At 45.5% G+C, this 72089-nt stretch overlaps 1 protein-coding gene across 2 annotated transcripts; it reads left to right on the top strand.

The window, feature by feature from the left end:
• Nucleotides 1-13507: 13507 nt before the first annotated feature.
• Nucleotides 13508-58617, top strand: LOC121286721 (N-acetyllactosaminide beta-1,3-N-acetylglucosaminyltransferase 3-like). 2 transcript variants are annotated; one of them, XM_041203740.1, is made up of 3 exons: nucleotides 13508-13750; nucleotides 54920-55043; nucleotides 56318-58617. In XM_041203740.1, exon 3 carries the CDS (start codon nucleotides 56325-56327, stop codon nucleotides 57444-57446), a length of 1122 nt encoding a protein of 373 aa, XP_041059674.1. In that variant the 5' UTR covers nucleotides 13508-13750; nucleotides 54920-55043; nucleotides 56318-56324; the 3' UTR covers nucleotides 57447-58617. The 2 variants fall into 2 exon arrangements, with proteins under 2 accessions (XP_041059674.1, XP_041059673.1); XM_041203739.1 differs by lacking the exon at nucleotides 54920-55043.
• Nucleotides 58618-72089: the final 13472 nt, after the last annotated feature.

Here is a 72089-nt window from a genome sequence, read left to right as displayed (position 1 = left end):
AGTTGCTCGATTCCAGGAGGGTGATGCCGATATGCAGTGTGGACACCATAGACTTCACTGTGTCTCCTGTCTGGCTGAGGGCAGCTCGCTTGCGTTCTGTGATCAGGGTAATATCACGGAGGCACAGTCGTGAAACTTTAAATGAACCTGATCCTTAGTCAGCCTTCAGCACCTGACCCCTCGATCGCCCGCTGCCTGGACCTGTTAATGGCCAACATGGCCAGGCCCAGGAGCAGGTTCACAAGGAGGTCCTCCTCCCTTCTGGCCCCCTCCGCACCGGGTATCCATAGATCAGGAGCGTGGGGCTAAAGTGCAAACAAAGCAGTAATAAAAGTTTTTATAGATAACTGAAAAGGGAAAGCAGCCTACCACACCCTATGTAAACATGGTCCATGGACTCCACAAGGCTGCAAAAAGGGCAGGTTTAGGGCAGAATTAACTCTTTTAGAGTCAGCCAAATAAACTAAATTAACAAAATGAGGGATAAAGGAAAGACAGTCCCTAAATCAGGTCAGCTGTAAAACCAAAAACAACGTTTAAAGAAAACTTACAAACATCAGAGCAAAATGTGATTAAAAGGTAAATCACCCCAGCGCCCCCCCCACCCGCCCCCAACCCACTCCCCCCACCGCCCCCCCACCCCCCCCACACACCCCCCCTCCCCCCCCCCCCCCCCCCCACCCCTCCCAGTGCCTACCGGGCATGGAAGGCCTCGACGGTGCCGGTAGACACCACGCGCTCCCTCTCCAGGGACACCCGGCCGCGAACGTAGCCACGGAAGAAGGGCAAACAGTTGACTCCTTCAAGTGCACAGCGTCACTGGTCACAGATGCTGAAGAGATGGGGGCCAGCCCCACCTTAAAGGTGCTGAGAGCACACAGAGAGAATGAGAGAACTCTGTGTTGCCTGCCCACAGCATTCTGGCAGCAATGACCAGCACCATCGAGGAGCAGGCATCGCTAATGTTTCCAGTGTGAGGCCGGACATCACCTTGGCCTGAAGGCTGCACAGAGCACAGGGAAGAGGCCCTGGACTGAGACACCTGATTTTAACTTGTGCAGAAAGGTTTCACATCCCAGTGACATGAACACTGTTTATCAGAACAAGGAACCTTGGAAAGGAAGACATTCTTAGGGGCTATTGACGATAGTGAACGTTATGAACAAGAGATTAACACCTGTGCCCAGGCTGTGCAACTAATTCTGCCCTAAACCTGCCCTTTTTGCGGCCTTGTGGAGTCCATGGACCAAGTTTACATAGGGTGTAGTAGGCTGCTCTCCCTTTTCAGTTATCTATAAAACCTTTTATTCCTGCTTTTTTTGCACTTCAGCCCCACGCTCCTGATCTATGGACACCCGGTGCGGAGGGGGCCGGGAGGGAGGAGGACCTCCTTGTGAACCTGCTCCTGGGCCTGGCCATGTTGGCCATTAACAGGTCCAGGCAGTGGGCGATTGAGCGGGTCGTCCCGCCCGACTGTTTGCCCCTCTTCCGCGGCTACGTTCGCGGCCGGGTGTCCCTGGAGAGGGAGCGCGTGGTGTCTACCGGCACCATCGAGGCCTTCCATGCCCGGTAGGCACTGGGAGGGGTGGGGGGGTGGTGGGGGGAAGGGGGGGTGTGTGGGGGGGGTGGGGGGGGTGGTGGGGGGGGTGGGTTGGGGGCGGATGGGGGGGGCGCTGGGGTGATTTATTGACCCTCTTAATCACATTTTGCTCTGATGTTTATAAGTTTTCTTTAAACGTTGTTTTTGGTTTTACAGCTGACCTGATTTAGGGGCTGTGTTTCCTTTATCCCTCATTTTGTTAATTTAGTTTATTTGGCTGACTCTAAAAGAGTTAATTCTGCCCTAAACCTGCCCTTTTTGCAGCCTTGTGGAGTCCATGGACCATGTTTACATAGGGTGTGGTAGGCTGCTTTCCCTTTCCAGTTATCTATAAAACCTTTTATTACTGCTTTGTTTGCACTTTAGCCCCACGCTCCTGATCTATGGACACCCGGTGCGGAGGGGGCCAGGAGGGAGGAGGACCTCCTCGTGAACCTGCTCCTGGGCCTGGCCATGTTGGCCATTAACAGGTCCAGGCAGCAGGTGATCGAGGGGATCGTCCAACCCGACTGTCTGCCCCTCTTCCGCGGCCACGTTCGCAGCCGGGTGTCCCTGGAGAGGGAGCACACGGTGTCTACCGGCACCGCCGAGGCCTTCCATGCCCGGTGGGCACTGCGGGGACGGGAGTGCTTTATTGATCCTCTTAATCACATTTTAGTTTGATGTTTGTAAGCTTTCTTTAAACTTTGTCTTGCAGTGGCACCCTCCTCTGCCCGTGGAGCTGGAGCTGTTGGAGTCACAGGAAGGGGGGACTCGAATGGGCTGGACACTCTCGGAGTCAACTGGGAGGATGTGCACCTGTGGTGTGCACCTGTTGATCTCCTTCTCTCTACGGGTGCCCGAGGGACCCTGGCTGACTCCTTGACAAGAAGGGGAAGCTGGAGTGAGATCAAGCTGCCTTGCACCCCTCTCACATTGACACTGCTGGAGGCCAACTATGGCATCAGCAATGGAGTTCAGTCCACGCAGCAGTGCAGGAACCGATGTCCTGGACCAAGGTCTTCATGGCTGCTGCCATCCTACCAGCCTTGAGCTCGGTGCGTTGGTATGCTGGTGCTATCACCTCAGACTGAAGGTGGATGGACTCCTCCATGGTGCCTTGCAATCTGAGGAGTGCAGCAGACATCCCTTCTTGATGTTCCCAAGCTTGCCTTTGCAGCTCCAGCAACCGAGGTATGACCGAGTCCAGAGGCTCACCATCTGACTTGGACTCAGTAGATTTCTGGCCTCCAGCAGTCCTCTGAGTACCAAAGACCTGGGAAGTCCTTGCTGTGGATCAGACAGTACGATGTGCTCAGCAGATTGTGATCCCAAGGCTATTTTAAAGCTAGGTCCCACTGAGGTGTGTCTCTGTGCTGGTGGAGGGTGTGGGTGAGCGCTGTGATGGGACTTCAGGGAGGGTGCCTTCAGATTTCTCTTCAGAGGTGTCTTCGGGGCTTGTTTGGAGGATCTGGGTCATGGACTCTGTCAGCTGTCTCTCAGATGTGCCTGCGAAATCGAGGAGACATAATTAGTGCATGGCAGGGGACTGTGAAACAGGGAAGTGACACACAGCATGGTTGCCTGATGGATGTTATACTGCTGGATCCTCACTCTTTGCTGGCTAGCTGGATGACTCTATTTTCAAAGTCTGTGAGGACCTTGATTTCAGGCATTCCTCCACCGGTCTGTGACCTCTCCTTTTTGTTGTGTGCCAGCTTGTCCTCCATGAACACAGATGAGGAGAGTGTAAGCAGGACACCTGCCAGGTAAGGTGATAGGTATGCCTGGCCTATGTGGTTGGTGATTGGTCCCATGGATAGGATGAGGACAATGACAGTGAGTGTGAGAGAGTGAATGGTGATGTCCCTTGAACTGGCAGTGAGTGAGATCCCTGTGGATGTGTGATGGGCTTGTGAGTGTCTGAGCTGGAAGTGATGAGAAGAGTGACTTACCCTGGCAGAACGGAAGAGATCATCCATCCTCTTATGGCACTGGATGGTTGTCCTCTTTTGCAGGGTGTTGACACTGACAACCACTGCACTGTCTCCCAAGCCAGATTGGTGATGTAGCTGGCCCTCTTGTGGTCAGAGAGGGTGTAGAGGACATCACGGCGGGTCTCCACAGCATCCAAAAGGCGCTCAAGGGAGGTGTCACTGAATTGCGATGCTGCAGTCTTCTTGTCTTTCGGGGCCATGTCTTCTGTGCAGCAGCCCTGGGCTGGAAGCACTGAGAAGTGTCCGCACGGCTTCACTTTAAATGTGGGGCCCGGCGTGATGAAGTGGCGAAGTGATGGCATGGCAGGTGGCCTGCATCGGAACGGCATGTTTCCCGGGAATGCATAATTAATGAGGCGGCACTCTAGTTGGTCAAATTAACAAATGTTTAATTTAGTTTTATATTGAAAACCTCCTGAGGCCTGGTGGTTTTATTCCTGAATTCAGAGCTGCATCTCAAACATAACAATCGGAAAAACTCGCCATTGAAGCCGGCAGGAATAATGTTCTTTTTCCTGCCTGATCCGGCGCTTAGTGCAAACGTGGGACGATTCCGCCCAAAAAGTGTTTTACTACCTTTCATAACCTGATAAGTATTTTTTTTTGGGCTTGATTAACTGAAATATTTAACATGGCTTTGAAGTGCAGATGTTTGTTTTTCTTTATTCCTCTTAATTAAGATGTGGGGCTGTGGGCCTTGTAGCAAGGCATTCCATACCATGAAAAAGTCTTGTTTCCTATCACACTCTAACGACTCTTTCTTATGTATGTAAGATAGCTCGCAGCCTTCCGACTAGGCACTTTACAGCCTTCCGGACTGAATGTTGAATTCAACAACTTTAGATCTTGAACTCCCTCCTCCATCCCCACCCCCTTTCCGTTTCTTCCCCCTCCCTTTTGTTTTTTCCAATAATTTATATAGATTTTTCTTTTCTCACCTATTTCCATTATTTTTAAATCTATACCTTTTATGCCCTGTTAGTCTTATTCCACCCCACCCCCACTAGAACTGTACCTTGTGTGTCCTGCCATCCATTCTTAACTAGCATATTCGTTTAGATAATATCACCACCTTCAACACCTCTTTGTTCTTTTGTCTGTGACATCTTTTGATTATCTGCTCCTATCACTGCTTGCTTGTCCCTACAACCACACCCCACCCCCCCCCATTTCTCTCCCTCCATCCCCCCCACCTTAAACCAGCTTATATTTCACCCCTCTCCTAATATTACTCAGTTCTGTTGAAGGGTCATGAGGACTCGAAATGTCAACTTTTTTCTTCTCCGCCGATGATCCCAGACCTGCTGAGTTTTTCCAGGTAATTCTGTTTTTGTTTTGCAGCCATTGCTTACTTTAAAAAAACAGTCTTTTGGCCTTGCAAAGCGAGCTAGTAAAATTTGGTGAATTTTTGAGCTTGGTTAAGTGTCAAGGAGATATAATAACGTCTATAATGTTATTGGAAATTATTTTAAAATAGAGTTTAGTGGTATCTATGTAACTCTTTTGAGTACTAACATGTTTTCCATCTGTTCCTATTCAGATGAAGTTACATTGTTTCATTGTTTGCCATTGTGAGATTTGAACTCTTGATCCTAAGGTGCTTTATGGAAGTGTAACTCTTGAGTACAAACACATTTCCATCTGTTCCTATTCACATGAAGTTACGTTATTTCATAGTTTGCCAGCATGAGATTTGAACCCTTGATCTTGAGGTTACAAGCCCAGTACCATAACCACTTGGCTATTTAGGCCAAGTTCTATGTCTATGTATGTGTGCGTGTGTCTTAATTGGATTAAAGCCAGCTGGTCTACAGGCTTTGATGTATAGGAGAGAAGTAGGTTTGAAGTGTTAATTAGGTAAACATGGGGGCAATTCACATTTTTTCTAAAAACAAACTAGCGTAGCTTGGATTCAAAGAGAGATGAAGCTCAGAAACAGTGTGTTTGTTTATTTATCCCAAGGATTACTAATAAAGTGGGTGTTATGAAAGGAGTCAGATTAATTAGGGGATTTTTTATAGTCACTTCTTATGACACAGCAGTTAGTAAAGGCTGAGTTGTTTAAATCCCAGAGGGAAATTGAACAACTGTCACAACCTATATTTCCAATTGGTATGTTTCAGATGCAGCTCTGAATTCAGGAATAAAACCACCAGGCCTCAAGAGGTTTTCAATATAAAATTAAATTAAGCATTTATTAATTTGACAACAAATTCAACACATATACATGCCTACAAATTACTACCATAATAAATTTTAAACAAATCCCCAAATTAATCACTCTCAGATAAACCTTCACCTAGGCACCAATAACCCATAGACTTTAAACAGGTACCAGGCAAAGCGCATTTGACTTTATGAATTCAAAATGAGGCTTCTTGCAATTTTGTGCCTTTGCAGACACAGTTGTAGGCTTATAGGCTGGTCAGATCCTAAATGCCTCTGACTTATACACACAATCTCCTTTGTTTATACCAAGCTTCCCCTTTGAATGTAAATGTTCCATTCTATTACTAGGTTTTTTAAATTTTACCTCTCCTAACAATAATCATTTCATTCAACCAATTTTATTATCAACATAAACACATAGCTTGGTGTCTCTCAGCTAGGTGCAAAATTTTACTCTCACTCTTGAATGTTTTATTTAACAAATGCAAATTTATACTTTACCTTCTACTTCTTGCCTTTATCTAATTAACATCTCAAAACTACTATACATCAAAGCACCGAAACTAGCTGGCTTTAATCCAATTAAGCCATACACAGAGACACACAGAGACACAGACCTTACTACAATTCTAATTTTAAAATAATTTCCAATAACATTATAGACATCAATATCTCCTCATGACATCTCCCTCTCTATCAAAAAGTTAACTGTCATAATTTTAAAAGATGCTTTCATTTTTTAATGACCCATCTCACACACTCCTATGCTTATTACACTATTATATTACCAGATGCATGCATTAACATAATATATATACACAAGTCCTTTGTATCAATAGAAATCACTCCAATCCAGTGTCCAGGTTTTAAAAAGAGATCCAATTTTCCTCTTAAACTTCAAATTCTTGATAACGCATCTGCGAACAGATTTTCTCTACCAGCAACTTGTATAACACATAGATTAAATTGTTGTAATAACAGACTCCATCTTTAAAGTCTTGCATGTTTGTCTCAAAATCTGTCCAGAAACTTCAAAGGATTGTGGCCTGTATAAACAATTGTTTCTGATGAATTGTTTGCAACATAAAGTTCAAAACGGTGCATTGCTAACACCAAACCCAAGATCTCTTTTTCAGTCATTGAATACCTTCTCTGCTGTACATTCAGCTTCCGTGAAAAATACCCTATCGGTTTTTCAACCTCTTTCTCATTATCTGCCATCACTAATACCTCTTTTTGTTCCTCTTCCCTGTCAAAGTATTTTTAAGTATATTTACATGACATACCCTCTGCGTCTTTCTTCCATCTGGAGCATTTATTAAATAATTTACTTCACGCAATTTCTTTTCAATCCTGCAAGGTCCACTAAACCTTCCATTTAATGAATCACCCAGTACTGGTAATAGAACTAGTACTTTCTTCCCAGAAACAAAACTGTGAGCTGTTGCTTTCTTGTCTGCCTTCATTTTCATTAATTGCTCTAACATCTTTAATTGTTCCCGAGCCAACTCACATGCTCTGTCCAATCCCTCTCTAAAATTTGATATGTAATCCTGGAGAATAGTCTCTGAATTTTGGCCCACCAATTTCTCATGAATCAATTTCAGTGGTCCCCTTACCTCATGACCATAAATTAGTTCAAAAGGGCTAAAACTAGTCGGTGCATTAGGAGTGTCTCTAATGGTAAATAACAAGAATGGCATTCCCCTATCCCAATCTTGTGGATAATCCTGACAATATGGTCTCATCATAGTTTTTAATGTTTGATGCAATCTTTCCAAAGTTCCTTGTAACTCCAGATGATAAGCTGTTGACTTAAACTGTTTTATCCCCAAACTGTTCATTACTTTCTTAAACAGCTGTGACATAAAATTTGCACCTTGATCTAATTGTATTTTCTTAGGTAAACCATATCTTGTAAAAAAGTCACTTAACTCCTCCACTATTTTCTTAGTTGTAATATTTCTTAAAGGTATCACTTCAGACAACCTGGTAGACACGTCCATTGTCAGTAAGTACTGATTTCCACTTTTAGTCTTAGGGACAGGTCCTACATAATCAATCATGACCCTAGTAAATGGTTCTTCAAATGCTGGCATTGAGATCAAAGGGGCCGCCTTAATCATTGCTTGTGGTTTCCCTGTTAACTGACATGTGTGATATGTTCTACAGAATTTGACTACATCCCTATGCAATCCTTGCCAAAAAAAACCCTGCATCATATTCTGTGTTTTCCTAATTGCTAAATGTCCCCCATTGGCATTTCATGAGCAAGCCTCAGTATCTAATTTCTATACCCAACTGGAATAACAATCTGATGCACTTCTGTCCAGCTTTCATTTGCTGAGATATGATCCAGCTCCATTTTTTCACTAAAATATCTCCCTTGAGGTAATAATATACTGGAATACATTTTGCTTCTGTTTCTGCGCAAGCGTCCTGATATAACTGTTTTAATTGCAAATCCTTTTTTGTAACTCCACTAACCTCCTTGAGTTAAACACTTCAGCTGAGTCGTCTTGTAGTCTTTCCCCCTGAACAATGTTATCACCATGCCAGCGAATTGGATTTTGACACTTTCTTCTTGCCTTTGTACTGCCTGCCCTTCTTGTTTTTCTTGTTTGGACCTGTGTGCCCATGATCTCATTGCCACACAATCTGGAAACAGGCCATGATGCTCCTTCTGTAATGCTTCTGTTGAAAACACTTCTACAGGCTGTGATACTATCTTAGCTATCACCCACATTTGCGATCCAGCTATATAATTACCCAAAATAAATTGAACCCCTGAAATGGATAATTTTTCCACCATCTCAACAATAACTTCACCTGTTTTCCATTTACTCTTCAAATTTGTCTTCCACAAGGGGATAGGTTTAGCATCTCCTTGAACCCCACCTATTATCACTTGCTCCTGTGATACTCCCTCTGACAACAAATATCACTATCCCACAACATTAAGGATTGACTAGCCTCTATGTCTCTTAAAATTTTAACATTTTTACCTACTCCTGTACACATGGAAAGACTTTCCCTTCATACACAAAGTATTTAAATGTTTCTGCAACCTGCTCCTTAGAATTCTCTTGGGTAAACTGTGAACACATTCCCACTTCTTCACCTATCACTAACTCTCCCTGTTTCACCTATACACAAACCACTGGTTTCTCCTATGCCCATACAGAATTTGACTACATCCCTATGCAATCCTTGCCAAAAAAACCTCTGAGTCATATCCTGTGTTTTCTAATTCCTAAATGTCCCCCATTAGCATTTCATGAGCAAGCCTCAGTATCTCATTTCTATACCCAACTGGAATAAGAATCCAATGCACTTCTGTTCAGCTTTCATTTGCTGAGACATGATCCAGCCCCATTTTTTCACTAAAATATCTCCCTTAAGATAATAATATACTGGAATACATTTTACTTCTGTTTCTGCGTAAGCTTCTTTTTTTTGTAACTCCACTAACCTCCTTGAACCTCAGAACCCACAGTACTTTTACTTTCAGAACTTTTCTGCACCCCAATAATTCCAAAAGATTTTCCCAGTAATTTCCAACACACTGACTTCATGTGCCCCACTTTACTACAATGAAACCACCTCAACTTTTGAATGTCACTCTTACCCTCAGCACTTTCCTTTTTATTCTGAGAAAAAACTTCCTGGGAATTTCCACTTACTTCTTCTCTTCCCTGACTACCCACCTTCCTTTCACCTTCCCACTTTTAATCCTTCTCTGATTTAAAAGGGTGACAAAAAAGACATAGCTCTATGAACTAGCTCATAATCATCAGCTATCTCTCCTGCTTTTCTTACCATTTCAACCCTCTGTTCCTCCACATGAGTTCTCACAACTGAAGGAACAGAGTTTTAAAGAATTTAAAGAGAATTACATCCCTAAGAGCTGCATATGTTGTCTCTATTTTTAATACCTGTATCTGCTGGTCAAAATTACTTTGTTTTACTCTCTCAAACTCAATATAAGTTTGCCCAGGCTGTTTTCTCATGTTCTTAAATTTCTGCCTGTATGCTTCAGGAACCAACTCATATACACTTAAAATAGCCTTTTTCGCCATATCATAATTCACTGATAATTCTTCAGGCAATGAAGCATATACCTCGTGCATTCTACCCACCAGCTTAGACTGTAACAATTACATCCAGTTTTCCTGTGGCCATTTTGTCTGTTTAGCTATCTTCTCAAATGAAATAAAGAATGCTTCAATATCTTTTCCCTCAAGCTTTGGAAGAGTTTGTAAAAATCTAAACATCTCCCCACTGGGTTCTGCTCTGGAGATAAGTTCTTCCTCACCTACTGGTGAGTCTTTTTTAACTGCCAACATTTTAAGTTGAAATTCTCTCTCTTTTTCTCTTTCCTGCTTCTCTATCTTCACAATTTCTGACTCCATTTGAAATGCCCTTCCTCTTTCCTTTTCTTCTAATTCAAGTTTCTTCAGTTCCTTTGCTTGTTCAAGTTCAAGTGTCTTCATTTGCAACTAAAGTCTCATTACCTCCAGCTGTGACTCACTAGTGTCAAGTAGCACTTCCAACTGTAGATGTTGTGCCATACTTTTAATTACATCTGATTTCCTAGCCCCCATAGGTAACCCCAATTGTAATTTATCTGCCAACCCTGTTAACTTACCCTTGGATACATTTTGAATCCCAATCAGAATTACATCTTCTACTCCCAGACAAGTCTTAGCAATTGCCAAAGCCATCTTGCAGTCTCAGCACTTGTAAAAAACCTCACCAACTCCTGAATTCAAAGTGCTTCTCGTACTTGTAACCTTAAGATTCACCAATTCCAAACCATTCAAGGAATTACAAATATTATCCCGGAAGAGCCCCCAGTTGTTATGATACAGCAATTAGTAAAGGCTGAGTTGTTTAAATCCCAGAGGGAAAGTTGAACAACTGTCATAACCTATATTTCCAATTGTTATGTTTGAGATGCAGCTTTGAATTCAGGATTAAAACCACCGAGACTCAAAAGGTTTTTTATTTAAAATAAATTAAACATTTATTAATTTAACAATGAATTAAACACATACACCTGTCTACAATAATAACTTTTAAACAAATCCCTAAATTAATCACTCCCAGGTAAATCTAAGCCAACAAATACCAGGCAAAGCACATTTGACTTTACAAATTCAAAATAAGGTTCCTTGCAATTTTGTTCCTTTGCAGACACAGTTGTAGGCTTATAGGCTGGTCAGATCCCAAATGTTCCTGACTTATACACACAATCTCTTTTCTGTTTATACCAAGCTTCCCCCTTTGAATGTAAATTTTCCATTCTATTACTAGGTTTTTAAATTTTACCTCTCCTAACAATAATCATTTCATTCCACCAATTTTATTAGTAATATGAACACATTGCTTGGCGTCATCCAGCTAGGTGCAAGATTTTACTCCCACTCTTGAATGCTTTAATTAACAAATGCAAATTTACACTTTACCTTCTACTTCTTATGTTTATCTAATTAACACCTCAAAACTACTCTACATCAAAGCACCCAGACTAGCTGGCTTTAATCTAATTAAGTCACATACAGACACACACATAGACAGAGTCTACTACAATTCCAATTTTAAAATAATTTCCAATAGCATTATAGACATTAATATATCTTCATGACATTATTATAGTGATAATTTTGTAGACATATGCATGTGCTTACAATCTTTCTTGCATTAATAAATGCTTAATTTAGTCTTGGTCTTATTACTACTGAATTCAAAGCCTGCATGTTGTAACATACAAATTGCAGAATTGGTTATGACAGTTGTTTCAAGTTTGCCTTTGGAATTTGAACAGCTCAGCATTTACCATTGGCTGTGTCAGAATATAAGTTCTATTAAACATGTATTTTTAAACCATTCCAACTGATTAAAAACTTAGTGCTCTGTTGGATCTGCATCCTGCTTCACAGGAAGAGTCACAAAATAGCTTCTAAAGACATCTGCTCAGCCTCTGATAAAACTGACAGCCCAAAATTTCTCCAAATGCCAGGTAAGGGCTGACTCATGGATTTGACATGCTGACTGACTGTGATGTTGGTCTGTACAGATCCAGAACCCATTTGTGGAGCTGTCCTCTTACATTCCGAGACCCCAAAGCAGGTCACAGCATTGATTTTTGTCAACGATTCTCTGGATTGTGGGAATCGCTGGTAAGATGGGTTTTTATTGCCAATGCCCTAAGCACCCTGGAGAATGTGGTGAAACCTTAGGCAGTTGCTGTCGCTTGTGCTGAAGATGCTCCCACAGGGCTGATAGGGAGGGTGCTCCATGCTTTTGATCCAGTGTTGATGAAGGGATGGGATAGCCCATACATGTCCAAATTGGGATGGCGTGTGACTCAGGGGAGACTGTGACCAAAGGTGAGGAATGATCTGATCAATATGGGCAAAATTTCCCCCCATCAGGTTGGTGGGGGGGGGGGGGGGGGCGGTGGGGTAAAGAGCACGAGCGGGCAGGTTCCTAATCGGTGCCCCCAATTGATGGCATGCTGCCATTTTACATGGGCAGGCCACTTAAGGCCCGCCCAGCTTGATGTCCTCCAGGAAGCGCTATGTGCTCCCTGTGCGGGGGTGGGGGGCTGGAATTCCCTCAGCCAGGAGTGCTCCCTTTCACGCAAGTGTGCAAAATAGTGCACAGATCTCCCTGAGGCTAAGTGCTGCCTCAGGGAGATCGGCTCAGGTTTTCAACTTTTAATAAAGGAATTAAAAAAATTCCTTGCCATGTCTTCTCATGTAATACTGTCACATGAGTTGGGACATGTCCATAACTTTTATGTAAATCTTTCATTAAAATTTAAATACCCTCATGAAACCTCATCCCGCCCCTGGATGAGGTTTCATGTTTTTCCACAAGCTTGCCTGGGCTCCTGGCCTACCCACCAACCCTAAGGTTGGCCGGGCAGGACCATTAATGAGAATTGGTTTTCTAATGGCTTAATAGGCCGTTGACAGGTCAACGGATGTGCATCTGACTCGGCCGTGCTCCCGCCGACCTGAAAATGGAAATGACATGGTTGTGACGTCGGGAGATCCACCCTATGACACCCCGCGTCTTTTTACGTGTCGGCGAGCAGGCCCCACCCCCGCTCGCCGACTGGAAGATCCTGCCCTAGCTATAGATGCCAGGAGGACAGACAGACGTCAAAGCAAATTCCTCCTTGGATGCAGCTTTTAGTCTTTGTTATAAATAGTGTTTATCATGGATCTCTGATATTATATAGAACATTTTAATCCATATTTCCAACCTAAAATGAAATTCCTCAAGCTACCAGTTCTTAGGTTTCCTCAGCAACCATGTTTATTGGACCTAAGGTGCTTTTTAAATGCAGTTTTGAGCACAGGAATTAATGGGTTTCCTGTCTTCTTACATCTCTCAGAGACAGAAACAAATGTTAAAATTAGAACCATAGAATGTAACAGCACAAAAAGAAACCATTTGGTCTGTTGTGTCCAGGCCTGTGCTAGCTCTTTTGAAGAGTATCCAATAAGCCCCACTGTCTTGGAGCAATAAAACTATTCAAACCTCAGCAAAAAATACTTTCTCTCTCTACCACTCATCTTTCTCGCAGCCTGTTTCGAAGAGTTTGCTTATGTATGCCCTCCTTGCTTCCCATCTGTCAACCAAGATATGTTTTGGCTTAATAAGGAAAGTAAAAAGGGTTTTAGTTAACTCTAGCGATCAGACTTTTAACCAGTCACGCAGCAGAATGGTGTTGATTAGCATAGTCACAACCCACAAAGCTCAGCTTCCTTGAACTGATGTTTCAGGGCAAAGTTGGTGAATTTTGTATGGCTGTGTGTAGAGAGGACATGATGTGATCCAGCTGGTTTCCTGCATCTCGTGTTATGTTACATTACTGTGTATGGGTCGAGTTGCTTGCTGGTGACTAGAGTTGCAATTTCTTCTGTTTGTGAGCATTGGAAATACCATTTGGAATTGGATCTGTTGAACATGCAATGCCTGTGACCCAAAGGTAAGAGTTTTCAGTCTACTGAAGCGGCAAGCACAGTAAATCTCAAGGAAACACAGTCAGAAACAACCGTTGTTCAGTGGAAAGCCCCTCAGATCAGGTTTGATGCCCTGCTCTTTGCAGAGTTTCGCAGGGTGAGTGGAATAGCAAACTCTAAATGCTGCTGCCCACGCCGTTGTTTTGCGGGAGCGGCTCCACGTCTGGGATGAGTGTGCTAGCGTGTGCGTGTGTGTGTGCGTTTGCACAAGAGTAAGAGATTGTGTGAGTGTGTGTGTGAGATTGTGTGCGCGTGTGAGATTGTGTGTGTGTATGAGATTGTGTGTGTGTGAGAGATTGTGTGTGAGAGATTGTGTGATTGTGTGATCGTGAGTGTGTGACTGTGTGTGCATGCGAGTGTGTGCGTGTGAGTGAGAGTACATCAGTGTGTGTGTGCAAATGATGTATGTGTGTGTGTCTGTGTGAATGCGTGTGAGTGTGTGTGTGTGTGTGCATATGAGTGTGTGTGAGAGTGCAAGACTGCGTGTGTGCGAGCGTGAATGCGTGAGTACGTCAGTGTGTGTGTGCGTGCAAGTGCGTGTAAGTATGTCTGTGTGTGAACACGTGTGAGTGTAAGTGTGTGTGTCTGTCTCTGTCTGTGTGTGTGTCTCTGTGTCTGTATGTGTGTGAGTGCATATGAGCATGTGTGACTGTGTGAGTGCGTGCAAGAGAGGGTGAGTGCGTGAGTATGTCAGTGCGTGTGTGCAAGCGAGTGTATGTGTGTCTATGTGTGAATGTGCGTGTGAGTGTCAGTGTGTGTGTGTGTGTGTGTTTGTGATACACACAGAGGTGAGAAGAGGTGACATTGAGCTTTGATATCCTACACTATAAACAGTTCACTGGCTCTCTCCCAATTGTGGCATGAATAACAATCAAAGGGAAGGAAAAGAAACAAAAGAATTCAACACCACAGAGCAACTTGCATTCATATGGGGCCTGTAACATAGTGAAACAGCCTCGGTGCTTCACAGGAGCATTATCAAACAAAATCTGACACTGAGCCATGTAGAAGTGTTAGGACAGGTGGCTGAAAGCTTGGTCAAAGAGGTAGGTTTTAAGGAGAGTCTTAAAGGAGGAAAAGAAAGGAAGAGATTGAGGCAGAGATGTGCATGGGCAGTCCAGAGCTTGGGGCCCTGACAGCTGAAGACACGACCTCCAATAGGAGAACGATTAAAATCGGGGATGCACAGAATTGAGGAAGCGCAGATATCTTGGAATGTTGTAGGGCAGGAGGAGGTTACAGAGATAGGGAGGAATTAGACAATGGAGGGATTTGAACAAAAGGAAGAGAATTTAAAAATTGAGACATTGCTAGCCAAGTAGCCCATGTAGGTCAGAGCACAGGGCTAATGGGTGGATGGGACTTGGTGCGAGTTCAGATACAGGCAGCAGAGTTTTGGATGGAGCTCCACTTTACGAACGGTGGTTTAGTGAGACTTGCCATTTACATAGCTGCCTTCATGAACGCAGGATGTCCCAAAGTGCTTTACAACCCACGAAGTAATTTTTGAAGTGTAGACACTGTTGCAATGTAGCAAACGTGGCATCCAATTTGCACATAGCAAGCTCCCACAAATTGCAACGTGACAACGACCAGGTTATATGTTTTAATAGTGTTGACTGGGGGGATAAATATCTATAGGGTGGCCCATGGCTGCTCTCACACCCAGGCGGGCTTGGTGGGGGGGGATTGCGGGGGGCCTTCAGGCCTGCTTGCAGCACTAAATCCCCAACCTTCACTGGGTGCCCACTTCCAAGCATCAAAGCCAACCTGCTGCTGCTTGTGGCAAACTGGCAAGCTCACTGAAAAATCCCAGTAGGCCTCCTGTAAGTGGCCATTTAGGCTCTCAATGAGCCTAAATGTCTGCCTACTATGTGTGGGCAGCAGGTAATCCTGTTGGACCCAAACCCACCATGACAAAAAAAATGGCTGGCACCAAGGATGTGGTTGAGAAACTGGCACTCTGGCTGCTGCCGTTATTTTCTGGCACTGTCCACCTCCATTCTCCATACTTGCGCTGGAGGCGATACAGTAAAGGTTCACCAAATTGGTCTCTGGAACGAGGATGTTGTCCTATGATGATAGGCTGAGTAAATTGGGTCAATATTCTTTGACGTTTAGAGGGATGAGAGGTGATTTCATTGAAACAGAAAAGGTTCTGGAGGGGCTTGACAGAGTAGGCACAGGGATAGTTTCCACTGGTCGGGGAATCTAAAACACGGAGACAGTCTCAGGATAAGGGGCCGATCATTTAGCACTGAGATGAGGAGAAATTACTTCACTCAAAGGGTTTGAATCTTTGGAATTCTCTGCCCAATAGGGTTGTGGATGCTCCATCAATGAATATATTTAAGGCTGAGATAGACAAATATTTGGTCTCTTCAGGGATATGGGGAGCAACAGGAAAATGGAATTGAAGCCCTAAGATCAGCCATGACTGTACTGAATGGTGAAGCAGGCTCGAGGGGCCATATCCTCTACTCCTGCTCCTAGTTCTTGTGTTCTTGACCCCAGTGGGTCCTGAAATCCTGCCCATTGTTTTGGAGGCAATTTCCAACTTGTCTCAGTGTAGCAACCGGGGGTTTCACTTCCTCCAGCTTCCTGCCACTGAAGAGAATTTTGTTGAAAGAGAATCAGAGCCAATCAGAAACGGCTTGTGGCCCAGGCTGAGCAGAGCCAGTTAAACCCACTTCCTGTCCAAAATTCAGGTAAGCTTTACATTAACAGAATGGAAACCGCTGATAATGATAGCTGGTCTTTTGGGATTTTAATTGCCCGATGCTTTCTGGATATTCGCCAGAGTCTGCAGTTGACAATGTGTCGAAGGGCACAGGGAGAGGTGAAAGTGAATAGACACTTCATTACCTGATTAACCATCAGTCAAAAGGCCATTTTCCCCCTATGTCCAACAATTTTCCGGCCAATAAACAAATGTTCAAAGGTTTTCTTAAAGCGAGTTATTTTTATTGACCCTATGGATGGAATTTTCAGATTTATTGAGGCTGGGGAACAAGGCCAGTCTGGACCCACAAATTACGAGGCTTGCTTCCTGACCCCATTCACTGCATTGGCCATTTTCACCAACATGAGTTCGAGGCCCAGCAAAAGATGGACAGGCAATTAGGGTTATTAAGAGCCTTGTTAACTAGGAATCTTCCATTTGGCCTCTAGTTTTCTGACACAACAGGGAGTAGTTTAACTGCTTGGAGATGGGCTCCCAGCAGTAAGACTGACAGCATTCCAAATAGGCCCACAGTCGCTCCCTCCCTGCCTGCCTAAATGCAAGTACAGCCCTGTGGAGGGCCTATCTGCTGCCCCTACCTCACACAGTAGTGGCCTGGCTGATTTCTGTGTATTTTATTTCAATTTTGAAAAAAGTGACACCTTTTTGTGCACTTTACTGTAGCCAGTGTGCCTCTTAATTTGGAAGGCCTCTGATTGGCCCTCCATCTTCATGAGCCTGCCTATCACCCCTAATTGTTCAGAGAACCTGTTTCCTTGCCTCTGTCAAAATTCCAATGAACTTCCCTGCTGGGAGCTGGTTCAGGACCCAGAAATAGTCCTGGTTCCTGTTTCTGGGCCCCTTGAGGGAAAAATTCAGCCCAATGACAATTTTTCTCCCAGAGTTCCTGTAGGAGTGTCCTGGAGATTAATTTTCAATTCCTTGACACTGCAGGGCAATCCTGGAGGGTTAGCAGACCTACTTTCTATTAGTGGCCGGGCCTTTAGTGATCAAGTCCCTGCATACTGGGTTTCCTTCTTCAAGCTTCACCATCTCTTTGACTCCCTTGTGTCCTTTAAGATCCTCCTTAAAGCCTGTCTCTTTGCTCAAGAGTTTGGTCACTCACCATCCCCATCCCTCCACCTCCGCTACTTTGGCTCAACTTGTGATTCTCTTGACCTTGCTTTGAAGCATTTTTAATTCATATTTCTGAGTCACAATCCAGGAACTCCCTCCCTAACAGCACTGTGCATGTATGTACTTGTTATTGGCTATCCCTTGCTCGTGAGGATGATTGTTTCTCATGAGTCTGAAGATGGCCAATAAGCCATCAGGATCTGCAGACTTTATCTGAGCATTTGTTGTCATGTGGGATGTCTGATTGTGTATTATCAGTTCAGATCTTTTCACCGCATCCGTTTTTCTTCTTCATTTTGTCGCTGTTGGGTCTCAAAATGCTGGGATCCTTCTCACAGACTCTGCTACCATCTGGTTTGGACCAAGGAGTTGGTCTCCCAGGGGTTGATGTCAATGTCACACTTCATGTTGGCTTTCAGCACATTCCTGAAGCGCTTCTTCTGTCCTCCTCTTGTGGGTCTATCCTGACTGAGCTGGGAGAAGACCTGGTTTGAAAACCTGGTCTCTGACATTTCAACTGCATGACCAACCTATCTTCATTCAGAGGGTGGTGAACTTGTGGAATTCTCTACCACAGAGGGCTTTGGAGGCCAAGTCACTGAATATATTTAAGAAGGAAATAGATAGATTTCTAGACACTAAAGGTGTCAAGAAGTATGTGGAGAGAGCGGGAGTATGTCATTGAGATAGAGGATCAGTCATGATCATATTGAATGGTGGAACAGACTTGAAGGGCTGAATGGCCTACTCCTGCTCTTATTTTCTATGTTTCTAACAAAGCTACACAACATGCAACAGTTCCAGAAGGCAGCCTTATCAAGCGCAATTAGGGATGGACAGTAAATGCTGGCTTTGCCAGTGTTGCTCACATCCCATAATGAATAAAAAGAATTCACTTAAAGAAGATTAATTAATTGGAGATGGTCACCCAGCAGTAGACTCGTTGATGGCTTGGTTGTCCGATGATGGAATCAGTAACCGTACAGAGCTGAGTCACCTTAACTCTTGCAGCAAATTGTGTCACCTGGATGAAAGGACAAACTTATTAAAAGTACAAGCAGTAACTACAGCAGGGTACATAGGATACCAGTCACACACAGCCTGGACAGATGGTGAGCATGACACTTGTATCTCTCCAAGCTTTCCATTCTTCCAAACTATTCCTCCTAAGAGCTTAGCTTCTAAATCACATGCCTGGATAATGATTTATTTTCCTTTATTCTTTCATGGGATGTGGGCATTGCTGGCAAGGGCAGTATTTATAATTTCTCTTGACCTGTGTCGCATGCTGGTCATCCACATTGACAACTATACTCCTGTTATTGTTCAGCTTTTAATCTTTTCTGGCTTTCAGCCATGTGCAATTTCAAAGGGGCTTCTGCTTTCTCAACGACAATTTTTAAAAAAACATTTTTCAGAAGCTTTCAGTTCCTTAACATTGTGCCATGAGGCAAAGGGAATGCCTGCCAGCTCCTGCTCAGCCCCTTTTTTTTATCATCTCAGAGGCACATGGTGCGCAGGTGTTTGGGAGGAAGACATGGTGAGGAGACGGGAGGCATGGTGGAATGGGTAGCTTTCTGAAAGGGGGAGCGAAGTGGCAAGATGGAAGGGGTTTGGGAAGCGATTCACGGTTGTTGAGTGGTAACAAGGTTGAGATTTGGCCCTGGGAAGTCACACCATTGGGGTGGTTTACAGGTGGCCGATAAGCACAGAAGAGAGGTGGGTCTTGCCCTGCCAGATTGCCAGGAGACGGCAATTAAGACCAGACAGGCGGAGGTGCCGACCAATTAACGATGATGGGTGGGCCTCCCCCGCTGCCAGCTCAATCCGAGGGTCAGCAGTGCCACTGAGAGAGATGGCCACTGCTGGGGTAGTGAGGAGAGCGTGAGGGAGCCTCCATCTTGAGGCGCCCTTGGAAGAATGAACATCAAATAAATTTTCACATGGGCCAAGAGATAGGACCTGCAGAATGGATGGGGAGCTCCTCCAGTAGCGGCATTGAGGCCGCAGGGGTGTCATTTGCTCTAGCGGCTCTCTCCTTGTGCTCTGGAGCCTCAGGCTCCAAAGACCCCTGCCTAGGAAGGCACTGAGATGCCATCTCTGTGCAGCTGACAGCCTCCCCAAACAGTGGGTGGAGCGGGAGGGTGTTTTGGCCAATCTGCCTCTGGAAAAATGACATCTGGCCGGGGAAAAAAAAATCACCCTTGATTGGGCCATGGGCCATTAACCATTCAAATTGACATTCCGCCTTCCGTTTGGTGAACAGCTGAGTCACTGCCACTGGAGAACAGCCCCGGTGACAGCACTGCATCAGGAAGCTGTCCCCTTGCAGTTCACCGGCATTTTACCAGTTCCCCAAGAGCAAAGGATGTGAAGGCGAAGAGGAAGTTGCAAAACACTTTCGGGTTTTATTCAGAGACATTAACCTCAAACAAACCTTCCGTCTTTCAGATTGGACGTTGAAGCAAGGCCCTGTCTGCCCTCTCAGGAGGGCATAAACGATCCCCAGGTTCGAAGAAGGGCAGCTGGGCGTTCTCCCCAATGTCCGGCAGTTACCCCTCAACCAACATCACTAAAACAGATTATCTGTCATTAATTAGTATTTGTGGGAGCTTACTGTGTCCAATTTGGCTGCCAGATTTCCTGCATTACAATAATAGACTGCTGTAGCCATTTTATGATTCCAAGATTCTACTTCAAATGTCTTTCACGTAAAATGCTTTGGTTGTGAAAGGTGCTACAAAAATCCAATACTTTCTTGACCGAAACTACAACATTACTTTGCTCCCCTGTTACGCATTTTCATCTCTGTTTTCTGATTTCTCATTTTATTTTTAAATATAATTTTTCCACCTGTTCTGTTTCTGCGAATCTCTTATATAGAGTCACTTCCTCCATCTGGCCTCTATTTTGAGGTAAAGGTCAAGTAAGTTTACAATCTAAGCTTTTAAGTTTCTACGTTTCAGCTGAATTAATCATTTGATGGAATTATAAACTCTGTAACCATGCTCAGAACAGAAGAGGGAAGTCAAATGGTTTATATCAAATCGCCTCTGACACACACTGTGTAGGTAGGGAATGTGCACAAGAAACGCCTCAGTAAGTAAATAGGCATTGATTCAGGATGCAGCTGGTTAACTTTTACGGAAAGAAAACAAAACGTTACATTTATACAGGGCTTTTCACTGTCACCAGCTGTCTCAGTGTGCTTTGTGGTGGCTAATTTACACTGAAACTGCCATAAACAGCAATGTGATAATGACTGATAATCTGTTTCTTTCTCGTGATGCTAGAATATTAGTCAGGACGCCAGGGAGAACTCGCCTGCTCTTTCTTTGAAATACTGTTATCCACATTATTTCTTTCAAATAATATCATAGCACCTTTTATGTCCATCCGAGTAGGGCCTTGGCTTAAACATTTCATCTGGGAAAGGAATGTGCAACTAACACTCCCTTTGTGCCAGCCGTGAATTTTGTGCTTGAAGTGGGGTTTGAATCATAAGACCATAAGACATAGGAGCAGAAATTAAGCCATTCGGCCCATCGAGTCTGCTCCGCCATTCAATCATAGCTGATAAGTTTCTCAACCCCATTCTCCTGCCTTCTCCCCGTAACCTTTGATCCCCTTACCAATCAAGAACCTATCTATCTCGGTCTTAAATACACTCAATGACCTGGCCTCCACAGCCTTCTGTGGCAATGAATTCCATAGATTCACCACTCTCTGGCTAAAGAAGTTTCTCCTCATCTCTGTTCTAAAAGGTCTTCCCTTTACTCTGAGGCTGTGCCCTTGGGTCCTAGTCTCACCTACTAATGGAAACATCTTCCCCATGTCCACTCTATCCAGGCCTTTCAGTATTCTGTAAGTTTCAATCAGATCCCCCCTCATCCTTCTAAACTCCATGGAGTATAGACCCAGAGTCCTCAAACGTTCCTCATATGTTAAGCCTTTCATTCCTGGGATCATTCTCGTGAACCTCCTCTGGACCCTCTCCAGGGCCAGCTCATCCTTCCTGAGATACGGGGCCCAAAATTGCTCACAATATTCTAAATGTGGTCTGACCAGAGCCTTATAAAGCCTCAGCAGCACATCCCTGCTTTTATATTCTAGTCCTCTCAAAATAAATGCCAACATTGCATTTGCCTTCCTAACTACCGACTCAACCTGCAAGTTAACCTTAAGAGAATCCTGGACTAGGACTCCCAAGTCCCTTGGCACTCCAGAGTTCTGAATTTCTAAATCTTTGAATCTGGTAGTTCAAGGGTAAGTGTGCTATCAGCTGAGCCACAGTTTGACACTAGAGAGATGGGTAAGAGTCTGAAGGAGAGAACGTGTGAGTGGCAATAAGAGTGAGAGAAAAAGATAGTACATGTGTCTGTGCAAGATAGAGACCAGTCTGCATCTTTGACACGGTTGAATGCACTATCTTCCTCCAACACCTTGCCTCACTTATCTTCCTGTGTGGGACTGGCTTCACTTCAGTCCATTGTTATGTATCCAGTCAAAGCCTGGCAATCCTCTGCAGTGACTTTTCATCCTGCTCCTGCACTCTACCCTCTGATGTCCCCCAATGGACACTCTGACTCCCTTCTGTATCAGATTTGCATAGTCCTTCTCTTAGGCCCAGGTTCATGACCACCATCTTCCTAGGCGGTAATGTGTGACATGAACCCAGCTCATGTATTTGCAAGAACTATGTAACATGCATCAAAATAAAGTGGCTGTCAGTACTTTGCAAAATCATATTTGGTTCTGCAACATCATTAATTCACACTATCTTTCCAATATTTATCTCTCTCTCCATCTTCCTTCGTACCTCAGTCTGTCGGCATCTTTCCGTCTCTGCACATGTCTCTCTCTCTCTTCTTGTGTGTGTGGCTCATTCATTATATTTGCATCACACCAGCATTGTCTCTCTCTCTCTCTCTCTCTCTCTCTCTCATCACCCACTCTCTATTTCTGCACCTGCCTGCCCTTCTCTCTCGATTTCCATCTCCCTCTCGGTCTCTTTCTCTCTCCCTCTCAGTTCCATCTTTCTCCCTGGATCTCTCTGTGCTTTGTGTTTCTGTCCCTCTGTGTTCACAGTGCTTATAAATTGCGAGACAGAAATCATTAAAGTGAGTTGAAGCATTGGCGCAGTATATTGGGTAACTGAGCAGGGCAAAGGTTTGAGAAGCCCCCTTGAAGAGCTGGCCCCGGGCACCATCCGGTCACCAGGCCCCAACTCCAGGGCGGAATGTCAAATCCGTTCACTTCAAAGGGCGGGTGGAAGGTCTCTGTGAGCTGCAGATGCTGGTGTCGGTGCCCAGAGGCTAGCTCTCTGCTCAGCTGCGGCACAGTGCAGATTCCGAATATTGCTTTCTGGGCGATGACTCCAGGGTGGAACTAGCGATTGGGGTCGCGCTGCTGGGGGATGTAGCAGAGGGCAAGGGTGGTCAATCGGTATCAGGACCAGCTCGCTGCAATGCCAGGAACAGCGGTGCCGATGCCTGCTGTCCACTGATTTTGGCCTACTTAAAATCAATGGAAATAAATGCTTGAGCTCTGCGCAGGCGTGGACCAGTGCACATGCGCAGGCTGGTATCGGTGGCCATCTTGCCTGGCCATATTGCGTTGACACAAGACACAGTGCGCATGGAAATGTGTACATGTACACACAAACACCAACACCGAGATACACAAACACTGAGATGCACAGTCTCTCTAACAGACACATGCACAGATACACACACACACCCACACACGTATGTGTATACACACGCTCACACACACGCACGCGCTCGCTCACACACACACACACACACACACACACACAGGGCAGAATTTTCCGCTTGTCAAGCGGGCGCCCGACCTGAACCAATGTAAAATGGTGCGTGATGACATCGGGCGAGCGTCCTGACATCATCATGCACTCAACGGTTATTTGGTCAGTGGACACGCGCGGGAGCCTGCCATTAATTAAGAGGCCAGTTAAGGCCCTTTAGAGCCCAACTGATGCCGATGTAACGCTGATAGTGCGAATTTTTTTGCTTGTCGCATGGGCAAAACGGGCAGGCGGGCAGCCCATAATTTGCAAAACGCATCCATGGGCAGGATATAAAGGGTCAGCAGCATTGTCAATGTGAGTGGTGAGGAGTTTCGGAGATAACTTGCTGCTGGTGGCTTATTGTTACTTAACAGCCTAATCTCTGTTTGGGGCTTCATTCTTAGTATTTCCACACGTCATTTCAGGACTCATTGGTGTCTCCAAGGCTCCGAGGATTCGGACTGTGTGGACCCATCCAGGTGTCAGACAACCTTCCCTTACCCGGGTAATGGGGATTCTTGTCTCTGCTGGAGGCACCTCCTCTGAGGAGGAAGAGAGGGGCAGAAGGGAGAGGAGGCCAGGTATCCCAATGCAGCTTCCAAGGGAGGGACCTGTGAGAGGAGAGACGCAGGCTCAGGGGGCGCAGGGCCAGCAGGAAGTCCAAGGCAGAAGGGGCCGCAGAAGATGCCACTATCCTGCTGCCAGGATATACAGGCGATGATGCAGCTACCTCAATATGTTTGAGGTACAATGCCAAAGGAGGCTCCGCCCCTCAAGGGAGACAGTGACCTTCATTTGTCAGATGATCGGGCCTGAGATCAGCTCTGGCTATATGGGTGGACACCCCAGGCCAGTGGCTCTGAAGGTCACAGTGGCCCTCAACTTCTATGCCTCTGGCACTCTTCAGGGCTCAGTGGGGGATCTGTGAGGAGTCCCCCAATCAGCTGTCCACAGTTGCCTCTAGCTCTGTTCAGGCAGGTATTGACTTTCATTTCTGTACGGACGAGGCCAGCCAGGCTGAGCGAGCCAGAGACTTTGCAGCAATTGCTGGGTTCCCCCGGGTCCAGGTGGCCATCAAGGCACCAGAGGGTCAGCCAGATGCCTTTGTCAACAGGAAGGGATTCCATTCCATGTACATGCAGATAGTGTGTGATCACAGGATGCAGATTCAGCAAGTCTGTACAAGGTACCCTGGCAGCTCCCATGACGCATACATCCTGAGACACTCCCAGGTGTCGAGGATCTTCGGTGCTCTGGCCCGGCTTGATGGATGGCTGCTGGGTGACAAGGGCTATCCCTTGAAAAGGTGGCTTATGATGTCTCTCCCAAGAACAGAGGTAGAGCAGTGGTATAACAGGAGCCTTGCCTCCACAAAGGCAATGGTAGAGAGGACCATTGATCTTCTGAAGGTGCGCTTCCAATGCCTGCATCGTTCAGGGGGAGCACTTCAATACCCCCTGGAGCAGGTACCACTGATAGTGGTTACATATTGCACTCTCCACAATCTGGCACTGGCAAGGGGGGACCCACTGGAGGAAGAGGATCTTGATGCAGCTCCACAGGCCACAGAAGATGAATCCAATTGTGAGTCAGAAGAGGAGCATGATGAGGAGAATGTTGAGGGTGTGGAGCCAAACCTTAGTAACCTCCAGGGAGGCAGGGCACCAGGGATGTCTTGATCTATGAGGGTCAACACAGTGCTCATACTCCGCATGGACTCTGCCACAACAGGGATCATGGCACACTTACCCTCAAGGATCTCTGCTAGATCCTCCCGCACACCCCCACTTGACATCCAGCATCTGCCGCCTAATGGATGACTCCAGAGGCTCATCATCAGCCTTCGACTGAGCATTGTCCTGAGCACTCTCTGCCACTGCCTGCACCTCAAGCGTGAAGCGCCCTCACCAATGTGTACTGGGAGACTAACAGCCAATCTAATGCCCACTGAGGTGCTGGTATCTGCGTTGGTGCCTGGTTCAGAGAGTGGGTTTGATGCAGGTGCTTCTAGAGCATGATGGTCCTCCGGTGTCAGGGGTAGCTCCTGGAGGTCCTGACATTGGTTCCTTGGTGGCAGATCTAAGGGTGAAGAAGGACATGTCATTAGTTTAAGTCATCATATTGTCACTGTGCTTGCCAGGCACCCTAGTGAGGCAATGGAGATCTGCATCATGGTGCCATCATCTTTCAATGATCAATAAGGAATCCAGTCTGGAGGCTCCCATCAATGATGAGACTGCACAAGAATGTTTGTACCATCCGAAACTCCCAACTCTGTGCACTGCACTCTTACCTTCGTCTGACACCCCAGCCTCTCCGTGGCTGGTTGACCGAGGTGCATGGCGCTTCTCGAGCGCCAAGAGCTCCTGTTGTACCGGGAGTGGATGAGTTGGTGTGGGGGCCCTCCACCAGTCTGTGACCTCTCAGTATTGTTATGGAATGTCTTCTCCTGAAACGACAGAAGAGCTTTGATTAGTCCACTCTCTACCTGCAGCACCATTGCAGCCTGGCCAACCCTGCCTGAGGAGCACCTTGCAGGGCACATCCCAGTCATGGCCCTTGAGTAGCAAGTCACTCAGTCAAAGCAGCCTCATGGCCAGCTCTGGTGTCATTGACTGTTGGCGCTCAGACTCTAACAGCCCTGAGCTCCACAGCGGGACAGCCAACTGAAAACACTTCAACACACTGGCCCATGCCAACACGGTACTCACCCTTCCTGATCATAGCAAGTCATTAAACCTCTTGCGGCACTGCACCCAGGTGTGCCACACCATGTCGCGGCTGCTCACCCTGGCTGCCACCTTCTCCCATGCCCTCCTTGTGAGGTGCGGTAGCCTCCTCCTCCCATCTCTGGGGACGAAGGTGTCCCTTCTAGCAGCCACCTCCTCCAGGATGGCAGTGAGACACTCATTTGAAAAACAGTGGGGGGCTGGGTGTGGGGTTACAATTGGACCCGATGGCCGACAGACCCCCGCCCATCCCTTCTCGAACATTCTGCAGCTGGTGTTCACGTTGGGCGGGCCTTAATTGGCCTGAGATCATGGTCGGGGCCTGATCACAGGTGGTGGCTGCTCCCGCTCACCCCCGCTGAGCCCACCCAGCGAGGGCAAAATTCTGCCCACACACGCACACACACACACACACACACACACACACACACACACACAAACTGTTTCTCATATGCACCCCGATGCTTGCCCATTGTCTCTCAAGCATTCTTTCACACACACACACACACACACACACACACATGCTTACAAACACACACACGGCATTAGGAGGGTCATTGGAAATCAGTCAGAAATGGAAACCCAAATCCAAGGACACTGGAGCCGAGTGCGACAAACCCCAATCCTCCAACCCACAACCATTGATGTTCAAGGGGGAGTAGGGATTGGGGTTCTCCTTAAGAATCTTTTGGCTGTATGAAGTCATAAGGCTGAGGGAACGAACTACTTTCTTGTCCAATTCTCACCTTTCTCCTTCTGTCTTAGTCCCACGTTTCATCTTCTGAGTGAAAGTGAAACTTGCCGAATACAGTTGCCTTTGAACTGAGTGGCTTGGTTAGACATTTCAGAGGGCAGTTAAGAGTCAACCATGTTGCTGTGGGTCTGGAGTTACGTTTGGCCAGACCAGGTAAGGACAGCAGTTTTCCTTCCCTAAAGGGCATTAGTGAACCAGATGGGTTTATACAACAATGATAGTTGTCATGGTCACCATTACTGAACCAACTTTATATTCCCGATTTATTAATTGAATTTAAATGCCACCACATGTCATAGTCCCAGGCATTAGCTTAGGCGTCATGGATTATTAGTTTAGTGACATTACCATTACACCACTATCTACCCTACTGAACACACAACATACAACTGCTCCTGTATGATTGTGTTCCTGTTTGATACACCGTGGGGCATTTTTATGATGTTAAAGGTGCCATATAAATGCAAGTTGTTGTTTATAAGTGCCTTGGAATCTGAAATCCAGTGCAGAGTGGTAGAATTTCAATACCAAATCACAAAGTGAATTAGTTGGACATGGTCCGTGAGGACTGAACAAAACCGAGGGAAATAAAATGTTAGAGCTGCTTCAGTCAAGGAAACTTTCTGGCATTTACAGAGCTATAGGGTGAAGCTGAAAAGAATTTACAATGTAAGCGGCCATATTATTTGATAAATATTTCAAACCAAAGCCAATCAATGATTAACACAGCTACCAGAGTGACAAATCACAGTGTAAACAGTAGAATGGTACACTCCTTGATAGTATTACTGGTTCTAGTCACCAAGGAACATAAAAGGAAATATCCAAGCTCTGGAGACAGAGTAGCAAGGATCTTCTCTCTCTCTCTCTCTCTCTCCCCCCACCCACACACCTTAAACCAGCTTATATTTCAACTCTTTCTTGGACTTGAACTCAAGTTCTGTCGAAGGGTTATTAGGACTCGAAACGTCAACTCTTCTTCTCCGCCGATGCTGCCAGACCTGCTGAGTTTTTCCAGGTAATTCTGTTTTTGTTCCTTCAACCTGATCTGGTGCCTTGATTCGGCAGAAAAATTGGAGGAAGATTGGGCTCATTAGCCTGGAAGTGAGGTGACTTTGAGGAAGGTGAATTTACAAAGAGGTATAAAGCTCTTAAACAAACAGGGGAGCAAGTTAAAAACATGTTAGCTCACATCAGCTTTGATCATTGAGTAAGAAGCAGGATGCAGGTTTGACTTGCAGGCCTGATGTCAGAAAATTCACCTTGGCAAGAATTAACATGAGATAAAGGAGTGGAGACAAAACCCTGGAATCATGTAAAAAAGAATGGGAGAAATGTTGGGGTCCCTCCAGTTGGATGAATTAAGATGGGCTGAATGGCCTGTCTCATCGGTAATTCTCCCAGGAAAAGTAAACGGCAGTCTTTTTTGATGAAGGCACTAAAGCTGTGAATCCCTATTTCTAGAGCCAGGTTTTTGCAATTAAGCAACTTTGTGTTAATGAATCGTCTATTGTATTTAAACACGTGTGTCATTCCTTATTGCTTAGGAAGGCAGTTTAATTCACACCTCTGAAGAGAAAATAGGTTGTAAAAAGTGAAGACCCATTTGCCAGCTTCAATAAAAACACTATGATCAAAACTAACATGAAACGTGAGGTATAAGGAAAAAAAACATTGAGCCATCTCTACGAGTTAAAGCCTGGGTTTGGAGAATTCTGGAGGATAAAGGTTTAAACTCAAGGAGGTACAAATGAACATTACATTGGGTGATTTAAAAAAAAAATTGCTGTTTGGTTTTCAGTGCTGACTTAAGTGGTTTTTAGTTCTAATTTTTATATTTAGAATTCTTGCTTATGCCTTGTGAATGCATTGTTTTAAAACAGCAAAAGAGAGAGAATAAGAATGATTTTGGTTTTGGGGCCTAGTTTATCAAAAACAGAGAGACAATGGACAAAGGGTCACGAGGACTCGAAATGTCAACTGTGCTCCTCTTCACCGATGCTGCCAGACCTGCTGAGTTTTTCTAAGTACTTTTGCTTTTGTTTTGGATTTCCAGCACCCGCACTTCTTTGCTTTTTTTTAAAAGAAAATTTGTGTAGCTTTTACAAAAACAAACTGGGACAACAAGTACATTCTGTGTTGGAGCAAGTCTCACTTTTGTTTCACTTTTATCTTTCAGAGAGTACGTAGTGAGCAGTTTTTGTTCTCAGATAACTAGTTTCTTTGCAGTTACTGCCCCTAATTTTAAAGTGGCTGTTGGGTTTTGTATAGGATATTGTCATAGGTTGCTCTTGCCCTTATGTGGGGTATGATAGGATATGAACATATATCCCTATTGCTCTTATATGGGATATCTTTTAATGGAATGTGAGCATCATTGGCCAGGCCGGTATTTATTGCCCATCCCTAATTGCCTTTGAGAAGGTGGTGGTGAGCTGCCTCCTGTGGTGTAGGTACATCCACTAGCGCTGTTAGGGAGGGAGTTCCAGGATTTTGACCCAGCGACAGTGAAGGAACGGCGATATAGTTCCAAAACAAAAACAAAAACAGAATTACCTGGAAAAACTCAGCAGGTCTGGCAGCATCGGTGGAGAAGAAAAGAGTTGACGTTTCGAGTCCTCATGACCCTTCGACAGAACTTGCGAAGCAGGATTGTGTGTGGAACTTGCAGGTGGGGGGAACTTGCAGGTGGTATCATAGAATACTTTTTAACTCTAGTAGAAGCTCAAGGACGAGGAAACATTTAAATCTATGGTTAATACTCTTTACTAAAGCAAATAATTAGATAACAAAACAATTTTTCATAATTGCAGAATATGTAAGTTGAAAGTACCAATGATAACATTACAACAAGACAGACATTTCTTCAAGAAATCAAAAGTATGTGTCACCTTGGCTACTTAGTCTAGCTTCAGCAAAGCTAGATCAAAAGTGTCCAAGGATCTGCAGTGCCTGTATCTTCAGGCTGGATTTTATGGTTTTTGGCAAGGTGAGGGAGGCAGAACGGAAAGCAAGTTTCATCTCAGCATGCCGAATCGAGCATCGAGCGTCCAATTAGCGGTGTGACGGGGTCTGTGTGCCCAATCGGGAGTCGAGGCCAGGACATCACGCGGGAGTGGGTTTATGCCGTGAGCAGGAAGTCGGGCACAGCCACCGGTTTGAAGGCCCCTGGCCCTCTCACTCTCATCATTACTCCTGACAGGCTCAAAACAGTGAATAAATGAGGTCAGGAAACATGCAGGCACTGCCACTGTCACCAGCAGACGCTGCTGCTACATTCAGTTATGGCCTGTTGGCAAGCGTTTTTTCCCGCCCTTCTCCCAGCCTTTTCCCATGTGGGAAAAGCAGATGGCAATGAAAAATCGCAAGCCATTGTGTCTGCAACAAGCCCAATGGCTTTTTAAAAAATTCGTTCATGGGATGTGGGATGAGAGAGGGCTTTAAACTAAATAGAGGGGGAGAGGGTTCTGGAGAGGGGATAAGTAGGCTTACAAAGCAAAAAGATATGGCAACATTGCAGGGCAGCTATTTAGGTAATGATACCCAGAGTGTGACAGGAAGGGACAGGGTGTACATACATTAAAAAATTGCAGCAAAGAGGGAAAAATGGTAAAAAGACAAAATTAATGGCTCTTCACTTAAATGCATGTAGCATTTGGAACAAAATAAATGAATTAATGGCACAAATAGAGATTAATGGATATGATTTTTATAACCAATATGGAGACATGGTTACAAGGAGATCAAAGCTGGGAGCTAAATATTCAGGGGTATGTGACTCTTTGAAAGGACAGGCAGGAAGGAAAGGGTGTTGGGGTAGTACGAAATGGAATAAGTACGATAGCAAGAAATGATCTAGGATCGGAGGATGTGGAATCCATATGGGTGGAGGTAAGAAAATAAACTTTGAGGGCAAACTATCAATTAATATAAAGAGCTTCTTTAAATATATAAAAAGGAAGAGAGAGGCCAAAGTCCATATAGGCCCTTTAGAGAATGAGGCTGGAGAAATAATAATGGGGAACCAGGAAATGGCAGAGGAGTTGAATAAATACGTTGCATCAGTCTTCATAGTAGAAGACACTAATAGCATACCAAAAATATTAAATAATCATGGAGAAAAATGGGAGAGGAAAATACAATAACTATCGCTAGAGAAAAAGTACTGGGGAAACTAATGGGGCTAAAGGCTGAAAAGTCACCTAGACCTGATGGGTTGCATCCTAGGATATTAAAGGAAATAGCTGCAGAGATGGTGGATGCACTGGTAGTCTTCTTCCAAGAATCCTTAGATTCTGGAAAAATCCCAGAGGATTGGAAAACTGCCAATGTAATACCCTTATTCAAAAAGGGAGGGAGACAAAAACAGGTAACTATAGGCCAGCTGGCTTAACATCTGTCATTGGGAAATTGTTGGAGTCTATTATTAAGGATGTAATCTTATGCATTTAGAAATGCATAATCTAATCAAGCAGAGTCAGCATGGCTTCATGAAGGGGAAATCATGCCTAACAAATTTATTATAATTCTTTGAGGAGGTAACATGCAGGATAGATAAAGGGGAACCAGTAGATGTAATATATTTGGAATTCCAAAAGGCTTTTGAAAAGGTAGCACACATAAAGTTACTTAATAAGATAAGAGCCCACGGTGCTGGGGTTGGTATATTAGCATGGATAGAGGGCTGGCTAACTAATAGAAGACAGAGAATTGAGATACAGGGTGGCATTTTCAGGATGGCAACCTGTACCTAGTGGAGTGCCACAAGGATCAGCGCTGGGGCCACAGTTATTTACAATATATATAGTAATGACTTGGATGAGGGAAGTGAATCTATTGCCAAGTTTGCGGTTGACACAAAAATAGGTGGGAAGGCAAGTGGTGAGGATGACACAAAGAGTCTCCAGAGGGATATAGACAGGTTAAATGAGTGGGCAAAAACGTGGCAGATGGAATATAATGTGGGAAAGTGTGAGGTTATGTACTTTGGCAGGAAGAATAGAGGAGCTGAATATTATTTAAATGGAGAAAGACTGAAGAAAGCTGCAGCACAGAGAGATTTGGGGGTCCTCGTGCATGAATCACAAAAAGCTAGCACGCAAGTTCAGCAGCTATTAGGTAAGGCAAATGGAATGTTGGCCTTTATTTCAAAGGGAACGGAGAATAAAAATAGGGGAGTCTTGCTAAAACTATACTAACATGGATCACAGCCCATCAAAGAGACATAGGCAAGTTGGTGGAATGTCCGGATAGGTAGCAGATGAAGTTCAATGTAGAGAAATGTGAAGTGATTCATTTTGGTTGGAAGAACATGGAGGGACAACATAGAATAAAGGGTAAAACTCTGAAAGGAGCGCTGGAGCAGAGGGAACTGGGTGTATATGTAAGTAAGTCACTGAAGGTGACAAGACAAGTGTCAAAGTGGCAAATGGAATTTAAGCCAGGTAAGTGTGAGGCGATTCACTTGGGCAGGACAAACGAGGCACGGGAATACACGATGAATGGTAGGACTCTGGGAAGTACCAAGGATCAGAGGGACCTTGGTGTGCATGTCCACCGGTCCCATAAGATAGCGGGACAGATAGATAAGGTGGTTAAGAAGGCATATGGGATACTTGCCTTTATTAACCGAGGCGTAGAATATAAGAGCAGGGGGATTATACTGGAATTGTATAATGAGAACAAAGAACAAAGAAAAGTACAACACAGGAACAGGCCCTTCGGCCCTCCAAGCCTGCACCGATCATATTGCCCGTCAACTAAAACATTTTGCACTTCCGGGGTCCGCATCCCTCTATTCCCATCCTATTCATGTATTTGTCAAGCTGCCTCTTAAACACCACTATCGTACCTGCTTCCACCACCTCCTCTGGCAGCGAATTCCAGACACTCACTACCCTCTGCGTAAAAAACTTGCCCCGCACATCTCCTCTATAGTTTTCTCCTCTCAATTTAAATCTATGTCCCCTAGTAATTGATTCGTCCACCCTGGGAAAAAGCTTCTGACTATCTACTCTGTCCATGCCACTCTTAATTTTGTAAACTTCTATCAAGTCGCCCCTCAATCTCTATTGTGCTAATGAGAACAATCCGAGTTTCTCCAACCTCTCCTCAAAGCTAATAAACTCCAGACCAGGCAGCATCCTGGTAAACCTCCTCTGCACCCTCTCCAACACATCCATATCCTTCTGGTAATGTGGTGACCAGAATTGCACGCAATATTCCAAGTGTAGCCTAACCAAGGTTCTATACAGCTGCAGCATGACTTCCCAGCTTTTATACTCAATACCCCTGCCAATGAAGGCAAGTATGCCAAATGCCTTCCTGACTACCTTATCCACCTGCGTTGCCACTTTCAGTGACCTGTGGACCTGTACACCCAGATCCCTCTGCCCGTCGATGCACTTAAGGGTTCTGCCATTTACTGTATAATTCCTGCCTTTATTAGACCTTAAAAATGTTGATTAGGCCACAGCTAGATAATTGTGTGCAGTTCTGGAATCCACATTATAGGAAGAATGTGATTGCACTAGAGGGAGTTCAGAGGAAATTTCCCAGGATGTTGCCTGGGCTGGAGAGTTTTAGTTATGAGAAGAGATTAGATAGACTGGGGTTATATTCCTTGAAGCAGAGGAGATTGAGGGCGGACATGATTGAGGTGTATAAAATGATGAGGGGCATAGATAGAGTAGACAGGAAGGAACTTTTCCCCTTGGTGGAGGGATTAATGACCGGGGGGGGGCATAGATTTAAGGTGGTGGTTGGGTGGGGGGGGGTGGTGGGGGGGTGGGTGGGGTGGCGGCAGGAGGTTTAGAGGGGATGTAAGGAAGAATATTTTCATCCAGGGCGTGGTGGGAATCTGGAACTCACTGCCTGAAAGAATGGTAGACGCAGAAACCCTCTTAACATCTAAGAAGTATTTGGATGTGCATTTGTGATGACATGGCATACAGGGCTATGGGCCCAGTGCTGGTAAATGGGATTAGAATAGTTAGGTACTTGTTTGACCAGCACTGGCTCGATGGGCCGAGAGACCTTTTTCTGTGCTGTCCACCTCTACGACCCTAAGATAGCTTTTGTAACTTGTGTTATCCTTACAAATCTGTATATTTCTGTAAAGGTATAGTTGTGGGTGAAGGAGTATTATAATATAGTCCATCTTTTCTTGTTGAATAAATGTTTTATTCTTTTATTATAAGTTCATCAGCTGACTCCTACGCCTCTGTTCAGCAGCTACTCTCCACATATCTAAACAAAGACAATAAAAGTTAGGATTTATCAAGCTGGGATCAGGCTTGTCCAGGCGTAACCTCAGCTTGGATCATAGCAAGAACAGTCCCAGCTTCTCCAAACTAGCCTTGTGGCTAAAATCCCCCATCCCTGAAACTATTCTGGTAAATCGCCTCTGCATCCTCTGCAGGACCGTCACAAACTTCCTAAAGTGTGGTAGCTAACTATACTCAATACTCTCATTGGAGCCTAATAAGAGCATTACACAGGTTCAGTATAACTTCCCTGCTTTTGTACCCAATGCCTCTATTTATGAAGACCAAGATTCCACATGTTTTGCTAACTGACTCAATATGTCCTCCCACCTTCAAAGACTGTGTACATGTACCCATAGGTCCCTCTGATCCAGCACACTCTTCAGAATTTTGCCATTAAGTCTATATTGCCTCTCCCTATCACTTCTGCCAAAATGCATCACCTCACGCTTCTCTGTATTAAATTTCATTTGCTACTTCTCTGCTCTTTCTGCTAGCCGATCTATGTCTTTTTGCACTCATTGAGCATCATCTCATCATTTGTCACACCTCCAAGTTTGGTATCGTTGACAAACATCTGGGGGGCCGATTTTCAAATGCCCCTCAGGATGAGGTCGAGTGCAGGGACGCTTTGAAAATGGCACCTCATATGGTGCGCCCATCATGTTTTCAAAGCAGGAAGACAACTGCCTCTAATTAACTGGCTGTTAAGCTCATTGAAGAGCTTGTTAAAGGGCTGGAGAGGACCAGAACGAGATGTTCAACATTAAGAATGGCAAGAGCAAATGTTCAGGAGCACATTAGTATAAACTTTGAGACTACTGCAGGGAGCCATAATGTGATGCAGCTGCTGTAATGAATCCTTTTGAAAAAAAGGATTGTTGAAAACTGAAGTGCTCAAGCCATGGTACAAAGTTGTCCCACTTGGCCTAAATAGCCAAGTGGTTATGGTACTGCGTTTGTAACCCTAAGATCAAGAGTTCAAATCTCACAATGGCAAACTATGAAACAATGTAACTTCATCTGAAACAGATGGAAATTGCAGGGTCACTGGCCATAATTTTAGGCTTGGCCTAAATAGCCAAGTGGTTATGGTACTGGGTTTGTAACCCCAAGATCAAGAGTTCAAATCTCACAATGGCAAACTATGAAACAATGTAACTTCATCTGAAACAGATGGAAACAGGTTTACTCAAAAAAAGAGTATCAAGAGTTCAAATCTCACAATGGCAAACTATGAAACAATGTAAATTCATCTGAAACAGATGGAAACAGGTTTACTCAAAAGAGTATCAAGAGTTCAAATCTCACAATGGCAAACTATGAAACAATGTAACTTCATCTGAAACAGATGGAAACAGGTTTACTCAAGAGTATCACAAGATGATGTAATGCTTTGATGGGCAGAATATCAAACCTGCTAAAAAGATCAAGGTATGTTTAGCACAAGGCCACGAGTAAGTGGCATGATCCATGAAAACATCAAGAGTTCATTTTCTTAACGATCTCGTGGAGGTAATTGTGGATTCAGTTGGTTTCCTGATACTGAGGAGAGAAGGTGTGAGCCAAGGGAGAGAGAGGGAGAGAGGAACAACTGCTGCTGCTGTTGCTGCTTCTGCTGCTGCTCCTCCAGTGCTGCTGCTGCTGCCTTGCCCCTGTGGTGCCAAAGGAGAGAGAGGGAGAGAAGAGAACAGTTGCTGCTGTTGTTACAGGACAGGAAGGCCAGGAGGCCAGGACTGAGTTGAAAAACAACATCCTAGGTGGGTGTCTGAACTGTGTATTTTTGTTTAAGGTGGGGGCAATTAAGGACTGTGTTTTGTAGGGGGAGGCAAGAAGACTGCCAGAGGGTTTGGGGAAGGAAGAGAGGGAGGGTGAGTGTGTGTGCTGAAACCATCTTTCTGCCACCCCTCCCCCCAACCCAGCCCTTTTCCCAGTAAGGCCAGCAATAGCTGGTGAAAACATCGCCTCCCCCTGCCTGAAGAACATCAGGCCCCCATCCACCGTCCATCCACCATCGAGGACACTCACCTGGACATTTACCTCTTTCCCTCCTGTGCCTCCCTGTCTTTTACTCCTCTCCCTCCTCTCCTCTCCTGCCTAAAAGAGGGGAGGTTGTTCCTACCTCTCTCCCCCACCCCCTTTCCTCAAACAAAATGGCCAATCCTTCCCGGGGTGGGCGTGGCTCTGGCCGTAAGGCCAATTCACCATCGCCTGTGGCCGGGCCCTCGAGGGCTAATGTGGAGGCGGTTTTGTCACCGGTGGCAGGGCCTCAAAAAAAGAAAACCTATGCGGCGGTGGTTGCTTCTGCGGCTCCAGCTGCTCCCGCTGCCCTGTCACCATTCCGCCTCCTCACCAGGGCCCTTGGGGTAAAGAGCTATGCTCACCCTGAAATGACAATAGAGGCCTGCGTAAAGGCTATGGCTGGGGTCGTCGGCCCCTCAGCCATTGTCGCGGCCTCTAAAATGTATGGGAAGGCCATATTCTTCTTGAGGTCCGAGAGGGCGGTGCACCTCGCCCTGCAAAAAGGACTCACTGTGGGCGGGACTTTTCTGTCGGTGGACCCCCTTGAGGCCACCGCCCAGAGAATTATTATTTCGAACGTCCCACCTATTCTATCCAGTGAGCTCCTCCTCCCCCACCTTAATAAATTGGGGGAGGTCAGGTCGGGGGTTGCACCAATCCCGCTCGGCCTCAAAGACTCGGCCCTCCGCCATGTGTACTCCTTCCGGCGCCAGGTATTTGTCCGCTTGGCCCAGGAGGAGTGCCTGGAGGGGGCCTTCATTATCAATTTTGAGGGGACCGCCTATCGGGTCTTCTGGACCGTGGAGGGCGTGCGGTGCCATGCTTGTAAGGAGGCGGGGCACGTGAGGAAGAACTGCCCCGCCTCCAAGGCCAAGAGCCCCACCCAAGCGGCCACGGCTGGCACCGTCCCTCCTCCCCCCGCCACCACTCCATCTCCCTCCCCGCAAGGGGAAGCGACACCAGCGGCCACTGCCATCTCGGCTGCCGGTGAGGTGGGGGGAGAGCCCCCGCGCCGTAAGAAGGCACGGAGGAAGACCCGCAACCTGGAGGCGGCCCCTGAAACGCCCCAAAACCCTCAAACACCTGCAAGCACCGGCTCGGGGGAAAAGACATCATCCGGCCCCGGCGTCGTGTCCGCGTGTGCTCCCGGGCCCGTGGGTGCTAAGGCGCCGAGTGCTGGGCCCGGCGTCGTCCCTGCGCGTGCTCCCGGGGCCGGCGGGGAAAAGACGCGGGACCCCGAGCCGGGGAATCTAACGCCCAAAACCCAGAGGGTGGAGTGTCCGGGGGGGCTGGACAAGGAGGAGGGGGACTCGGAAATGGAGGTCTCCCTAGCCCCCAGCCTGACCCGGAAGAGACGTCACGCTTCGGAGGAGGAGGTGGGTGATGCCCAAACTGAAGAAGTTGGGTGTGTCCCTTCCCCCGATGAAGAGGTGGTGGCGTCTCCACCAAGTAAAATCTTGCCCTGTCCTCGGGGGGAACTCAAAACCCCTGCACCGACTCCCACCACTGTTACCCCCGTCAACCTGCTGCAGTCCCCTGAACAGGGCCCCTCGGGGGTCACTGAAGGCACCTCCCTTGAGGTGGTGCCCGACTCAGGAACCCTCGATACCCCCGAGGTACCTTCTGGCTCATCGGGGGACTGTAGCTTTCAAAATTTAACAAATGTTAACGGGTCATTGGGTGGCAGCTAAAAGGAGGGCCTTCCCGCTCCCTCCCAAACCTTAGCACCGGGCGTCCTAGTTTTAGGTCAGGAGCTTGTCCTGAGCTCCCCGGACGACCCGGTGCCGGGAGGAGAGCGGGCATCAGAACTGCCGCTGCCCTCTGACCCAAAACGTTTAGAGGAGACCAGAGAGGACCCCTCTGGCCTTGATCCTGGGGGTGGGATCGAGGTACAGGTGGGGCCAGCTGGCAGCTCCGAATCAGCCCCCGTACTCAATGTGGGGGAGGGGTCGGAAGCTGGAGGCGACGACCTGGAGGAGGACGGGGTGTCCGTGGTGAGCGCTGGAGATTACGCTGAGTCGCTCTCAAGCAAGGCGGTGGATCCCCTGGTGCCCTCCACTGACTCCCCCCTCATCCCCCCAAGGGAACTCCGGGACTTTTTGGCGTATTTCTTCCGTCAGGTGCACGGCCTGAATTATGACGTGCAGCTCCTGTTTATAGAACAGCTGGGCCTTGGTGGCTCCTTGCAGGCGTTGCCCGTCTTTTACCAGGACCTGATCAAAGTCTGGAAAGTGGTCGCCTCGCGACGCAGCTCTCCCCCGTCAGGAGTAGCGGCTATCGTCAGAGAGCCGCTGCTCAGGAATCCGCCCCTCCATCCTTTTCAGTGGTTGGCGGACAGGAGGGCTGTGGCCGCAGGGGTGACCAGGATCGGGGACGTGCTGGGTGGCGGAGGACTGGGCTGGATGCTCCCGCAGGAGTTGGCGCGACGCGCGTCTGTGAGTGTCCAGGTCGCAGCCGATGCCATCCAAGACCTGAGAACGGTCGTGCTCGGACCTGACGTTATTTTGGGTCTTGAGGTGGCCCAGGTGCGCGGTGGTCTTCCGTCTGAGCGTTCCCCTGTTCGGACGGAATTCCACATTGGCCCCAAGCCCCGAACCCTCCCTCGGGTGCTGGTGCCCCGCAATATGAGCTGCCTCGGGGACATGCCCTCCGTGCCTTTTGGCACGGCAAAGAGGGGCTTTTTGTACGGCTGCTGCTGCACAACTTCCATTTTCTCGCCCTTGTCCGTCGACCGGACATGCCCTGGCGTTTCTTGTTGCCGTCCGGCGGCGGAGGCCCCCGATGGGAGGCCCTCTACGGAGGTGTCCTCCCCCTTTCTATCGGGGACCTGGGTTGGAGGGTGTTGTATGCAGCAGTCCCTTATAATAAGTGGATGCATAGGTTCACGGACTCTCAGGACACATGGCCTTTTTGCGGTCTTGTGGAGTCCGTGGACCATGTATACGTAGGGTGTTGTAGGCTGCACTCCCTTTTTAGTTATTTGAAAAACCTTTTATTGATGTTTTGTTTGCACTTCAGCCCCACGCTCCTGATCTATGGGCACCCGGTGCGGAAGGAGATCGGGAAGGAGGAGGACCTCCTCGTGAACCTGCTCCTGGGCCTGGCCAAGTTGGCCATTAACAGGTCCAGGCAGCGGGCGATCGACGGGGGAGTCCCGCCCGATTGTTTGTCCCTCTTCCGTGGCTACGTTCGCTGCCGGATGTCCCTGGAGAAGGAGCACGCGGTGTCAGCTGGCACTCTCGAGGCCTTCCGTGCTCGGTGGGCACCGCGGGGACTGGGGTGTTTTGTTGACCCCTTTAAACACGTTTTGATTTAAAGTTTGTAAGTTTCCTTTAAACTTTGTTCTTGGTTTTACAGCTGACCTGAATTAGGGGCTGTGCCTGATTTATCCCAATTTTGTTGATTTGGTTTTCATTTAAAAGATTATCAAGAGTTCAAATCTCACAATGGCAAACAATGTAACTTCATCTGAAACAGATGGAAACGGGTTTGTACTCGAAAGAGTTACCAAGTTGTCCCTATTTGAGCAGAGCAGGTTAAGTGCCTATGATTGACAGTTTGGCTACTTGCCTGCACTATTGAGGTTGTTTGTCCTCTGCTCTCCTACCAGCTCCAATCTCCAAGGCAATGGTGACCCGATCCTGGCTACCATCTGCCCTCAAGCTTTGCGCTCCAGAGTCGGTTACCATCTCCTGGCAGCACAAGGTACCACTAATAAGGTGCTATTTGGGGCTTTGCATATTAAAATAACGTTGCGTCATTGATGCAGACGTGGCCTGGGAGTCAGGAACTGGAAATCATCCAGGTGCCGTGATCCCGACCCTCAATCGAAAATCTAGCCCCAGGTTTCGATGTTGTAACTACGTCCACTGTTAACTTCAAACTGCTCTTTGTTCCAGAATGTTGGAGCTATACATTCTTCTTCCTTTGTATACTAAATAACACTCCAACAACACGGTTTGATTGTAACCCTTTAACCAATAGTTTTCCAAGGCTAGGTATTCATTGCTGCTGTGCCTCATATACTTTGGCTTATAAACCGCACCACACCTTATAAGGGATGCAATACAAAAGAAAACTGAAATGAGCACCTTCCTTTATCCCAACCCTAGAGAACATCACCATGTAATTCCTGCAACAAAGCATTGCATGAATATATCAGTGTGATCCTTAAGTGTATGAGGCACAAAAGCAGTGAATACCTAACCTTTGAAGAGTACCAATTTTCACCCCTCCATCATTTTCACATGGTCCATCTCTGACACTTCCCTTCCCTTCCTTGACCTCTCTGTCTCAATTTCTGGTGATAGACTGTCCACTAATATCCATTACAAGCTTACCGACTCCCACAGCCACCTCGACTACAGATCCTCACACCCTGCTTCCTGTAAGGACTCCATCCCATTCTCTCAGTTCCTTCGCCTCCGTCGCATCTGTTCTGATGATGCTACCTTCAAAAACAGTTCCTCTGACATGTCCTCCTTCCTTAACCGAGGTTTTCCACCCACAGTGGTTGACAGAGCCCTCAACCGTGTCCGGCCCATCTCCTGCGCATCCGCCCTCACACCTTCTTCTCCCTCCCAGAAACATGATAGGGACCCCTTGTCCTCACTGATCACCCACCAGCCTCCGCATTCAAAGGATCATCCTCCGCCATTTCCGCCAACTCCAGCATGATGCCACCACCAAACACATCTTCCCTTCACCCCCCCCCAGCAGCATTCCGCAGGGATCATTCCCTCTGGGACACCCTGGTCCACTCCTCTATCGCCCCTTACACCTCAACCCACTCCCAAGGCACCTTCCCATGCAACTGCAGAAGGTGCAACACCTACCCCTTTACTTCCCCTCTCCTCACCGTCCAAGAGCCCAAACACTCCTTTCAAGTGAAGCAGCATTTCGCTTGCACTTCCCCCAACTTAGTCTACTGCATTCGTTGCTCCCAATGCAGGTTCCTCTACATTGGAGAGACCAAACGCAGACTGGGTGACCGCTTTGCAGAACACCTGCGGTCTGTCCACAAGCATGACCCAGACCTCCCTGTCGCTTGCCATTTCAACACTCCACCCTGCTCTCGTGCCCACATGTCCATCCTTGGCTTGCTGCATTGTTCCAGTGAAGCTCAACGCAAACTGGAGGAACAGGACCTATCTTCCGACTAGGCATTTTACAGTCTTTTGGACTGAATATGGAGGTCAACAATTTTAGATCATGAACTCTCTCCTCCAGCCCCACCCCCTTTCTGATTTTCCACCTCCCTTTTGTTTTTTCCAATAATTTATATAGATTTTTCTTTTCCCACCTATTTCCATTATTTTTAAGTGTATTTCCATCCATTGTTTTATCTCTACCTTTTAGCCTATTTCGATCCCTTCCCTCCATCCCACCCCGACTAGGGCTATCTGTAACTTGCTCGTCCTGCTTTTTACCCTTAATTAGCACATTCCTTTAGATAATATCACCACCTTCAACACCTCCTTGTCCTTTTGTCTGTGACATCTTTTGGTTATCTCCACCTATCACTGGCCCTCTATCCAGTTCTTCTTGTCCCAGACCCCCCTTTAACCAGCTTATATTTCACCTCTCTTCTACTTTTACCTAGTTCTGTTGAAGGGTCATTCAGACTCGAAACGTTAACTGTGCTCCTCTCCGCAGATGCTGCCAGAGTTGCTGAGTTTTTCCAGGTATTTTTGTTTTTGTTTTGAAGCGTAAATATTGGTGAAAGAATTACAATCAAACCGTGTTTGACAGGTAAAGCTCCATCCCTTCGAATGCAATGTTACTAGCTTCAACATTTATCCAGGGGCCATTCACCAGTCAGTTAGTGGAAAGTTGACAACAATTTCATGGAAATTGGAAAACAAATAGAAAACAGTCATGGATCTGTAACTGAAGAACGAAAGAAAGACTAGTATTTCTATAGTGCTTTTCATGATCTCATAACGTACCAAGGTGCTTTTCAACCAAATGAAATATTTTTCAGGTGTAGAATAATTTATTTGACCACTAACAATATAAAATACTCCAAGGTGCTTCACAGGAGATTATACAACAAAATATGATACCAATCCACATAAGACACACAAATCAAATTACCAAAAGCATGGTCAAAGACATAGGTTTTAAGGAATCTCTTAATGTGGGAAAAGCAGCACCCAATTTATGCACAGCAAGCTCCCACAAACAAAAGTATGGTAATGACCAAATAATCTGTTTTTAGTGATGTTGATTGATAGATAAATATTGGTCAGGACACTGGGGTAGAACTCCTTTACCAGCTTCTCTTCGAAATGCTGGCTGTAGGATCTCGTACATTCACCTTAGAGGGAAGATGAAGACTCAGCTTAACACCTCATCCAAAAGGCGGCTCCTCCAACAGTGCTGCACTCCTTCAGTGCTGCACTGGGGGGGAATGTCAGCCTAAATATTGAACATAGTTTCTTTATCATGACAGGGGAGTAAATTCACTTTCCAATACTGGGATTGGCATGGGTTAGGCGCTCAGTCCTGCAAACGGTCCGGGTCGCTGCATGTGGGTGGGATTACGGTGAGTATATACAAGTGGGGCTCTTCTGATGGGGAGACAAATTCTCTGGAACCCTCTTTCATATCACTTATGGGTGAAACTGTATCAGTCCTTTATTCCCAGGAGCTCCAGACTGTGAGGAGAAGAAATTTCTTCACTCAAAGGGTTGTGGATGCTCCATCGTTAAATGCATTTAAGCCTGGGATAAACAGAGTTTTGATGTCTCAGGGAATCAAGAGATATGGGGAGTGGGCGGGAAAGTGGAGTTGAAGCCCAAGATCAGACATGATTGCATTGAATGGTGGGGCAGGCTCGATGGAGCTGTATGGTCTACTCCTGCTCCTATCTTGTGGAGTTTAGAAGAATGAGAGGTGATCTCATTGAGATATATAAAATTCTTAGAGGGTTTGACAGGGTAGATGCTGAGTTGCTGCTCATTTCAATGCAGCACTTAAGGAGTACAGCACTGTCAGAGGAGCTGCCTTTTGGATCAGGTGTTAAGCTGAGGCCTCATCCGCCCTCTAAAGGTGAATGTAAGAGATCCCACAGCCACTATTTCAAAGAGAAGCTGATCGAAGTGTTCTACCCCAGTATCGTGACCGATATTTATCCATCAACCAACATCACTAAAAACAGATTATGTGGACATTATCATATTTTTGGCTATAGATCAGCTCTAGAATTAGAGAGTCACAGTCTCAGAATAAAGGATTAGCCATTTAGAAGTGAGATGAGGGGACATTTCTTCACTCAGAGGATTGTGAAATATTGGCATTCTATACCCCAGTGAGCTGCAGATGCTAATTTCAAGACAGAGCTTGGACATTAAGGGATATGGGGCTAGGGTAGGAAAGTTGAGTTGACTTAGAAGATCAACCACGATCATAATGGCAGAGCAGGCTTGAAGTGTTGGATGGCCTACTCCTGCTCCTATTATTTTTTTTACGTCTTTAACTTCCATCCCCCACTGTCATAGTCCTGTTCACAAATATACCTGAAAATGCCTCAAGTTTTAAAAGCAACTTAGAGTCAATAGCTCACCTGAAAAATATTAATCAATTCTATCATCTGCCAGTTGCAGATGTCCCATTGTTTTCACTTCATCCTTGGGATAAAGGAAAGACTGACAAAGCTACAACCTTTGCCCACCTCTGGTTCCCCTGAGAAGGTGAAGGTTGACCTTTTCTTCCTAAATAGTGAGTTCCCTTGGCTTTCTAGGACATTGACCCAGCAACAAGAATAAAGGGTGAGGACAGGCTGCGAATAGTTGGTTTGCGTTTCGAATGTTGCACGGTGATCTAATTAAGGCCCTTGAAATTATAAATGAATCTGGTCGGGTAGATAACAGATTCCTCTGGTGGAAGAGTCCACAACAAGAGGGCATGTTCTTAAAGTTAGAGCCAAGTCATTTTGGAGTAAAATGAGGAAATACCCTTGCAAACATGGAAATACCATTAGCAAAGGTTAGGTACTGGATATCTGGAATTCACACCCACAAGGCTGGTGGTCAACTGAAATTTTCAAGACTGGGATCAATTAATTTTTGTAGTTAAGGGGATAAAGGGTGTCGGGCAAGGCAGGAAAAAGGGAGTTAAGGTACAGATCAACCATGAACTGAATGAATGTTGGGATGGCCTCGGGATGGGGGTGGAGGAAGATGCTATCTAACTCACTCTTGTTACAAATGGGGTGTTGTATGATGTAGAGGGAAACCTCGAACCATTGACATTCCCATCTTAAATGTTCAAGTGTGCTGGTTTGTGGATTGTCGAAAATTGTGATCTGCAGTTTGCAAGTTCCTAAAATAAAAGCAAAATATTGCGGAAGCTGGAAATCAGAAACAAAAACAAAAATTGCTGGAAAAGCTCAGCAGGCCTGACAGCATCTGCAGGGAGGGATACAATTAACATTTTGAGTCCATATGACTCTTCATCAGAACTAAAGAAATATAGAAATGAGGTGGAATATAAGCTGATTGAGGGGGGTGGGAGAGGTGGAGCTGGATAGGGGGCCAGTGATAGGTGGAGGCAAAGAAGAGATTGCCAAAGATGTCATAGACAAAAGGACAAAGGGGTGTTGACGGTGGTGATATTAGCTAAGAAATGTGCTGATGATGACATTAAGAGTAGAAAGCAGGACGAGCAAGGTACAGATAGCCCTAGTGGGGTTGGGGGGGAAGGGATTAAAATAGGCTAAATGGTGGAGATGAAGCAATGGATGGAAATACATTTAAAAATAATGGAAATAGGTGGGAAGAGAAAAATATATTTAAAAATATGTAAATAATTAGAAAATGGGGGACCGGAAAGGGGCTGGGGATGAAGGAGAGATTTCGTAATCTGAAGCTGTTGAACTCAATGTTAAGTCCGGAAGGCTGTAAAGTGCCTAGTCGGAAGATGAGGTGCTGTTCCTCCAGTTTGCGCTGAGCTTCACTGGAACAATGCAGCAGGCCAAGGACGGACATGTGGGCAAGAGAGCAGGGTGGTGTGTTGAAATGGCAAGCAACAGGGAGGTCTGGATCATGCTTGTGGACAGACTGAAGGTGTTCCACAAAGCGGTCACCTAGTTTATGTTTGGTCTCTCCAATGTAGAGGAGACCACAATGGGAGCAATGAATGCAGTAGACTAAATTGAGGGAAGTGCAAGTGAAATGCTGCTTCACTTGAAAGGAGTGTTTGGGCCCTTGGACAGTGAGGAGGGGACAGGTAAAGGGGCAGGTGTTGCACCTTCTGCAGTTGCATGGGAAGGTGCCGTGGGAAGGGGTTGAAGTGTAAGGGGTGATGGAGGAGTGGACCAGGGTGTCCCAGAGGGAACGATCCCTGCGGAATGCTGCCGGGGGGGTGAAGGGAAGATGTGTTTGGTGGTGGCATCATGCTGGAGTTGGCAGAAATGGAGAATGATCCTTTGAATGTGGAGGCTGGTGGGGTGATAAGTGAGGACAAGGGGGACCCTATCATGTTTCTGGGAGGGAGAGAAAGGTGTGAGGGCAGATGCGCTGGAGATGGGCCGGACACGGTTGAGGGCCCTATCAACCACCGTGGGTGGAAAACCTCAGTTGAGGAAGAAGGAAGATATGTCAGAGGAACTGTTTTGGAAGGTGGCATCATCAGAACAGATGCGACGGAGGCGAAGGAACTGAGGGAATGCGATGGAGTCCTTACAGGAAGCGGGGTGTGAGGAGCTGTAGTCGAGGTAGCTGTGGGAGTTGGTAGGATTGTAATGAATATTGGTGGACAGTCTATCATCAGAAATTGAGACAGAGAGGTCAAGGAAGGGAAGGGAAGTGTCAGTGATGGACCATGTGAAAATGATGGAGGGGTGGAAATTGGAAGCAAAATTAATAAATTTTTCCAAGTCCAGACAATAGTATGAAGTGGCACCGAAGCAGCTATCTGTCACTTGCTCGTCCTGCTTCCTACGCTTAATGTCATCATTAGCACATTTCACAGAATCACAGTGCAGAAGAGGCCCTTCAGCCCATCGAATCTGCACTGACACGTGAGAAACACCTGACTTACCTACCTAATACCATTTACCAGCACTTGGCCCATAGCCTTGAATGTTATGACATGCCAAGTGCTCATTTCTTAGCTAATATCACCACCGTCAACACCTCTTTATCCTTTTGTCTATGACATCTTTGGCAATCTCTTCTTTGCCTCCACCTATCAATGGCCCTCTATCCAGCTCTACCTGTCCCACCCCCATCAACCAGCTTATATTTCACCTTATTTCCATTTTTCCTCAGTTCTGATGAAGAGTATATGGACTCGAAACCTTAACTGTATTCCTCTCCACAGATGCTGTCAGACCTGTTGAGTTTTTCCAGCTATTTTTATTTTTGTTTGCAAGTTCCTAACACTAGTATGTTGTGCATCCCCCATGTTTTCTCATTTCCTTCATTCTTGGGGTGACTGGCAATCTGTCTGACTCCTAAACAATTATTTATTTATTCAACTCTCTTGATATCCATGTATGTGGACTGCTGGCTTCTCAGCTTTACTCTGCTCTTCTGTTGGATCCAGCATAGAAAGCTTCATTCTACACAGTTCTAGCTGGCTCCCATCCAACCCTTGATGCTGTGCCCATTCCATCAAATGGCCTTAGCTTTGCCTGTGACTGGGTTACTTAACCTGATCACTCAGTTTATCTTGTTGCACTTGTCCCATTGCTAGACCGGCTCAGACTGACTCTAAGTGTCTTGCTGCCTCACCTGCAGTTGCAAATTCAGGGAATTGTATAATCAAGGCCAGACAGAATTTGGTATATGAATCATATTGGACAAATTTAAAAGTTTTTTTTCCTTTGAATACGTTACCCATTGGACAGATCAAGGGAATGTGGTAAATATAGTATGTATGGATCTGCAAAAGGCATCTTGGATTATGTTGAATTATTCATTCTAAGAGTTTGCCCTTTGATGATGATGAGTTGAGCCTCCCCAGCACCTCCTGCTTCCCTCGACCCAGAGACTGATGAGAATGTGAAACTTGTTACCACAAACTCTCTCTATTCTCACCTTTCACACCCTATCCCTTGAACAATTCCATCTTTTACCTCCTGAGCTGTGATGCCTCACAATTGTTCACATTTTTTTTTTCTAACTTTGTACTCCACTGACCTATCAATAATGTCTTTTGCAGTTCATGTTACTCTTTCCTAAGCCCCCTCCTCTTGGGTCAACCGGAAACTTTGATTCTATGTTTCTCACACCAGAGTTTAAATCATCTTTTTATATTGAGGCCAAAAGTGGAACCTGCGCTGATTCTTTAGGTAAACCACTTTCTGCAATCTGGACATCCATCAACCCTATGATTCCAGTCCATCACATGACATTTCACCTCCACTTATACAATGTGTCTCATTTTTTGTATTAAACTTACTGTGAGATACTTTATCAGATGCCTACTGAATATCCATATATGCAACATTCACTACATTCCCATTATCTGCTCAATGGGCCTTTTGCTCAAAGAAAAATATTCTTAAATTTGTCAAAAATGACTTGCCTAACAAATTCTGATTGGCCTTGATTAAGCCATGCATCTCTAAATACCTGCTAATTCGCTCTTGAATAATGCATTCTAAAAGGTTTGCCTATGATTGAGAGGAATTACACTTCCCCAACACATCCTTCATCCTTCGATATTCCTTGACTTCATTCTCCAGAGTGTGGCGAGAATGTGGAGCTAGCTGCCACAGGGAGTCTTTGAGCAGAGTAGATGCATTTAAGGGGCAAGCTGAATTAACACGAGGGAGAAAGGAATAGGATATGTTGGTGGGGTGAGATGAGAAAGAGTGGGAAGTAGGGCCAGCACAAGGGTATTTGTACCCACGCCCCTTACAACCCAATTAACTTTCAAAAATGAATACAGTAAAATGGTCCCATTCTCACACAACTGCCAAAAATGGTCAAACTCATGGGTAGTTGTTATCTACACCCTGCCCTCACTCTTGTCTCAGTATCATGTTTCCTCACATAAAAGCAAAAAACTGGGGATGCTGGTAATCCAAAACGAAAACAAAAATACCTGGAAAAACTCAGCAGGTCTGACAGCATCTGCGGAGAGGAATACAGTTAACGTTTCGAGTCCGTATGACTCTTCAACGGAACTAAGGAAAAATAGATTAGTTCTGCTGAAGAGTCATACGGACTCAAAATGTTAACGGTGTTCCTCTCCACAGATGCTGTCAGACCTGCTGAGTTTTTCCAGGTATTTTTGTTTTTATCACGTTTCCTCGGTGCTGCTCACTAGATTTGATGGCTCTGCTCCTCACCACACCTCTCACAAGACCTCAATCCCCACATCACTGTGAGATCACTCAGGAGCTTTCTGAAAATGCAGAAATCCGGACATTTTTGGTGAACCAGCATCGACCATTACCCACCCACGCGAATAGACAAACAACTTTTATGCAATAAAAAAACTTTTAAATTAACTTTCTCGTATTTATATTTTCTAATCGATGTATGATAAGGTTTCAGTCGCATGGTGAACTTTAAAACACAATGCTGATTTAAGGTTCATGTTTGAAAGTCACTATTTAAATGTATGAATGAAACATTAATTCAAATTCATTTTCCCTGTGAGGGCGGATGGGCAGGACACGGTTGAGGGCCCTGTTAACCACCGTGGGTGGAAAACCTCGGTTGAGGAAGAAGGAAGACATGTCAGAGGAACTGTTTTTGAAGGTAGCATCATCAGAACAGATGCGACGGAGGTGAAGGAATTGAGAGAATGGGATGGAGTCCTTACAGGAAGCGGGGTGTGAGGATCTGTAGTTGAGGTGGCTGTGGGAGTTGGTAGGCTTGTAATGGATATTGGTGGACAGTCTATCACCAGAAATTGAGACAGAGAAGTTAAGGAAGGGAAGGGAAGTGTCAGAGATGGACCACTTGAAAATGATGGAGGTGTGGGAATTGGAAGCAAAATTAATAAATTTTTCCAGGTCCAGACGAGATCATGAAGCAGCACCGAAGTAATCATCGATGTACCGGAGAAAGAGCTGTGGGAGGGGGCCGGTGTAGGACTGGAACAAAGAATGTTCCACATACCCCATAAAGAGACAGACATAACTGGGGCCTATGTGGGTACCCATAGCCACACCTTTTATTTGGAGGAAGTGAGATGAGTTTAAGGAGAAATTGTTCAGTGAGAGAACAAGTTCAGCCAGATGGAGGAGAGTAGTGGTGGATGGGGATTGTTCGGGCCTCTGTTCAAGGAAGAAGCAGAGAGCCATCAGAACATCCTGGTGGGGGATGGAGGTGTAGAGGGATTGGACGTCCATGGTGAAGAGGAGGTGGTTGGGACCAGGGAACTGGAAATTGTTGATATGATGTAAGGTGTCAGAGGAATCACAGATGGAGGTGGGAAGGGAGTGGACAAGGGGAGAGAGAATGGAGTCAAGATAGCAAGAAATGAGTTCCATGGGGCAGGAACAGGCTGACACAATCGGTCTGCTGGGACAGTCCTATTTGTGGATTTTGGGTAGGAGGTAGAAGCGGGCTGTCCGAAGTTGGGAGACTATCAGGTTGGAAGCTGTGGAAAGAAGATCCCCAGAGGAGATGAGGTCAGTGACAGTCCTGGAAACAATGGCTTGATGTTCAGTGGTGGGGTCATGGTCCAGGGAGAGGTAGAAGGGAGTGTCTGCGAGTTGACGCTCAGCCTCTGCGAGGTAGAGGTCAGTGCACTTATGTTATACTGGGTTTTATGAATAAACCTATGTTGAAGACAGACTGGCCCCAGTTTCTTCCTTTACCAGATGTATGCCCATTGAACTAATATACATTTCCTTCTGGGAGTAATGATTATCTTCTGCAAAAAGATTATCTGCTGCCTTACAAAAGTAGCTACACTTTAAAAAGTACTTCATTAGTTGTGAAACACTTTGTGACATCATAAAAGATGTGAAAGGTGCTATAAAAAAGTAAATCTTACTTTCCATATACATGCCTCCAGTCTGCTATGTGTTACCATTGCTCTTAATACCTGAATTTTCTTTCCTAAAAGTGAGATTATAGAATCATAACAGCTCAGAAGGTGGCCATTCAGCCCATCATGTCTGAGCTGGCTCTCCTAAGGAGCAATTCGTGTACTGCCACTCCCCACATCGCTGCACATTCCTCATTTTCAGATATTTAGAAAATTTAGAAAATGCAGAAACGTTTACACCACAGAAGGAGGACATCCTGCCCATCATCCCTGCCCTGGCCAAAAAACGAGTCATGCAACCTAATTGCATTTTCCAGCATTTGGTCCATAGCCCTGCAGGTTACACCCTGCAGGTGCATAACCAGACCTCTTTCAAACGAGTTTCTGCCTCTACTACCCTTTCAGGTAGTGAGTTCCAGATACCTGACAACTCTCTGGCTGAAAGAAACGTTTCCTCGTCTTCCCTCCATTCTTTTTAACCACGCTGGTGAAGGAACATGATAAAAGTCTGCTGCCTTAATGGTTTCATGGAAAAATGTACAAACTCCCAAGTTTGAATGGTGTTATCAAAAGGTTAATCTTTTTCTTTGAAAGCAGGTACCTGGAATTGAGTTGACAACACTTAATGGGAAATCAGAGTCTGTCTCTGGCGTTTTCCAGCACAGGCCCCTTGAGCTGATGTTGCAGAAAACACTGCTCCTCAAACTCCCTGCGCTCCTTTTTAAGAAAAATGTTAAAGTTTAAGGTTCCTGAGCAAGTATTTCTACTTGTAAAGTTTTTTTGCATGTGAAACATTAGGGCTTCAGCATAATTACATTATATAATAAAGAAGTTTTTGATTTAAAAATATTTTGGCACTACATAAATCTGTTATTGTAGCAGTTGCTGAATCTGTTCAGTTAGCATTTATAGCACAGAAGGAAGTCCATGATGGTGTTAATGCTTCTCATGAGCCTCCTTCCAGCCCTCTTCATCTCACCCTGTCAGCATATCATTGTTCCTTTCTACCTAACTTTCCCAATGACTCATTGTTCATGGTGAGTTTCCTCATTCGAGGATTAGTTCAAGCTAATCTTTCCAAGCTTGTTATTGTTAATTGAACATCCCCAAAAGTGGAGGAGCTGTAACACATTGATAAAGTATGTAATCTAATTGGTCCAACTGGAGTGGCACTGACTTGCCTCAGTATCAACCTGTGAGAAAGCAGCAGCAAAACCATCCTTTTTGAAGAACCATGAATACAATATTGTAATAGGAAGTCCAATTAAATTGAAAGAAGTTTAAAACTAAGTGGAGCTAGTGTTTTAAAAAGACCCATAGATCTGGCACAAAAACAAAACTAGCTGGAAAAACTCAGCAGGTCTGACAGCATCTGTGGAGAGGAATACAGATAATGTTTCAAGTCCGGTCTGTATGACTCTAGGGTTCCGAGAAACATTTCAGCACCGCCCCCCCCCCCCTTTAAAATTGTATCAGTTAGCTCATATTGTCTCTCCTTTCCAAAAATGTATAAATTTCCCATGTTAAATTTAGTCTACCTGCATATTTGACGAGTCAATGTACTTCTGAAGGCTGTTACCATCCTCCTCATTGCTACTTTTGAGTTTTGTACTTTCTGTAAACTTTGAAATTATGGCCTGTAAATAAGCCCAGGTCATTAATATACATCAAAAAAATTAAACAGTGGTCCTGATTCTAGACCTGGGGAAAACCATGTTATACTTTCCTCAGTCCTGAAAAAAATTGTTCATCAGCATCTGTGCTTTCTTCCCAGGCTGCCCTCTGTCTTTTTAATGGGCTTTAATTTTGCTAAGAAGTACTTTTCTTCATTTGTTTCTGTTCCATTAATTACCTTACGATGAAATGTTTATAAAAAAAATTACTTCCTTCACACCTTGAATTTTTGATGCTTGAAACAAAAAAAAGAGACAAAGCTCACTAAAGATTTCTTGAAACTGGTCTACTTCAAGGGCAAAACCAAATAAGGTGAGTCTGTTGCATTGTTTGAAGGTATTCTGGGTGTGGTGCTGATCAGTTGGATTTGCCAGGTCTCTGGTTCAACCGCAGTCAATTTTTGAGCTCTTTGGGAATTGTGATATTTTAAGGAGGAAATCCCATACTGGCATTGAATCTGAATCAAAGGTTCGTATTTATTCACTGTCTTGTCAGCTATTTCTTTTAAAATTGCACCATTTTGAGGGAATTGTGAAGGTGCTGCTAAAGGTCTCTGTTTTCCTCACTCTCTCCCCCTTCATTCCTATCTCTGTAAGACCTCATCCTTTTCCTCCCAGCCTCTCATTTCTCTTCACTCCTCTCTCAATCTCCTTTTCCCACTCTCCTTTCTCCTCTCTTCATTTCTTCCTCCATCACTATCTCACCTTTCCTGTCTTTTCCATACTCTCCTTGCTGTCTCCCTCTTTCCACTATACTGTTAACCTGCTTTTTTTCACCCTTCTCTCTCCATCCTGACTCACACACTCTCTAGTCAATATGCCTCTTTCTTCCCTCTCACTTTCTACCTAGAGAATATGAAGTGAATTGGATCTGTGGGAGTGAAGCAAACCTGTTCTGTATGTCTTGAGTATAAAAGTACTGCTATTTATAAATAGAGAAAAGTCTAGAATCTACCACAATAACCTAACAAGGATTGATATTTGTTTACAACTGTCCCTTTTATTTAGTTACCAATTAGAGTGTAATGATTTTGTATTTCTTAAAGGGCCACCACTTTTACTGTTTTAAAACAAGTTTACACATTAAATTTCCAGCATCCGCAGTTTTTTTGTTTTTACACATTAAATGATGCTTGTCAGACGCTGAGTGATTGTTTCCGCTGGTCGGGGAATCTAAAATACAGGGGCATAGTCTCAGGATAAGGGGTCAATCATTTAGGACTGAGATGAGGAGAAATTATTTCACTCAAAGGGTTGTGAATCTTTGAAATTCTCTAGCCCAGAGGGATGTGGGTGCTTCATTGTTGACCATATTTAAGGCTGGTCATAGACAGGTTTTTGATCTCTCTTTTGGGAATCAAGGGGTAAAGGGAGCAGGGAGAGTGGAGCTGAAGCCCAAGATTAGGCATGATCACATTGAATGGCAGAGCAGGCTCAATCAGCTGAGTAGCCCACTCCTGTTCCTATTTTTTGTGTTAACTGCATCATATGGCTATGTAATAGTGTGCAAGACACTCTGCTCTCTCTCTCACACACACACAAAGCACACAACACATTCACAGACATTTAACGACTGATATTATGATATTACAGTGTCTGAGTACAGCATAGAATAGTATCCACATCTAATAAGGAGAGTCCAGTGTTGCAATCAGAAGTTCCAGTGTTGCAATCAGAGTATCGGGTTTGTTAAGATCAGAAGATAGCAAGTGGGAGGCACATTTAGATTTTCCTTTGTATCCATTCTGTAGCCTATCTTTTCAGGATTTTTTTGTCTGATCTTCCCACAGGGTAGTTAAATGGTTATTGTTCTTCAGACTTGTTTTTTGTGTGTGGTAGGTAGAATTTCAGGGAGAGTGTACGGTACTCCTGATTTGTAATAATCTTAATTCAGCCTAGAATGATCCAAGAGTTGACGTTTCGAGTCCTCATGACCCTTCGACAGAACTTGAGTTTGAGTCCAAGAAAGAGTTGAAATATAAGCTGGTTTAAGGTGTGTGTGTGGGGGGCGGAGAGATAGAGAGAGAGAGAGGTGGGGGTGTGGTTGTAGGGACAAACAAGCAGTGATAGAAGCAAAACAAAAACAGAATTACCTGGAAAAACTCAGCAGGTCTGGCAGCATCGACGGAGAAGAAAAGAGTTGACGTTTCGAGTCCTCATGACCCTTCAACAGAACTTGAGTTCGAGTCCAGGAAAGAGCTGAAATATAAGCTGGTTTAAGGTGTGTGTGTGGGGGGCGGAGAGATAGAGAGACAGAGAGGTGGAGGGGGGGTGGTGTGGTTGTAGGGACAAACAAGCAGTGATAGAAGCAGATCATCAAAAGATGTCAACGACAATAGTACAATAGAACACATAGGTGTTAAAGTTAAAGTTGGTGATATTATCTAAACGAATGTGCTAATTAAGAATGGATGGTAGGGCACTCAAGGTATAGCCCACTAGAGCTGTCCCTACAACCACACCCCCACCTCTCTCTCTCTCTATCTCTCCGCCCCCCACACACACACCTTAAACCAGCTCATATTTCAACTCTTTCTTGGACTCAAACTCAAGTTCTGTCGAAGGGTCATGAGGACTCGAAACGTCAACTCTTTTCTTCTCCGCCGATGCTGCCAGACCTGCTGAGTTTTTCCAGGTAATTCTGTTTTTGTTTTGGATTTCCAGCATCCGCAGTTTTTTTGTTTTTATCTATAGAATGATCCAAGGTTTTTGTAACAAGCTCCTAGGCAGTTTGGGTAACACATGGAGGGCTATGCAGGAGAGGAGGGAATAATGTGGGCAGAAATGGGATGGGGAGAGAGAGAGAGAGAGAGAGAGAGAAAGAGAGAATGGTAATGCCTGTGTAGAACAATGTGCAGGTATCCTTGATCTCTAGTTATGAGAACAAACTAGCGGTGGTTTCTTTCAAGCATAGATACTAGAAATGATTGGTCTGCGTGCTGTGATTTTATCTTTTGTGATGAATGGTCAGAGATATAATTGGTATCACTCCAGTATTTCTCAATAGACTCGTCTTCAGACGTTCCTTACATCCAAAAAGCATCACTCCTTATCGTTTTTTTTAGTTTAATCATGGGAGTTGGACATCACTGACAAGGCCAGCATTTATTGCCCATCCCTAAATGGCCCTAACCGAGCGGCTTGCTGGGCCATTTCAGAAGGCCTTGGGTCACATGTAGGACACATTGGGTAAGGATAGTGTTGTCATACTGTCATCATTTGCATTGGCATGATACATGTACCTTTAAGAAGATGTATATTGACAGTACCATGACATCATCATGTGTACGGCCAGAGGATAAAAGGTGCAGCCTCCATGTTCGGTGTTCACTATTGCCTGTGATCTCTACTGCAGATATTCACTACTGTCTTTGACTCTATCAGTAAGGCTTTGTGTACCTTATGAGTCGTACATATTGTCAAGTAATCAGCCTATGTAACTGTTAGGACCCAAGCGAGATCACAGCCTGTGCCGAGCTGTATATAGTTGTTGCTAGTAATAAATTTTATGTAACTGTGTTTGGCCAGAATCCTCGTGAGTCTCAATATCTTGCTTAGGATAGAGACAGATCCGTTGAGGTCTACATTGAGACCCCCAACATCCTTGATGGCAGAGACCGTAAAGGACCACGACATGGTTGGCAGCAGTGGTTGCTTCTAAAGGTCTTGCAGCAGCGAAGCTAAGTTCTGAAGATACTGGAAACACAGAACACTACTACCCATTCCTCCAAACGTGACGGACTGAGACGTGGAGGAACTATCAAGCCTCAAGAACGTCTGAATCTATAAAGTCAGAGATTTGAGATGGGAGGGAGTGATAGCAAGTAAAGATTGTATTACAAATAGTTATATTCCGTTGGAAGGGAAAGTTTTCTTTGATGAAGAAAAGGGGCTGTTGTATGCTGTTCCTTTGTAATGTAAAGGTACTCAGCAGACCAAGGGTGGGACTGGAGAATAGCAACGCTCACGGTATGATGCAGAGAATCACATTGTAATAGACTGGGAGAACAGCTGAGACAGAACACTCTGGAATCAGCCTGCATGGAAGTAACGGCACCATTCTTGACAGTAACGTGGGAGCTGTAAATAGTTAAACAATACACGGTTTATGTTTAAAAATACACATCTCAATACACCTCCATGCACCATATTACAAAAGACGTTAGTTAGTTAAAGGGCGTTAGTGAACGAGATTTTTTTTTACAGTAATCTTGTAGTTTTATGGTCACCATTATGAGACTAGCTTTGAATTTCGGATTAATTTGTATTAAGTGAATTTAAACTCTGCCAGTTGCTGAGGTGGGATTTCAACCTGTGTCTTCAGATCATTAGCCTAAAAACAAAACTTGTCATTTTTTTAAGCACTTTGGGATTTCCTGAGGTAATGAAAGGCGCTACAAAAATGCAAATTCCAGCTTTCTTTTCTTTAATTCCCTCACCTGTCTTTTTTTTCTCTCTGACAGGTAAAGGATGAGACATCATTTCAGATTATTTGAAAAAGTTGCACTGGTATGTATAGGAGTTCTGGGATTGGTGTTCATTTTCACCCATAACAGTCCATCGCAGCGAATTGATGGCGTTCCCAAGAAAACCATCCATCCCATCAGCTCACAAAAGATCAGCATAGAGAAACCAAAACCTGCTCCCTTGTGCAAAGAAAATGCGAGTGTCTTGATTCTGAAAAATTTCGCAAAGGAACCACCGCACATAAAGGACTTTCTAACGTACAAACACTGCAGGAAATTCAACCTCATTCAGAATGTTCCGGAGAAGTGCGGGGGTCGAGAAAGGTCCCATGATGTCTTCTTGCTTCTGGTGATCAAATCTAACCCCATTAATCATGATCGGCGAGAAATGGTGAGGAGGACCTGGGGGAAAGAGCAAGAATTCCGAGGGGTCCAAATCAGGAGGGTCTTCATCACTGCCGTCTCCACTGACCAACATGAACAGTGGAAACTGAATTGGTTACTGGATTTGGAGAACCGGCAACATCAGGACATCTTGCAGTGGGATTTCCTAGACACCTTCTTCAACCTCACTCTCAAGCAGTACAAACTGATGGAGTGGATGGACCACTATTGTCCCAAGGCCCAGTTCATTTTCAATGGAGATGATGATGTCTTTGTCAATATTGACAATACGGTGGAGTATTTGCTGAGCATGGACGCTAGTCAGCACCTGTATGTGGGATATCTCATTTATATGGTGGGTCCCATCCGTGAAAAGTGGAGCAAGTATTACGTCTCGGAGCTGGTGACCGCTGCCAAATCCTACCCTCCCTACATTGCTGGAGGGGGCATCCTCATGTCCAGGCACACGGCTGGCATCATCTACAAAATGGCCCGCATAATCGAGTTCCTCCCCATCGATGATGTGTTCATGGGCATGTGTCTGGAGAAAGCTGGGCTGGCCCCCAAATCACACATGGGATTCCGGGTGGTTGGAGTGAGGGTTCCGTCTCCCCAGGATGACTCATTCAACCCGTGCTATTACCGTGAGCTCATCCTTGTGCACCGCTTTAAGCCTTACGAGCTGTTGCTGATGTGGGAGGCAGTGCACAACAGCAGCCTAAGATGTGGCAGATCATCATAGGCACAGATAATGCAGGGCATAAGCAATTAGTGAATCACAGCTGGATACACTGGCAACACTGAGTGGGACATGATGTTAATATTTATAAAAAACTTATGAAGAGAACTCTAATTTTTGCGTCGCATTTCTGATATGCCTTGAAGGGAGAATATCTTGATTTAATAGTTAACTCATTCCCTTTCCACCACAACCCATTCGCCAATTCGATGAGGGTTGTGCCATCTTTGTATATGTTAGACTCTGATGCTGATGTACCATCCTTCTTCCTGCATTTAAACAATCTGTTTATATTGTTCATAGTATTTGCTAGACAATGATGTTTGGCAGGAAAATAAAATAAATATTTTCTTCATTTTTTTTAAAATTGGTGAATACTGGTGGGATGTTCAACCATATGAGGCATCACAGCTCTGTCCATTGCTCACCTTGTGCGGTGCCCCTGTAAACACATTTGCAGCAAAGCTTATCATAGAATGATCAGGAACTGTCCAACCTCACCCAACACTAATTTTTGACTCTCTGCTGGCTTGGTGGATGAATTCATTCACCGCTGAACACTCAGCTATGCCTACGCTGAGTCTCGGGGGCGAGTTTGATCCAATCTTTTATGGCTGGATGATATTTCTATTTGGTTTACCACTTCTTTCCCTACCCCTTTACCCCCCCACCCAGATCATTCAGGGTTAAAAGTATTTCCGCGTTGGACGACACTGAGAATTCAGAATTGATGTCGTTCAGTGTTTTATCAAGAACCAATGTCTCGAGTTGTCTTTGGATAAAGGACGGAATGAAGCAACTCCAATTGTCATTAATGAAGCATTTGTGGCTGCTGTAATATGGGGTGAGCAGATGGTGAGCTAGGGGGATGGATGAACGAGATGGGCTGAATGGCATCCCTGATCCTTAATTCCAATAGGCAGCCCAAACTGAATTGTGTTCCCTCTTGGACTATTTCCTTTTGTCAAAAGTGTGGGCTTAACTTCCCCAATTCTCTGTCATTTAAATTTCGATGAGGGTTGTGCTATCTTTGTATATGTTAGACTCAAATGCTGATGTACTATCCTCCTTCCTCCATTTAAACAATCTGTTTATATTGTTCATGGTATTTGCGAGACAATGGTGTTTGGCAGAAAAATCAAATAAATATTTTCTTCATTTATTTTTAAAAAAATGGACTTCTTAAGATCAAGCAGCCACTAATTGTTCACTGCCAGAGTGGACAGAGAGATGCCCTGTTCTAGCAATGTTAATACAAAGAGGGATGTGAATGTGATCCTACATTGCTGTGTCTCCAACATTATAACAGTGACTGCACTTCAGGAGGAGAGAAGTGCTGGAGGGAGGGGGAGGGGATATGAATTATTTGCCCTTGCTCATCTGCACATGAGACCAGGTGGGAGGGGTGGGGGTGGGGCGGGGTACGGTGGGTAGGGAGGATGGTGCAGATGGGGAGGCTGTAAGGGAGAAGTGGGGTAGAAAGGTTTGGAGGGGGTAGGGATGTGGTAGGGAGGAAGGGAAGGGTGTAGGGTGGAGGCGGATGGGTTAGGGAGGAGAGGTGGAAGAGGGAGGGAGGAGATGTGAACTGTTCACCCTTGTTCATTTGTATGCGTATTTAGAGTTTGCCTTCGTGCTCCTGCACACTACCATCTCAGTGGCTCGAGGGTGGCTGGTGGATCCTGCTGACTTTCAATGAGGTGACTGCTGATAGCCTCGCAGGCCTGCTTGAATAGTTCTGGGCTCCGAAAGCCCAGGTCCAGACTGCTCCATCTCGAGACGAGTGACAGCAGCCTGTGCTGAGGGACATCAACAAGGGCACTGCTCCTCAACAGTGACAACAGACTGGCAGGCCTGTCAACACACCAGGCATCTCAATGTGTGCGCCCATCAGCCTTAAACTGTCTGCTGCTCCATCACAATCCTCACAGTCCCCAGCAGCAATCCTGGTACTTTGGGGGAGCTGGCAGAGGGGCAACCTTCCCCTGTTGTCCTGGCTGCAGTCCACCTGTAGCTGCTGACTCACCATGTACTGACCACAACACTATAATACCTCCTAAGCAACTTGTGGTGCCAGTATCTCAGCTGTGATTGTCAGGTCAAGTGATGGTGGATTGTTGTCTCTTTCAAGGGGTAGCCCTTCCTCTTCCTGCCCTTGCTGAAGATGTGCAGGAGGCAGCTCTTCTGTATCTGAAAGCAGAAGGTGTGGGTTGAAGTGAGGGAAGGGAATTTTGGGAATGGCAGGAATTCCATGGTCACAACGTCTTTGGCTTCCACTTGATGTCACACCTCAGGATGAGGGTGGGGGAAGAAGCTGCAGAGGGGCATAAGGCCCTTGGTGTCCCCCTGCACAGCCTCTGTTCCACTCAATGCCAGGCGCCATGTTGCCCCCAAACAATGATGTGGCACATCAAGGGGGTGGAGTCAGTTTAGGTCAGCGAGCACAGGGGTGATGGGTGAACGGGATGGTGCAAGTCAGGAGACTCCAGCAGAGTTTTGGATCACTTCAGTTTTAGGGAGAGTAGAATGTGGGGGACCGGACAGGAGTGTGTTGGAATAGTTGAGCCTAGAGGTAACGAAGACCTAGATGAAGGTATCAGCAGCAGAGGCAGGCTAGAGGCGGGCAATGTTACTGTGGCGAAAATAGGTGGACTCGGTGATGGACATGTGGTCAGAATCTCGGCAATAATTATATTACCAGGTTGGGATTGGTCTGGTTCAGCCCAGAACTTGGGGACACAGTTTAAAAATAAGGGGTTTCCCATTTAAGATGGAGAAGATAAATTTTTCTCTGAGCGAGTCTGTGGAATCCTGTTCCCCAGAGAGTGGTAGAGGCAGCATCATTGAATATTTATAAGTCAGAGGTAGATAAATTATTGACTAACATGGGAGTCAAAGGTGATTGGGAGTAAGCAGGAATGTAGAGTTTAGGCGACAATCAGATTAGCCTGATCTTATTGAATGGGTGGGCAGGCTTGAGGGGATGAATAGCTTCCTGCTCCTAATTTGTATGTCTGTATGTTTGCATATACAGTCTCGACAATTGGGATAAGGGAAAATAACAAATCCAACATGTGAATAGGAGATAAAAACAAAAAACTGCGGATGCTGGAAATCCAAAACAAAAACAGAATTACCTGGACAAACTCAGCAGGTCTGGCAGCATCGGGGGAGAAGAAAAGAGTTGACGTTTCGAGTCCTCATGACCCTTCTGGGCTGCCAGACCTGCTGAGTTTGTCCAGATAATTCTGTTTTTGTGATGTGAATAGGAGCTTTGGCCAGGATTGGATTCAATTTCAGTCAAACTTTCTGAACAGCAAGCTTTTGTCATGCCTGAATTGACCGGGTGAATGATTGCTATTTTTTAAACTATTTCCAAACCTTCTGGAACATTCCAACCAGATGTATAAACATGATTGAATTCAAAGTAATAAAAACAAAAAACTGCGGATGCTGGAAATCCAAAACAAAAACAGAATTACCTGGAAAAACTCAGCAGGTCTGGCAGCATCGGCGGAGAAGAAAAGAGTTGACGTTTCAAGTCCTCATGACTCTGAAGGCGAATAATTCATATCCCTTCCCCCTCCCTCCAGCACTTCTCTCCTCCTGAAGTGCAGTCATGTTCTGCTGAAGGGTCATGAGGACTCGAAACGTCAACTCTTTTCTTCTCCGCCGATGCTGCCAAACCTGCTGAGTTTTTCCAGGTAATTCTGTTTTTGTTTTTTCATTCAGAGTAAAACTATTTAATGCCCTCATAGAGTTCCTTTAGTTTATGGATATGTTGGGTAGGGTAGATGTAGAGAAGATGTTCCCACTTTACATACGAACATATGAATTAGGAGAAGGATTAGGCCACTCAGCCCTTCAAGCCTGCTCTGTCATTTAATAAGATCATGGCTGATCTGACTGTAAGATCAACCCCACATTCCTGCCAACTCCAATAACCTTTCACCCCTTGATAATGGAATCTATCTTGTTCTACCTTAATAATATTCAAAGACTCTGCTTCTGCTTCCTTTTGAGGAAGAGAGTTCCAAAGACGCATGACCCTCCGTGGGAAAAAATTTCTCCTCATCTCTGTCTTAAATGAACGACCCTCTATTTTGAAACTATGACCCTATTGTCCTATATTCTCCCACAAGAGGAAACATTCTCTCCACATCCACTCTGTCAAGACTCCTCAGGATCTTAAAGGTTTCGATAAAGTCACCTCTTACTCAATTCCAGTGGATACAAGGCTAACTATTACCCTTTCCTCATGAGATTGACCCGCCCTGGTATTCCTGGTATTAGCCTAGTAAACCTTCTCTGAATTGCTTCTAATGCATTTACATCTTTCCTGAGATAGGGAGACCAATACTGTACACAGTACTCCAGATGTGGTCTCAACAGTACCCTGTATAGTCTACTTACTTTTGTAATCAATTCCCCCTCACAATAAGTGACAATATTCTACTAGCTTTCCTAATTACCTGCTGTACCTGTCCCAGTGTCCCAACACTGACCCCTGTGGAACTCCACTAGTCATCGGCCACCATCCTGAGAAGGACCCACTTATCCCCACTCTCTGCCTCCTGCCAGACAGCCAATCTTCTATCCATGCTGGTACCTTGCCTCTAACACCATGGGCTCTTATCTTACTGAGCAGCCTCCTGTGCAGCACCTTGTCAAAGGCCTTCTGGAAGTACAAATAGATAACATCCATTGGCCCTCCTTTGTCTAACCTACTCATTACCTCCTCAAAAAATTCTAACAGATTTGTCAGGCATGACCTCCCCTTGATGAAACCATGCCCTATTTTAACATGCACTTCCAAGTATTCAGAAATCTCATCCTTAATAATGGACTCTAAAATCTTACCAACGACTGAGGTCAGGTTAATCGGCCTGTAATTTCCCGTCTTTTGCCTCACTCCCTTCTTAAACAGGGGCGTTACATTAGTGATTTTCCAGTCCTCTGGGACCTTCCCTGACTCCAGTGATTCCTGAAAGATCACCGCTAATGCCTCCACGATCTCTTCAGCTATCTCCTTCAGAACTCTGGGGTGTAATCCATCTGCTCCAGGTGATTTATCCACCTTCAGACCTTTCAGTTTGCCTAGCACCTTCTCCTTAGTAATGGCTACCATACTTACCTCTGCCCCCCGACTCTCTTAAACTTTGGGGATGTTACTCGTGTCTTCCACTGTGAAGAAGTACCTATTCAGTTCCTCTGCCATTTCTTTCTTCCCCACTACTACTTCTCCAGCGTCATTTTCCAGTGGCCCAATGTCCACTTTTGCCTCTCTCTTACCCTTTATATATTTAAAAAAACTCTTGCAATCTTCTTTTATATTACTGGCTAGTTTACCCTCATATTTAATCTTCTTCATCCTTATTTTTTTAGTTGTCCTCTGTTGGTCTTTGTAGGCTTCCCAATCCCCTGGTTTCCCACTGCTCTTCGCCGCATTGTATGCTTTCTCTTTAGCTTTTATGCTGTCCCTGACTTTCCTTGTCAGTCATGGTTGCCTCGTCCTCCCTTTAGTATGCTTCTTCTTCCTAGGGATGAATTTTTGCTGTGTCTCCCAAATTACCTCCAGAAACTCCTGCCATTGCTGTTCAACTGTCTTTCCTGCTGGGCTCATCTCCCAGTCAATTCTGGCCAGCTCCTCCCTCATGCCTCTGTAGTTGCCTTTATTCAATTATAAAACCGTTACCTCTGATTCCAGCTTTTTCCTCTCAAATTGCAGGGTAAATTCTATCATATTATGGTCACTTCCTCCTAAGGGTTCCTTCACCTTAAGCTCCCTTATCAAATCTGCCTCATTACACATCACTAAATCTAGAATTGTCTGTTCCCTAGTGGGCTCCACCACAAGCTGCTCCAAAAAGCCATCTCGTAGACATTCCACAAATTCCTTTTCTTGGGATCCACTACCAACCTGATTTTCCCAGTCTACCTGCATATTGAAATCCCCCATGATCACTGTAACCTTGCCTTTCTTACACACCTTTCCTATCTCCTGGTGTATCTTGTGCCCCACATCCTGACAGCTGTTCGGAGGCCTGTACATAACTCCCATTATGGTTTTTTTTACCTTTGTGGTTCCTCAACTCTACCCATACAGATTCTACATCATCTGACCCTACATCATGTCTTGCTATCGATTTAATTTCATTTCTTACAATCAAAGCAACCCCACCCCCTCTGCCAACCTGCCTATCTTTTCGATGGGATATATATCCTTGGATATTTAGCTCCCAGTCCTGATCCCCTTGCAGCCATGTCTCCGTAATGCCCACCACATCATACCTGCCAATTTCAATCTGCGCCACAAGCTCATTTACCTTATTTCATATACTGCGTGCATTCAGATACAACACCTTCAGTCCTGTATTTCCCATCCCCTTTCTCATTGTCGTCCCTTTATCTGATGTGCTTGAAGTTAGATTCCTAATCCTTCCAAACACACTGTCCTATTTTGTGTTCTGGAGACTTTAATAGCCTCTGCTGGGCTCTCCTTTCTTTCCAGTTTTTTCATAATTTTCCATGAAGTTGAATCCACTCCCCCCACATGCTAACCTGCTGCTTTGTTTCACATTAGTTATACTTCTTGGAGTTTTACCCTTCCCTTCCCCCCCCACACTTTCTAGTTTAAAGTCCTGTTGACCACCCTGTTCACCCTTTTTGCTAGAGCATCGGTCCCAGATCTGTTCAGGTGGAGACCATCCCAACAGTACAGATCCCTCCTGTTCCAATACTGATGCCAGTGCCCCATGAAATGGAACCCCTCTTTCCTGCACCATTCCTTTAGCCACATGTTTACTTCCCTTATTCTCGCGTCCCTATGCCAATTTGCATGTGGCTCGGATGGTAATCCGGAGATTATAACCTTTGAGGACCTGTTCTTTAATTTAGTTCCTAGTTCCTGATAATCTCCAAACAGGTCCTCTTTCCTAGTCTTACTTATGTTATTTGTCCCGACGTGGACCACAACAACTGGATTCTCCCCTTCCCTCTCCTTTCCTTTCAAGCCGGTCAGAGCAAATTTCACATCCATTCCTTCGGACCCCTCACCCAAGTAATTTGTATCAATTGTAAAAAGTTGGAGGAACCAAAGCTAAGGATCCTAAATATAACATGAACAAACCCAATAAGGAATTCAGGAGAAGCGTTTTACTCAGTGAATGGTGTGAATGTGGAACTCGTTACCACAGGCAGTAGTTGAGGCGAATAGTATAGGGACATTTAGCTAGATGAACACCTGAGGGTGAGAGGAAGAGAGAACTCTGCACATAAATTTCGATGAATCAGGTTGGAGGAAGCTTTTGTGTGGAGAATAAATTGCTACACAAACCAGTTGGGCCAGATGACCTGTTTCTGTGCTGTGCATTCCAACTCATAACAAAAGCCGATAGGAGAGAAACCTTAGTTAGGGCTTGCTTTTACCTTCCAGGACCATTGCAACCATGTTCTGAAACCCCCTGGCCCACCCTCCCCCTCCGGGATGGGGAAGTAGTCACAGGCCACGATTTTCAAGAAGCCAGGCTGCTAATTGCCTGAAGGGCGGGGGACCAAGTAGCTGGCAGGAGAGGTGACAAAGGATTGAAACAGTAACCGTGAGCAGAGCGGTTGTCTGACTGCGGCAGCGACCAAAGGAGTGAGGCTCCCCTAGGCTGATGGGGCGGTCATGACAGCCTCTCCACTCTGATGCCCCCCCACCTCAGCCACCAAAATCCCAAACTGACCCTCGCTCAGCTCGGTTAACAACATTTAATTGGTCTCGCTCGGGAACGTCCTGTCGACCACAGGAACGACAATGGGAAACTAACTGAAGATCACCTTGCGATCTCCCCGCTTCTTCCCAGCCACCCACTCCTGGCGGAGCCTAAAACTCCTGGTCCGGAGTGTAATTGCAACAATTCGCTTACCCCTCACCCATGGGGATGTAGCATTCAATTAACAATATACAAGTCCCTCCCCCCGTTAGAAGCTTTCTGTCCTCAACAGCTTGGATTTTTTTAACAAGCTATACTGCCACCTCGTGACTCTTTCATTTCCAAAAAAAAAATAATAATCGCAGCAAATTTAAGAAGGACCGATTGTAGGGAGTGTAGACCGTGCCATTCATTGACACTGAGTCGCGCCTTTCAGAACCATTCTGCGGGATGTTGTAAACCTTGTTAAGCTGCAGTCAGATGCCAGAGGGAAGTTCTCACAGCAGCACCAACATCAGTGACTCGCGTGGCCTCTTTAAATAACACGACGGGATCGTGGATAACAAAAACAGAATTACCTGGAAAAACGTTTCGAGTCCGAATGACCCTTCAATAGAACTAAGTAAAAATAGAAGAGGTGAAATATAAGCTGGTTTAAAGTGGTGGGGGGGAGGGGGGGGGGGGTGTGTGGGTGAGACAGGTAGAGCTGGATAGAGGGCCAGTGATAGGTGGAGATAACCAAAAGATGTCAGAGACAAAAGGACAAAGAGGTGTTGAAGGTGGTGATATTATCTAAAGAAAGTGCTAATTAAGGGTAGAAAGCAGGACAAGCAAGGTACAGAGAGCCCTAGTGGGGGTGGGGTGAAGGAATCGAAAAAGGCTAAAAGGTAGAGATAAAACAATGGATGCATTGTTTTAAAAAGAATTCCCCTCCTCTGCCCCCTGGGTCATTAAGCAAACCACCTTAAATTTGTGTCCTCTCAGTTCTGCTAAAGGGTCATGAGGACTCGAAACGTCAACTCTTTTCTTCTCCGCAGATGATGCCAGACCTGCTGAGTTTTTCCAGGTATTTTCGTTTTTGCTTTGGATTTCCAGAATCCGCAGTTTTTTGCTTTTTATCTTAGTGCTGAATTCTTTTTAATACAGTTAGATTATTACGATCAGGAATGTGTTGCCTGAAAGGGCATTGGAAGCAGATTCAAAAGTAACTTTCAAAAGATCAGTAGACCGATCGTCTCAGCTTGCTCCTGCCCCACAGAACTCATTTCTCGTTATCTTGACTCCCTTCTCTCTCCCCTTGTCCAGTCCCTTCCCACCTACATCCGTGATTCCTCTGACACCTTACGTCACATCAACAATTTCCAGTTCCCTGGCCCTGACCGCTTCCTCTTCACCGTGGACGTCCAATCCCTCTACACCTCCATCCTCCACCAAGGTGGTCTGAGGGCCCTTAGCTTCTTCCTTGAATAGAGGCACGAACAATCCCCATCCACCACTACTCTCCTCTGTCTGGCTGAACTTGTTCTCACGCTGAACAATTTCTCCTTCAACTCCTCTCACTTCCTCCAAATAAAAGGTGTGGCTATGGGTACCCGCATGGGCCCCAGCTATGCCTGTCTCTTTATGGGGTATGTGGAACATTCCTTGTTCCAGTCCTACTCCGGCCCCCTTCCACAACTCTTTCTCCGGTACATTGATGATTACTTTGGTGCTGCTTCGTGCTCTCGTCGGGACTTGGAAAAATTTATTAATTTTGCTTCCAATCTCCACCCCTTCATCATTTTCACGTGGTCCATCTCTGACACTTCCCTTCCCTTCCTTGACCTCTCTGTCTCAATCTCTGGTGATAGATTGTCCACCAATATCCATTACAAACCCACTGACTCCCACAGCTACCTCAACTACAGCTCCTCACACCCCGCTTCCTGTAAGGACTCCATCCCATTCTCTCAGTTCCTTCACCTCCGTCACATCTGTTCCGATGATGCTACCTTCAAAAACAGTTTCTCTGACATGTCCTCCTTCTTCCTTAACCGAGGTTTTCCACCCACGGTCGTTGACAGGGCCCTCAACCGTGTCCGGCCCATCTCCCGCGCATCCGCCCTTACACCTTCTCCTCCCTCCCAGAAGCATGATGGGGTCCCCCTTGTCCTCACTTATCACCCCACCAGCCTCCGCATTCAAAGGATCATCCTCCGCCATTTCCGCCAACTCCAGCATGATGCCACCACCAAACACATCTTCCCTTCACCCCCCCTATCGGCATTCCGTAGGGATCGGTCCCTCTGGGACACCCTGGTCCACTCCTCCATCACCCCCTAGACCTCAACCCCCTCCTATGGCACCACCCCATGCCCACGCAAAAGATGCAACACCTGCCCCTTCACTTCCTCTCTCCTCACCGTCCAAGGGCTCAAACACTCCTTTCAAGTGAAGCAGCATTTCACTTGCATTTCCCCCAACTTAGTCTACTGCATTCGTTGCTCCCAATGTGGTCTCCTCTACATTGGAGAGACCAAACGTAAACTGGGCGACCGCTTTGCAGAACACCTGCGGTCTGTCTGCAAGAATGACCCAAACCTCCCTGTCGCTTGCCATTTTAACACTCCACCCTGCTCTCTTGCCCACATGTCTGTCCTTGGCTTGCTGCATTGTTCCAGTGAAGCCCAACACAAACTGGAGGAAAAACACCTCATCTTCCGACTAGGCACTTTACAGCCTTCCGGACTGAATATTGAATTCAACAACTTTAGGTCTTGAGCTCCCTCCCCCATCCCCACCCCCTTTCTGCTTCCCCCTTCCTTTTGTTTTTTTCCAATAACTTACATAGATTTTTCTTTTCCCACCTATTTCCATTATTTTTAAATTTTTAAAAATCTTTTATGCTCTCCCCACCCCCACTAGAGCTATGATGCCTATTATAACCTCAGTTTAACATGTTACATGAAAGCGGTGACTACACTTCAAAAATACTTCGTTAGCTGGAAAGCACTTTGGGACACCCTTAGGCAGTGAAAGGTGCTAAAAAATGAAAGCCTTTCTTTTCCTCCATCTAGGCGTATGCACCTTTGCTGATGGAAAAGTCCAGTATCATTGACCTGCAGCATCAGCCTAGATTATAAGACATATGTCTTAGTTCTGATGAAGGGTCATATGGACTCGAAACGTCAACTGTATCCCTCTCCACAGATGCTGTCAGACCTGCTGAGTTTTTCCAGGTATTTTTGTTTTTGTTCTAGATTTCCAGCGTCCGCAGTATTTTGCTTTTAGCCTAGATTACACACTCAGCTTCTTATAAGTAAAATTCTTCGCTGATTGGTGTTCCTTTTTCCAAAAGATATTGGCCCAGATCTTCCCTGGACCAGCGATAATCGTCGGGTTGCTGCTTCGTTCAAATTTTTCCACACCCTGATGCTGCTCCGCATTTCTTGTCGAGCCTCTCCAAACCTGACTGCTCCAGGAATGCTGAGCCCAGCATCGCTCGAAGAACCCCACCTCTGCCCTGTAGTGTTGGAGGGGAAGACAAGACGCATCCCCCTTTTATGGCACGAGATGCTGTCTGGTAAATTTAAATGTCCAGCGTGGGCGTTAGTGAATGGATGAATGACCGAATGGGTAGGGTGAATGGGGTAGGTAGGCGGGTGAAGTAAGTGGGTAGGGTGGCAGGTGGGTGAGGTGGTAAGTGAGTAGGGTGGTAGATGGGTAGGGTAATAGAAGGTTAGGTTGGCAGGTGAGTAAGGGTGGTAAGTGAGCTGGGTAATAGGTGGGTGAGTTGGTATGTGGGTAGGTGGGAAGGTGTGCAGTGCAGTAGGTGGGTAGGTTGACAGGCGGGTGGGTTGGTAGGTGGTTAGGGGGCTAGTCAGGTCTGGCTGAGGAGATAGTCAGGTCAGGTTGGAGTCGTTGGGCATGTCAGGGGGCTAGCTGGTGAAGGGGATTGGGAGGGATCGGTAAGAGTGATTGGGGGGTCAGTTCTGTGGTTACCCAGGACTTTTCTGTTTAACCTTTCCAGGGTAACTATTTGGGTAAGCCCCATGCAACTGCCTGATATCTCCGTTTCTAACTCAGAGTTGGAGACGTTCGCAGAGGGCCCCTTGGGTCAGGGGAATTGCAAGTTGGAACTTCCTGGGCAATTTCCACAGAGATCAGCAACTAGGACTTGGGGGGGGACATGGTCCCGATGCACATCTTGGGTCAGACATCCAGTCTCCGATATTCCAGAGAACGGAAGATCTGGGCCAATAAGTTTGAAGACATTAGGATAGAGTTTCTGCTAGGCTGTGCAATTTACTCAAACAATGCGGGAAGGATTGGGGAATTTCAGGTGCAAATTCCATTATCTGCAAACAAACTTGACTATTCTAACGTTCTCCTGGTCGATCTCCCACTCTGCGCTGTCTGTAAAGTTGAGCTGATCCAAAACCACGTTGCCATTGTCCTTGTTAGCCCCAAGTCCCAGTCACTCTTTCCCCTGTGCTAGGAACAAAGAAACATAGAAACATGGAAAATAGGAACAGGAGTAGGTCATTCGGCCCTTTGGGGCTTCTCTGCCATTCAATATGATCATGGCTGATCCTCTATTTCAATGCCATACTCCTGCTCTCTCCCCATACCCCTTGATGCCTTTGGAGTCCCGAAATCTATCTATTTCCTTCTTAAATATATTCAGTAACGGCTTCCACAGCCTCTGTGATAGAGAATTCCACAGGTTCACCACCCTCTGAAGAAGTTTCTCCTCATCTCAATCCTAAAAGGCCTACCCTGTATCCTGAGACTGTTCTAGACCCCCCAGCCATAGGAAACATCATTGCAGCATCCAGTCTGTCAATCCCTGTCAGAATTTTATACGTTTCAATGAGATCCCCTCTCATTTTTCTAAACTCCAGTGGATACAGGCCTAGTCGGCCCAGTCTCTCCTCATCCAACAATCCTGCCATCCCAGGAATCAGTCTGGTGAACCTTCACTGCGCTCCCTCTGTGGCAAGTATATCCCGTCTTAGGTAAAGAGACAAAACTGCACACAAGGCCCTGTACAGCAGCAGTAATAGGAAATAAGATCAGGAGTAGGCCATTTGGCCCTTCGAGCCTGCTCCGCTATTCATAGGAGGGGATGGCGTAGTGGTATTGAGGCTGGTCTAGCAATCCAGAGACCCAGGGTAATGCCCTGGGTATGCCCGGGTTTGAATCCCATCATGGCAGATGGTGGAATTTGAATCCAATAAAACATCTGGAATGAAAAGTCTAATGATGACCATGGAACCATTGTTGATTGTTGTAAAAACCCATCTGGTTCACTAATGCCCTTTTGGGAAGGGAATTTGTCATTCTTACTTGGTCTGGCCTACATGTGACTTCAGACCCACAGCAATGTGGTTGACTCTTAAATGCCCTCTGAAATGGCCTAGCAAGACACTCAGTTGTAATAAACTTCTACAAAGTCACAAAAAAGGAATGAAACCGGACAGACTACCCGCATGGACCTAGGTACCGGAAACGACAACAGCGATCTTGGCTCTGTCGACTCTGCAAAGTTCTCCTTATTTACATCTGGGGGCTTAGTGCCAAAATTGGGAAAGCTGCCTCAAAGACTAGTCAAGCAACAGCCTGACATAGTCATTCTCACGGAATCATACCTTACAGATAGCTTTTATATGTAGAAATCTATCGATCTGTGTCGTCAACATTCTCAATGACTGTGCCTCCGCAGCCCTCTGGGACAGAGAATTCTAAAGATTCACTATCCTCTGAGTGAAGAAATTCCTCCTCTTCTCTGTCCTAAGTGGCTTTCCGCTTATTCTGAGACTGTGTCCCCTGGTTCCAGACCACCCCGCCCCCCCACCAACCCCCCGCCTCCCCACCCCCCCACCACCCCCAGCCAGAAGAAACTGGCTTCCTATATTTACTCTGTCAAATCTTGTATTTTGTAACTTTCAATGAGATTGCCTCTTTGAAACTCTAGGGAATCCATGCCAAATATTACCCTCAATCCCATGTGATCTAATGTTGCTCACTGACTTACTTTGGTTTCTAGTCCAGTAAAACCTCAATTTTAAAACTTGCAACCTTGTTCTCAAATCCCTTCATGGCTTCCCCTCTGCCTATCTCTGTTTACACCTTCAGCCCGAAAACTCTCCGAGATCTCTGTGCTCCTCCAAATCTGATCTTTGACGCATCCTCTGATTTCCATCACTCCGCCATTGGTGGCTGTACCTTCACCTGTCTAGGCCCTAAGTTCTGCAGTTCTCCCCCTAAACCCCTCCACCTCTTGACTTCACCCTCCTCCTTTAAGGTGCTCCATAAAGCCTACCTCTTTAATCACCAGTCATAATATCCTTTAAGCGTCAAACTTTGTTTGATAATTACAGAATGATACAACACAGAAAGAGACCATTCAGTCCATTGTGCCTGTGAAGCACTTTGGGATGTTAAAGGTGCCATATAAATGCAAGTTGCTGTTAAATGAAGATGCTGTTCTGATGGATACTAAAGATCCCATGGTATTGTTCAAAGACGAGCAAAGTGCTTTCCTGGTGTTTTACCTAATGCATTACTGGTAGTCATCTCACCGCTGATTATGGCATCTTACTAATGTAGAGAGGCTGCCAGGTTTTCCTAAATAAAAATGGTTCCTCTACTCAAAAATGATTTATTGCATTGAAGTACTAAAAGATAGCATGAAGTTCTATAACGATGCAAGTCATGAAACACTGAGGTACTTTTATAACAGATTTGAACATATATTAAAAGCAGTTATTTTAAAACCCTACACTGAATTAGCACGATCGCCATTTTGAATATCGAGTGGTTTGACAACCTTTGAGCACTGGCCATCACTGAACCTCTGTGAAAGGACAAACTGAAGAAGAGTTTAAGCTAATCAAACTGACACTTGCAAACTGATGAGATGCAATTGAGAGTTTTGATCTAGTCAATGAGTTACCATGGTCAAGGGCTC

This window comes from Carcharodon carcharias, chromosome 14 (genome assembly GCF_017639515.1).
Source record: "Carcharodon carcharias isolate sCarCar2 chromosome 14, sCarCar2.pri, whole genome shotgun sequence".
NCBI classification, from domain to species: domain Eukaryota; kingdom Metazoa; phylum Chordata; class Chondrichthyes; order Lamniformes; family Lamnidae; genus Carcharodon; species Carcharodon carcharias.
Note: the sequence above shows the minus strand (reverse complement) of the source record. Positions and strands in the feature narration are given on the sequence as shown.

What these genes read in the sequence shown, in the direction of transcription:
- LOC121286721 (XM_041203739.1), top strand. Translation starts at nt 56,325, where the DNA reads ATGAGACATCATTTCAGATTATTTGAAAAAGTTGCACTGGTATGTATA.